This window comes from Dromiciops gliroides, chromosome 1 (assembly GCF_019393635.1).
Source record: "Dromiciops gliroides isolate mDroGli1 chromosome 1, mDroGli1.pri, whole genome shotgun sequence".
Taxonomy (NCBI): domain Eukaryota; kingdom Metazoa; phylum Chordata; class Mammalia; order Microbiotheria; family Microbiotheriidae; genus Dromiciops; species Dromiciops gliroides.
In genome coordinates this window covers 302,416,365-302,488,453 of record NC_057861.1, presented here as the reverse complement: position 1 = coordinate 302,488,453, position 72,089 = coordinate 302,416,365, and the positions used below count along the sequence as shown (strand labels likewise).

General features: G+C 39.4%; 1 protein-coding gene across 1 annotated transcript; it reads right to left on the bottom strand.

Annotated features, from left to right (window-relative positions):
• Window positions 1–30,696: 30,696 nt before the first annotated feature.
• LOC122736512 (serpin B6-like) lies at window positions 30,697–46,033 on the bottom strand. The gene is made up of 6 exons (XM_043978775.1): window positions 45,869–46,033; window positions 40,799–40,936; window positions 38,877–38,994; window positions 35,881–36,023; window positions 35,510–35,662; window positions 30,697–31,157 (listed from the first exon to the last, which is right to left on the bottom strand). Exons 1-6 carry the CDS (start codon window positions 46,031–46,033, stop codon window positions 30,744–30,746), a joined length of 1,131 nt encoding a protein of 376 aa, XP_043834710.1. The 3' UTR covers window positions 30,697–30,743.
• Window positions 46,034–72,089: the final 26,056 nt, after the last annotated feature.

The window sequence follows — 72,089 nt, the reverse complement described above, 5'->3', positions numbered from 1 at the left end:
GAGAGTGGTGATAATAGAAGAGCAATCTGCTAGAGAAGATAGAATGGATTGTGGAGAGGCTTGCCTTGGCAAGAAAGGCCATTAAGAATAAAGGGGAGGGCGGCTAGGTGGTGCAGTGGATAGAGCACCGGCCCTGAAGTCAGGAGTACCTGAGTTCAAATCTGGCCTCAGACACTTAACACTTACTAGCTGTGTGACCTTGGGCAAGTCACTTAACCCCAATTGCCTCACTAAAAAAAAAAAAAATAAAGGGGATAGGGGCAACTAGGTGGCGCAGTGGATAGAGCACCGGCCCTGGAGTCAGGAGTACCTGAGTTCAGATCCGACCTCAGACACTTAACACTTACTAGCTGTGTGACTCTGGGCAAGTCACTTAACCCCAATTGCCTCACTAAAAAAAAAAAAAAATCTGAATAAGAATAAAGGGGATAGTGCCAAAAGGCATCTGGGTAGTGTGAAATGAGGAGGGGAGAACAGAGAATTGTTGGCAATTGCCATCAATTGTTTTAATGAAATGTGAGGTAGGTTCTCAGCTGAAAAGGTGAGGGAGGAGCTAAAGAAGTTTGAGGAGGGATGAAAAGGCTTAGAAGAGACTATGGTAAGTGGGATAAGTCACTTAGAAAGATGTAAAAGGATGGCAGGAAGACAGAACTACAGCTGGATGGGATAGTAATGGTCATGTAATCTAATACCCTTGTTTTTAAAGATGAGGAAACTGAGTCTCATAGAAGTTAAGTAACTTGCCCAAAGTCACACAGGAAGAGTCAGGATTTGAATTCACATCCTGTGACTCCAATTTCAACAGTCTTTTTCATTGTGCCACAGTACATCATGGGGTAAAATAACTCATTCAGATTATCAAGTGCAATGTTAGAAAATAAAAGCTGTAATTTTTCACAGATCTCTACCTTTACCACTGCCAAGACAATAGTGATAACCTTAAATGTTTCTCTGGCACCTGAACCAATACCTGCTGCAGATATCAGTGAGGTGCACCCATTATGGACAGTAATAAAGTATTGGCCTGAGACCTGTCTAATTTCAGCTCAGTTTTTCACAGTTTTTCAGAGGAGAAGTTTCCAGCAGCCTTCCACCTCTAAGAACTCTGCCTCAAAGTCTGGCTAGCATCATATGACCGGCTTTGTGGCAGTCTTACAATTGAGACTACTAGAACCAGAAGGCATATTTCCATCTGTATCTTGGGCCCACAGGCTGCTGCTCATGTCCAGAGATCAATAGTGATTCCAGTTTGCTCTAGGTACTAAAAACAGAAACTCAGAAGGTTTGTGACATGTCCATCTTTATCACAGACCACAGTGATCTTTCCTTGCTATGAATTCTCACAGTACCAACCAATTCAATTCAATACACTTTTGTTAAGTACCAGATACTGGTAAGCATTGAGGATTAAAAAAGAAGCCAAAAACAGTTCCTGCCATCAAGGACCTTATAATCTAATGACCACAAAATTTGGCACCTGTCCACAGCATCAGGCAATATATGTTATTTTTATATATTTGTCCTCTGTGTCTTTTCTCTAGTTAGACTGTGCACCACTTGAAGGAAGGCACTACCTAATACTTTTTCATATCCCTTACCTGAGAATATGGTTCAGTCTGGAGGGTACTATTCCAAATCAAGAGGAGAGTGATGATAAAGCAGAAGGCAACATATCTCAAGTAGACTGCTGGATGGAATGCAAAAATTTGGCTGGTCTTCTGATGGCTAGATACAGTGGGCTAGGTGAATTTATCCTCACCAACACAACAATCACGACAGCTCAGCCACACAGCAAGTGTTCCAATGCTAAGTGGATTAACTCCCCCAGGGACCAAAAGCCTGAGCAGAGGATTTCAGGTGAGGAGAAGAAGGCATATGCGAGGCAGATGGCAAGATTGCCCTTGTATATGGCTAGACAGGTGTGTTTGACTGCTGTGTTAATTAGCACTGGTACCCCCAGACTCCAAGAAGTATGCAGGTAGGCAGGGCCCCTACTACCTGCTATTAGCCATTGGTTTTTCAGTGCCAACTCAAGAGACCTAGTTTTGGGGATAAGGGAAAGCAAAAAGTTACGTTGAGCTTAGTGGTGGGGAGAAAGGAGAGCTAGATGCCCAGCCAATGAGGGCCTGAATGCTGGCCTCCTCAGGCAATGGCAGACTATATCTTTCTCCTTTATTTTTATTCCTAGTGAACTGCCTGGCTGCCCTCCATCCAAATTTTTGAATTCTGCTGCCTTTACTCCAGTGAACCAGCCCATAAGCCACCTGCCTTCCCATGTGGTAGGAGGAAAACCATTTATTTTCCCTCCTGCTTATGCCAAGAGAAGGCTGTTACAGAGGTGGCTTAAAGCAGAAGTTCTCAAACTGTGGCGCCCCACTTTCAGGGGTTTCCCAAGGTCAAAACTATTTTCATAATAATAGTAAGATGTTTGAATTTCTAATATGGTAAATGTCAATAGTTATGACCAACATAAGCAAAAGATCCTGGGAGGGGGTGGTCCTTAATCGTTTTTTTTTTTTTTTTTTTTTTTTGCAGGGCAATGGGGGTTAAGTGACTTACCCAGGGTCACACAGCTAGTAAGTGTCAAGTGTCTGAGGACGGATTTAAACTCAGGTCCTCCTGAATCCAGGGCTGATGCCATATCCACTGTACCACCTAACTGCCCCCGGTCCTCAATCATTTTTAATAGTATAAGAGGATATTGAGACTAAAAAAGGTTTAGAACCACTGGCTAAAAGCATCTTCACACAGAGCTTGCCTGAACTGGCAAAGTGACCCCAGGCTCCCCACACAAGGAAATCATAAAGCTTTTCTATACAGCACTGGAGAAGGCTTCAACAATCATTTTGAAACTGCCCCTCTTCCTGCCTCCCACTTCTGACATCCTTCCTTTGAGAATGTTTCCCCTCCCTTAAATATGGGCAGATCTATTAGCTGTTCCCTTGGGTAGGCCCGAGGCCTCCAAGTGACCCCCATCAGAACACTGGGTTTAGAATTCTAGTCTTAGATGAAAATACCCTGAGGGTTCCATGGTAGGCATGTTCTCCTCTAGACTTTCTCCTCTTCCCAGGTATTTGACTTTAAAAGGACATCTCTGTATTACTTCCTGTAGTTTCTAACTACTAGATTAGGGATATGCCATGCCCTATGTTCCCTGAGCAGGAAAAATATTGTGACAATAATTCATTTGTAATTGCGAGTCTGGTAAACACTATAATTGACAAAAAGCACTTTCCTCACAATACCCACTTGAGATAGGAAGTATTCATCTTATTTCCTTTTTACTGCTTTGGAAACTGAGTCTTAGGGAAGTGAAGAGACTTGCCCAGTGGTCATATAATGGAGCTGGGACTCAGACTCATTTCTTCTTTTAAATCCAGTTTAACTTCCATTCACCAAGCTGCCAGCCATGTTTCACCATTTATTTGATCGACAGGAGAGAAGTCTTCCTCAGTATTGGCTATCCTTAGACCTCATTTCCAGTAACAGCCCCAAGGTCATGGGAGGATGAGATCAGCTAGCTTGCTGATAGTACAGGCACAGACCTTCTCTTACTCTCTGCAAAAATGGGCCAGACCTGCTATCTGTCAAACCCACAGGGCATGTCTATATATGACCCATACACACATACATATCTTAAATATATATAGTGTTAAGTACTTCAAGACACATTTTGCATAAAGCATTAAATGAAATGGATATTTCAATGTCTATTGAATTGAAATCCCTCCCCCCACCCCCCATGCTTCTCTGTGGCCTTCTAGGGAGATAAACCACTGGTGTTAGCCAGGGAACCATAACTTGGCTTGTCATATGTGACCAAGTTGGTGGTCTCCATGAAGTCTTTTTTTTCTTTTTCACTAGTGTCTGAACTCCTATGACTAAGATTCTGACCTAATGTCCTGTCTGGTCAATTGAGCCTGACCAAGAATTATTGCACATGACCCAGTCATTGGTCATTACTCCCAAGATCTCACAAAGCCTAATAACTTTGAAATGAGATCAGGGAAGAAAATGGACTTGGAGGCACTCAATAACCTTTGGCCTGCTCAGAAAAATCATTTGCACTTCTTGATTGAAAAGAGACAAGCCAAGAGGCAGTGGAATATACACTGCAAAGTACACTGCTTGGTGTGGCAGGTAGAATGCCAGACCTACAGTCAGGAAAATGTGGGTTCGAATCCTGCTTCAGAGCCTGGACAAGTCACTCAACCTTCTCAGCTTGTTTCTTTGTGTGTTAAATGGGGATATTAGTGGCAATCTCTTAGGACTGTTGTGAGGATCAGATGAGACCTTGGATATAAAATGGTTTAGAAGCCCTAAAGTGATATATGTATGAAGATATATGTGTTATTCTTATTATTTGGAGTAAGATGACCTGGGTTTGAATCTGACTCTGCTATCTACTATCTGTGTGACCTTAGGAAAATTCTCTAGACCTCAGGTTTTTCTACCTAGAAAATGAGAGGGTTGAACTAGAAGAGAGTGAATGATCTCCCCCAAAGGAAGTCTTTCCTGTCAAACAAATGGTGAAAAATATCTGGCAGCATGGTGAATGGAAGGTATATGAGATTTAAAGGCAGAAAAATGGGTCTGAGTCCCTGGTCTATTGTGGAACCATTGGTCAAATCACTTCACTTCTTTGAAACAGTTTCCAAATCTGTAAAATGGAGATATTAAAGTTTACACTTTCAATCTTATTTGCTTATTGTGGGGAAAGTGCTTTTTGTTAATCACAGTGTTTACCAGACACAAATAAATGTGATTTATTGTTATAGTTACTGATATAGGAGGGGCAGGCAAAGTCCTGTACTTCTGAAGCTAGACAATTTTTTCTCCAATCTCCAAGAGGGATGACAAGATACAATTATATCTGCTACCTTTCAAATGTATGAGTTAAAAAAGAAAATCACTTCCTTAAGTGTTTTTTATCTTAAAAGTATTTCATTATGTTCTAGTAACATGTAGACATCTCAAGTGTTTTTAAAGGGAAAGGGTAATCCTAATCTTATACAATCCAGATTAGTCTCTCCTTACCAAACTTTGAATTACTCAAAAGATCATCACAAATAGTGAATAGTGAGTAAATCCATTTATCCAAGTAAAATAGCAAATGGAAATCAAACAAGTTATCAAGTATATAGATTAAAATATACCAGAGACAAGAATAAACTCTTCAGCCAGAAGTGAGAAAAGATCTCAGCTCAAACTAGAAGAGAGTGAATGATCTCCCCCAAAGGAAGTCTTCTCTCAACAGTCTCTAGAATTGCAAACTCTGGAAGTTAAAGAACACAATGGAGTTGCCTCCTATACATGTCTGAAGATCAGAGGACTCCAGTTTACCATTGAGAATCTTTCTTTCTTTACCTCCTTCTTGGACTATGTCTCTCTGAAGAGCATCTTGAATAAACTAAGGTAAATCTTCAAAGTGCTGGCATTCTGAAAGGAGGGCCAAACATGCACTCAAATAGCCGAACTACAACTTTGAATATGCTCAGATGCCTAAGAGAAGGCAAACAGAGTGGCATGACACGGTCAGAGAAAGGGGAATCATATAGACCCGGGGCAGCTAAAGAAGGCTTCACTGGGGAAGGGGAATGTGAGAATGAGATTTCAGAAAACTAAAGATAAAAATAAAAAAAGCTGAGATTGGGGTGAGTGAGAAAGATAAAGAGGGTTTCTGTTTCCAGCATGGTTAAATGACTTGCACAAGTAAGCATCTAAAGAGAAGAATATTAATGAAACATACTATCCACCTCCAAGGAAAGAACTGATATTGATGGAACAGACTGAAACATGCTATTTTTCACATTCTTTCATTAAGTGACAAATGTGGTGATGTTTTGCATGATCACATATGTATGGCTCATATCAGATTGTTTGCTTCCTTGGGAAGTGGGGACAGGAGGGAAGGAAGGAGGGATAGAGATTGGAACAAAAAAAAATAAATAGAAATATTTAATATTTAAACATTTAATCTGGAAAGGTGGTGGAGGGGTGTGCTGGGAAGGGTACAGGAGGTATATATGTATTTATATACACACATAAACATATATGTGCATTTATGAGTTATTTAGGTCTTATTTGTATAGTAATTATATTTAAACAAATTTGTCACATAAATTATTTATATAAATTGATATTTATATGTTATTTTTTATTTTATTTTTTGCAGGTCAATGGGGATTAAGTGACTTGCCCAGGGTCACATAGCTAGAGAACTCAGGTCTTCCTGAATCCAAGGCCGGTGCTTTATCCACTGAGCCACCTAGCTGCCCCCTGTATATGTTATTTTAAAAATGTTATTTAAGGATTTAAAATACTAAGTTATATGTATTAGAATTATATCTAGGTATTTCTAAATGTAATCATGTAGAAAATTTCCATTATATATTTCATAAATGTATGTAAAAAATAAAAATAACTAAATTTTTATTAAGCATCCCCCCCAAAAAAGAGAGAAGATCAGTAATTCAGTTTGAGTGGAGTGTAGGGAATGCAAAGCTGAATGTCATGAGATAAGGCTGTAAAGTTAGTTTGAAACCAGGCTGTGAGGGCCTTCAATACCAAGCAAAGGAATTTGCATTTTAATCAACAGGCACCAGAAAGCTACTGAAGGCTCTTGAACAAGTGAGCATCATTGCTCTCTCCTTCCTTGTTTACCCTTCGACTGTAACTACTTATATACTTGCTTAAAGGCCTGGAGTTACAAAGACCTGATGTCCAATCCAACTTCAAACACTTACTAGCTATGTGAGCCTGGGCAAGTCACTTAATCTCTCCCTGCCTCAGTTTCCTCAACTTTAAAATGGGGACAATAAAGGCACCTATCTCACAGGATTGTCATAAACATTTATAAAAACACTTAACACAGTGCCTGGCACATAGCTGGTTAGCTGTTGTCTGTGAAGAGGATCAAAATGACATCCCTATGTTATAGTCCAGTTACAGTGTGTCTGACTGTGGTTGATCAGACCAACGTGATCTGGGAATGCTGTACTACAGGTCATGCACAAATAGTCCATGTGAACAACTGGTCTGATTCTCTAAATTTGTACATCTCACATTTATTTTGAGCTACTTCAGTTCTGCTTTGCTCATAGAGCCCAGCACCTTCTTTTATGAGGGAACACCATGCTAGGCAGTCCTGTGCCAGTGTCTCCCATGTCAACTCAGCTCTTCTGACTCCATAACTAAAGGAGAACATGGTTTTGTTCCCTGTGTTTCTATAGATCCCTGCGATTAAAGAGAAAGAGTCCAGGGGCAGTTAGGTGGCGCAGTGGATAGAGCACCAGCCCTGGATTCAGGAGTACCTGAGTTCAAATCTGGCCTCAGACACTTGACACTTACTAACTGTGTGACCCTGGGCAAGTCACTTAACCCCAATTGCCTCACACACACAAAAAAAAGAGAGAGAGAGAGAGAAAGAGTCCTTCATCTTTAATACCAACCTTCAGTGGCTCTCTGCCTATCTTTCTTCGTAGAACACATATGTCCTGGATCAGTGGCCCCTAATAGCTTCTTAAGCTGCTCAACCCAGTCTTTGGCCCTGAGCTGCCCTTTCATTTGCTTCACTGGAGAATCAGCAGAAGGGATGGTCAATGGAATAGCCCTACAGGCCCCAGATGACCCAAGCAGCCTGAGGTAGGACTTCTCGATGCCTGTGTCTCCTCTTCTTTCACACCTATAAACTGGACTAGAGCTTAAAATCCTTGGTCATTTGACCTTTGGAAGAGAACCAGGCTGCATCATTATGATTCAACATTTCCGCTGAGGATGAAGACATACTGAGGGTGAGTAAGATAGCCACAGAACCCTAAGGCTAATTGGGTAGAACTCAAAGGTCTTTTATTTTGAGTCATTGTTAAAGTTGGATGGTTTAAACTTTTCATTTTCAGTCAGATAAAAGTAACGATGTAAACATTATCGTCTTTAGGGAAACTAAACACTTCAAGTTTAGAGACAATAACTGGTAGGTCTGGTTTCATGACAGACCAGAGTTTCTCTTGCTATTTCAAGGAGTATCACAAAATTCATTTTAATTCACTTAAGAGTGTGCCACATATAATTTTTCCAAGGCAGGAAATGTATGCAAATCCAGCAATCTGTGTCCTGCTGCCAGAAATGTTGTGTAACCTTCTTAAGAAACTTTGAGGACTGCCCATTTGCAACTTTGACAATTAGCAGATTCCATTTGGAATTTCAGCAGAGTACTTTTTACTTATTTCTTACTTCAAATATTTCTGATATGTGCGATAGCTTGGCACAAACATACTGGATCAAGATGTCACTGTAGATCTCCTTCCAAAGGATGCCATAGTGTAAGAAGCACTGGGTTGGGAGTCAGAAAGGCCTGCATTCAAGACCCAACCTCACCACTTATTAGCTGTGTGGTTTTTTGTTCCAGACTTCATAGTTGTAAGAAACTCCCCAGTAAGGAAATTCCCTCTAATTTCTTATTGTTCATGACTCATCATGATCCCATTTGGGTTTTCTTGGCAAAGATACTGGAGTGGTTTGCCATTTCCTTCTCCAGCTCATTTTATAGATGAGGAAACTGAGCCAAACAGGGTCAAATGACTTGCCCAGGGCCACAAAGCTAGTGTCTGGGGCTAGATTTGAACTCAGGAAGTTGAGTCTTCCCTGACTCCAGGCTCAATACTCTGTCCACTGCACCACCTAGCTACTAATACAGATCAGCAACTAAATATTCTGATTCTTGGAGGTTTTGGAAGTGACCTGGAGCACGTAGACACTGAGAGGTTAAGTGACTTGCCTGGTGGTCAAATAGCCACTATGTCCCAGAAAGAAGATTTGAACATAAGTCTCTTGGACTCTGAGTCCAGATCCCCATCCCCTATGCCAGCTTTCTCTCTCTAGCTGTATGACCTTGGGAGAAATCTCTGAATTTCTTTGAGCCTCAGTTTTCTAACCTAATGGAGATTCTAATCTTAAATTTACAAAGGTCTTTACCACCATTATCTCCTTTGAGTCAGACAACCATCCATAGCAATTAATAGACACAACTAGGATAACATCCAGGTTTTCTCAATCCAGTTCGTGTTTTTCCCTCTAATCACACTGCTTTTGTCTGTCTAGGCCTTTGGTCTTTCCTGGCGCACTTTGGTCCCAACCACATCCACCTCAGAGAGGAGAGAGCACCATCCTCCTTCAGGGGAAGTAGGAGCCTAGGCCTGCTCCAGCCTGCACTAGAGTGGGCTCATGGGGAGAGGTGGTGGGCTGAGCAATGGAGAGTCTGCATGTCTGCTACCCTTCCCCCCCAAACCCCACCCTATCCCCTACTGCTGCCCCTATCAGCAATGAAGGTATGTTTTTCCCCTGGTTTATGAATAAAAAAGAATATTTGAAATTTTTACAATCAGAGGTAGCTAGGTGGCACAGTGGATAGAAAGTCAGGCAGGAATACTCATTTTCCTGAGTTCTGGACTCAAACACTTACTAGCTGTGTGATCCTGGGCAAGTCACTTATCCCACTGGCCTCAGTTTCCTTGTCTATAAAATGAGTCAGAGAAGGAAAATGGCAAAACACTCCAGTGTCTCTGCCCAAAAAACTCCAAATGGGGTCAGAAAGAGTGGGACACAACTGAAAATGACTGAAAAACAACTGTCCCCAAATATCTGGGACATATGGTTGTCACACTTGTGACAGGTAGGCCAGACACATTGCCTCTCAGTAGCTATGTCTCTTATCATGGGGACATCTAGTGGGAAAGATTAGATTGGTGGAAAAGAATGCTTAAAACAAGCAAAGAAAGTAGTAAAGGAAGGCAGGAGCCAAATGAAGGGCTGAAGGAACTTTGGATATGAAGACTTGAAAAGCATCTGAGAAAAAGGACAGAAAAAGGACACTGTCTGGGACATTGAAGGAAAATTAGGCATAATCCATGAGCATGGAGAAGCAGAGGGGGCTGGGGGGGGGGGAGGAGGAGATAAGAACTCTGAAAATGTTGTTCCTTGCTGTGTTTCCTAATTCTCCTTCAAGTTTCAGCCTCTGAGATGTGTGAATGCAGATAGTCCTGGAGGAGAAGACCAGGGAGGCTCATTAACTGATTGCAGTTTTCCCCCTTAATCTTATCAAAGTTAAAAAATCTACATGCTGTGGCTTGGGCACAAGCCTGCCAGAAACAGTTTTATTAATCGCTATTATTCTTATCTAAGAGTATTTCTACGTAGAGAGAAATAATTAAACCAGTCAAGCCCCTTGATCCCTTTGGATATATCTTTAACACAAGTCATTTTGAAATCACAATCTGTAAAATTCTTGAGCAAGGAATTTTTCACAGTCAGGATAGAAAGAGAGTCCAGAGTTTAGGTAACAGTTCAATTAGCAGTTTGCTTCATCAAACAAAGCAATAGTCAGGACTTTGGAAGATCATTTTCTTGAAATCTTTCCCATTCTTCTTTGACCACTACCTTCAAGGATCCTTCTTTCTAGCTGGTCAAACATGAACACAAAGGATACCTCAATTAACTGAAGTAACCAAAGACTTTTGCCTTCTGTCAATCTAATCATTACCCTTAACCTTTCAGGGAATGGAGAGGAAAAAAAAGGTATAGTTCTTTTTTTTTTTTTTTGCGGGGCAATGGGGGTTAAGTGACTTGCCCAGGGTCACACAGCTAGTAAGTGTCAAGTGTCTGAGGCCGGCTTTGAACTCAGGTACTCCTGAATCCAGGGCCAGTGCTTTAACCACTGCGCCATCTAGCTGCCCCCAAAAAGGTATAGTTCTTAAAGAGATCAATCAAAGACCCCTTGCCCTTGTCGGGTCACATTCTAATTACTTCAAGGAGGAGTCAGTCTTTGGGCTGATCTGGAGGAGAGCAGGACATTGTTTTGGAACTGACAGTTAGAGAAAGACTGATAATTTCTCCTCTATGGCCCAAAGACTTTGGACTAGGATAATTTTAATACTTCTAAAAGTGAGAGGAAGGGGGATTAAGATGATGTCTGTTTCCATGAGCTCCAGAGGTAAGTTGATAAAAATGTAGCAGAGGCATAAAAGCTATAAGTAGTCCAGATGCAACAATGAAGTGGGCCACTCATGTATTGAGAGTAAGCAATGAGAGCTGCATCACCAAAGTTTTCCTCTAGTATAAACAGAGTATGAGAAAATTTAAGCAATGTGGTATGGTGCAGAGTTCTGGATTTAGAGTTAGTGGGTCTGGCTTCAAACCCAGCCCTGCGACTACAGCCTGTGGGACCTTACGTAAATCATTTAACCTCACTACGCTTTCATTGTCCTAATCTGTAAAATCAAAGAGTTGGGCTAAATGGCTCCTAAAAATCTCCTATAGCTCTAAATTTGTGATTCATAAGGCTCAGGATACCTTCAATCTGTTTCTTGCACTGAGGTCCGTGTTAGCATGATATGGCAGCTACTTTGCACTCCCTACCTGTACTTCAGCTGTCTATTCTTTGACTGACCTTGATTCTCCTGAGATGACTGTGATCCATGATTTGGGGTTGGTATATTCTGGCACAGAAAAAATATGGGTTTTCCTATCAATTGGGAAGTAGATGAATAAGTTACAGTATTTGCGATGGAATAGTATTGTGTTATAAGAAACAACAAGGTGGATGGTTTCAGAAAAACCTGAGAAGACCTATATGTACTGATGCAAAGTGAAGTGAGTAGAACCAGGAGAACATTGTACACAGTAACCCCAATACTGGATAATGATCAACTTTGAAAGACATGGGTACTGTGATATTTAAAATCTATATTGTTGTGATCGCCTTAAATTAGAAGCTTTAGCACCAGTCTTTGGGCATTAAACATTTATTAAAGCATACAGGTATTAACATGGAGTTCAGAAAGTTAAGAAAAGGCCTATCTCACATAGAGTTCCAGCCTGGTTGGGTTCTTCCTCAAGTCCTCCTCCACGAGCCTGCTTTAATCAGAAACTCTCCAGCAAGCTGATTGTGGAAGCTTTTTATAGGTCTGGAACAGAGGCAGTTCATACACACTACTTCAAGCTGACTGGTTGGCATCATCCAAATCCATTGGTTTTGAAAGTGTGCTCAAGTTGAGTTCACAATCTAGCTTCTGAGAACAATACCTTCTTAAGGAATAGCCAGGTGTGATTACAATCCAATTAACTTGAAGTAGGCTAATCAGCAGTCAATCACTCACTTGATTCAATCAGTCTAGATTAATCTCCAGGTGGGTCTTTGAGTATCTGCGAAATCCCATTATTTCATCACAGTATGGAGCAGCTAGGTGGCACAGTGGATAGAGCACCGGCCCTGGAGTCAGGAGGACCTGAGTTCAAATCTGGCCTTAGACACTTAACACTTACTAGCTGAGTGACCCTGGGCAAGTCACTTAACCCTAATTGCTTCACCCCCCCAAAAAAAATAAGAAAGACATGGGTAGTCTGATTAGCACAATAACCTAAGACAATTCCAAAGGACTGATGATGAAAAATGCTATCCAATGATAAACCCTTGAGTTCAGCTTGTAGCAATATTGGCTATCACTTTATTTTTCTTGCTTTCTTTTTCAACATGGCTAATAGAGAAATATATTTTACATGACTTCACACATATAATGGGTATCATATTGCTTGACTTCTCAATGGGCAAGCCATAAAGGGCTTGAGGGAGAGAGAAAATTTAGAACTAATTTTTTGTAAAAAAAATTATATTTTAAAATAAATAATTTTTAAAATATGGGCTTTCACAACAGAGAATAGCTTAAGGTCCCTGAAATGGAATATACTGTTCCACTCATTTTTCTCCTAATCTACTCTGAGCCAAATTGTGCCCATCTAGTCTACCTACCTAAAAGGAGTTTGTAAGACAGCATGGTGTATTACATAGAGAAAAGGCCTGGGAGTCATGAAGACCTAGGTTCAAGTCTGGCTTCTGTCATACATGGGCTAGTGACCCCAGGCAAGGAGACCTCACATAACTTTTCAATGTTCTAGGCAACTTTAGTTGCAGAGAAGGGAGAGTAAGCTACTCAACAGAAGTTCACTCTGCCAATGAAATCACACGCACACAAAAAAAATTAAGGAGGGCAGTCTCTGATCAGGGCAGCTGTGTGTGGTACCTTAGTTCATAGAGTGCTAGGCCTGGAGTCAAGAAGACTCATCTTCCTTATTTCACATCTGGTCTCAGACACTTACAAGGTGGGTGACCCTGTGTAAGTCAGTTAACCCTGTTTGCCTCAATTTCCTTATCTATAAAATGAGGTGGAGAAGGAAATAGCTACACATTTCAGAATCTTTGCCAAGAAAACCCCAAATGGGGTCATGAAGAGGCAAACACGATTGATCACCCACAACCCATTAACCCTAGTCCGGTTTCTAACTCTTTGCCTCTTAAAACCAACTTGATTTGATCTCTTACAAGCAAGAGAATCAGGCTCACTAAACTTGTGTACATATGATACAATAATAGGTCAAAGCATAACAACCAGGATTTTCAACAGTTTCAACTAGTAGAATAGATTAAGTACATGACTGATCTGGCAAATTTGGCAGACATAGATAACTCTTTAGATTTGACCCCAAAGATAAAACACAAAGACAAGAGATTGAGTGTCTCAAACCCTAGTCTAACAGCTAGAAAATTTTATGAGGTCATGTAGCATTCTAGTCCAGGGCTTCTTAAACTTTTTCTACTTGTGACCCCTTTTTCTCCTGAGAAATTTTCATGCAATCCCAGGTATATAGGGATATAAAATAGGTATACATAACCTTTTATTGTTGCTAAATTTTTCATGACCCCCATATTCAGTTACCTGACCAACCCACAGTTTAAGAAGTTTTGTTCTAGTCCATTCCCCTGCCTTCAGGCAGGATAATACTGAAACTAGGTCAAGAAGATAAAAATCTGGGGGCAGCTAGGTGGTGCAGTGGATAAAACACCTGGCCTGAATTCAGGAAGACCTGAGTTCAAATCCGGCCTCAGACACTTGACACTTACTAGCTGTGTGACCCTGGGCAAGTCACTTGACCCTCATTGCCCCACAATAAACAAATAAATAAATCAATAAGCAAACAAACAAATGGATAAATAAATAAGATAAAAATCTCCCTTTAAAAATTTCCTAAGAAGATTTTGAAATATTACTCAGGAACATATTCTAGTATTTAAGGAGATTTACTCTCAAGAAGTTCTTTATATCTAAACTGACTCATTCATTCTGTAGGAAAAGGTTATTGTGTTGTTGTTGTTGTTTTTTTTTTTCAGCAAAAATTGAGGACAACTGTGCCTTCTGTAAAGTCTAAAATTCTAGCTGTGATGTTTAAAATCTAATGTGTGGTCACCTGATCTGACCCCAGTGTGGGGGAATAAACTAGCTAAGATTTGCTGATCAATTCAGCAAGAGTTTAGGCTTTTAAGTATTTATTAAAGTGTATTAGAAGTTAGTGAAGAGAGCGAGAGAGGAAAACCCTAGTTTGGATCTATTTGGTATAGCCAGAGAGAAAAACTTGCCTTTTCCTAACAGCCCACATCAAGTTCCCTGCCACCACCCCAAAGTCCAGACGAAAAGATCTTGCTTCTCCAAGGCTTCTCCCAGAAGCCCCCTAGGAAACAGGGCCATCCACACACACATAGCTTCAAGCTAATTGGCTGGTAACTTTGATACACAAGACCCACAGGCATTAGACATACTTTTTGGACGACAGTTTGACATTCGAAAACCCAGAAAGGTCACTTCCAGACGCCAAAGTCACATGCTTTCTTTTCATGGTGGAGCTTCCCTGCAATATCTTTCTCAGCAGGTTGGTAGTGCTCTAATTCTCACACTCCTAAACCAGTCAACCATTTATTCAGTCAATATATATGTATTAAGTGCCTACTATGTGCTAGACACTATGCTAAGCATTGGAGATACAGAGAGAGGCAAAAGACAGTCCCTGCTTCAAGGAGCTCACCATCTAATGTAGGGCCAGGAAGGAAAACAAGCAAAGAAATAAGTATAAGCTATTGTTCAGTCACTCAGGAGCAACTCTTTGTGACCCTGTGAGCCATACTAATACTGTCCATGGGGGTTTTCTTGCAAAGATAATGGAGTGGTTTGCCAATTCCTTCCCCAGCTCATTTTGCAGATGAGGAAAATGAGGCAAACAAGGTTAAATGACTTGCCCAGGGTCACACAGCTAGTTAGTGTTTGAAGTCAGATTTTAACTCAGTGACTCCAGGCCCAGCACTCTATCCACTGTGTCACCTAGCATGCCCCATTGCCAGCTAGAACCAACTTAAAATATGATTGGGAAATGTTTACCAAAACAAAGTAAAATACAATACAACATGGATAACATCATATCCTATGAGTCACACAGTCATCTTGTGTCAGAGGAGAGACTTGTATGGCTCTTCCCAGACCCCGCATGCTGCTTCTCTGTATGTTTGTAAACATACATACATGTAGTTTTGAAAATTAAATTAATTTGAGATAAAAAATTTACAACTCTGGGAAAATTATTTTATTCTTTTTTTAAACTTGGTTTCTCTTTCAGGGCAGCCAGAGTAAACTGGAAGAGAAATGAGCAGCTAGTAGGTTCTTCCCATCCACTAGGTTGGACTGCCTCAGAGGAGTGAAGAAATTCCTTGGGGCTATGAAAGAGAGAAGTTCTTACTACCCACAGAGGTATCAAACTGCCATAAAGTTGTCCATCTTTACTTCTATCAAGAGCATTTCAAAATTTGCCTTTCACCTCACCTGTGCACTATAATTAAGTTCATCCATTCACCTCCTTCCATCCCTAAGCAGGTCACACCCTGGCACTCCAGCCTGTCCAGCGATTTCCTTGTTGGAGAAGGTTTGCAGGATTTCTGTACACCTGAGCCCCATGGCTGTACCAAGACTGCTTACATGGGTTCCTGTGCTAACTATACATGAGAACTGATCTGAAAAGAGAAAAGGGCCCAGCAGAGAACCTTGGGGAAAATCCACATTTAAAGGGAGGAATATTAATAATGAGCCAGCAAAAGACTAAAAGAAGGAGTTAGACTGGTAGGAGAACTAAGAAGGAGTTGTATCATGAAAATCCAAGAGAAGTTTACTCAGGAAGATAAGGTGGACAATAGTGTCAAATGCAAGAGTCAGAGCAGTAAAAATGAAGGCTACAAAAAGATTTGGCAATTAATAGATCCCTGTAACTTCAGAGAGAATAATTTCAGTTGACTGATGAAGTCCAAAGCCAAATTGCTAAGGGTTGAGAAGAGAAAAAGTTGGGGCTCTCAGTGTTGACTTTTTCTAGGGGTTTTTCTGACAAAGGAAGGAGAGATCTAGGACAATTGTTTGAGGGATGACAGGGTTTTTTAAGGATGATGGAGATGGGTGTGACTGTTGTTGTTTGTCCTTTATTCCTTCTCAAAGAGGACCATGACATCACCCTGATGTCAAGATCTTAAGCGAATTGGATTTAAGTGAGGAAGGGCTGTGCAAAGTCACCAGTCTCACTGTCTCCTCCAGAGCCATCTGGATCCAGTGGCAAGATATGTATCAGGATGACTGGAGATGTCCTTGGATGTTTAAGGCAATTGGGGTTAAGTAGCCTGCCCAGGGTCATACAGCTAGTAAGTGTCTGAGATGAGATTTGAACTCAGGTCCTCCCACCTTGAGGGCCAGTGCTCTATCCACTGGGCTATCTAACTGCCTAGGTATAAATGAAGGAACCAGGAGATAGAGAAGGGGGTAGAGTGATTCAATACGTTGTCACCTGTTGAAAAAAAGACAGAAGTGGGGTGGATTGAAAGGTATACAGAGAGAAAGAGAAAGGATCAGAAGCTGATTGGAAGAATGCTCCCTGTTGCTGATCTTATGATATAGATTCCCAGACATTTTTGTTTTTTCTATGCTCAAGATAGAGTGCCAGACCTGGAGTCAGGAAGACTTATCTTCCTGAGTTCAAATCTGGTCTCAGATACTTCCAGCCATATGACCCTGGGCAAGTCACTTAACAATGTTTGCCTCAGTTTCCTCATCCATAAAATGAGCTGAAGAAGGAAATGGCAAATAACTCCAGTATCTTTGGCCTAGAAACTCCAAATGGAGTCATGAAGAGTTGAACACAACTTATAATGACTGAACAACAACAACAACGATGCTCAAGACTGGAACATTTTTGTATCACAGCCTTACACAAAAGATTTCCCCAGGGATACATGTAAAACATGAAAATACTAAGATACCAGGAAAAGTTACCCAGAAACAGCAGACCACTCTGAACCTACTTAGAGAAATATCACCCCACCAAGAAGAGGTCTCACTTAACTCTTTTCTGCCTCTGAATCAATAATCTACCAGGAAGCCTGAAACTATGTGGGCATCTTGCCATTTGCTCTTCCACCATGTTCAAACCTTATTTCCAACCCTGAATTTACTTCTTGTCCTTGCTCTGGAAAGAGTAATCAAATAAGCAACATTGTGTGATGATCAACTGTAAAAGACTTAACTCTTCTCAGCAATACAATGATCCAAGGCAATTCCAAAAGACTTATGATGGAAAATGCTCTCCACATCTAGACAAAATAGGAAAGAAAACTATGGAGTCTAAATGCAGATAGAACTATACTACTTTCACTTTATTTGCTGCTGTTTTTTTCTTGTTGTTTTTCTTTTTGTTCTGATTATTCTTTTACAACATGACTAATGTGGAAATATATATATGATTGTACATATATAAGGCATATCTGATTGCTTGCCATCTTGGGGAGAGGGGAGAAAAGGCAGGTAGGGAGAAAAACTCATAATCTTACACAAATTAATATTGGAAACAATCTTTATGTGTAATTTGAAAATAAAATAAAATACTACCACAGTGTAATCAAATAAATGCTAGCATTGTCACTGAAAATAACATGATTATAGACTGCCCTCTAGCTTACGGTCTCTGTGTCTTCTCAGACCACTAGTACAATGCTTGGTATAATCAAACATAAATCCTTTTCCCTTTTCCCTTTTCCCTTCCCTTCCTTTCCTTCCTTCCTTCCTTTCTTCCAAGAAAACTCATTCTGCAATAGTCCAGTCTATAAATCCTACTTGAAAAGCTTTTCATCTGCCTACTTTTATTTTTTGCTTTTGAATGATGGCAGAGTAGAAAAGAGGCTTTTTGGTTTTTTAATTGATGACTGTTGTCTTTACCTTAGTTATTTCTGAAGATATCCTTCCTTACCCATCACATGATTATGTAACAAAGAAAAAACAGTCAAGCAAAACCAACTGAATCTGCCTGCTATATAGAATTCCACATCCATATTCCTTGATTTCTGTGTCAAAAATGTGTTCCAAATCCAGAGACTTCATTACAAAACATACCACCCATTTCCTGACAGAGAGGTGATGGATTTGGGATACAGAATAAGACATATTTTTTTTAACTAGGTGCATTTGTAACAAGTCATTGAGCAAGAAGATAAGCCCTTATTGAGTGTCTACTATATACTAAGCACTGTGCTAAGAGCTAAGCTTATGAAGAAAGACAAAAAACAAAACAAAAAAACCCCAACACCAAACAAACTCAGTCTCTGTTCTCAGAGTCAAGCCTAGTGAGGAGACAACAGGAAAACAGCATATAAAACTCCCATATACACATACACACATTATATATGATAAATTGGAGATTATCAACAAAGAGAAAGCACTAAGGGAAATCAGGCTCCAAAGGTGGAATTTTAGACAGAATTTAAAGGAAGCCAGGGGGTCCAAGAGATGGAGATAAGGAGGGAGAGAATTCTAAGAACGGCAGCAGGTTAAGAGTTGGGAGATAGGAAGTTAAGAACAACAAGGAAGCCAATGACTGGATTGAAAAGTACACAGGAGGGACAGCTAGGTGGCGTAGTGGATAAAGCACCAGCCTTGGATTCAGGAGTATCTGAGTTCAAATTCCGCCTCAGACACTTAACACTTACTAGCTGTGTGACCTTGGGCAAGTCACTTAAACCCCATTGCCCCACAAAAAGAAAGAAAGAAAGAAAAGAAAAATACACAGGAGCACGAGGGCAATAAGGTATCAAGACTAGAAAAGGCATAAGGGAACCAGCTGAAGAAAGACTGAATGATAAACAGAGGATTTTCTGTTTGATCCCTGAGGGTAATAGGGAGCCACTGGTCTTATTAAATTGGGGGTAGGGGATGACAAAGTCAGACCCAAACTTTAGGAAATTCAACTTGGCAAATGAGTTGAGGAGGGAGTGAAGTTGGGGGGAGGGAGAATGTGAAAAAAGAGGAAATATATTTTTTTATTCTTTGAAAATATTAAATTTAAAAGAACTAAAAGAGTGGACTTAATTTTCTCATTTCTTTTCCAGGGACAATAACATAGGATTTAGTTCCATTTTGTTAGCCTTTGCATTTATATAATTATGATAAATATGTATATTATTTTCCTGGTTTTACCTCCTTTATTTTGCATCATTTCATATGGCTTACAATGAGTCTCTGAATTCCTCTTATACATCAGTTCATATGGAGCAATAATGTTCCATTAAATTCACATAAACAATTTGTTCAGCCATTCTCTAGTTAATGGGCACCCATTTGGTTTCCAGTTTCACCTCCTTATGGTAAATAAAATGGGATCTCTGGGTCAAAGGGTAGGTGCACTTGTCAATTTGGGGGGCATAGTTCCAAATTGTGTGCCAGAAGTTGGACCAATTTAAGCTTAATGGAAGGATATTAAGTTGCCTGCTTTCTCATAGCCTTTCCTACAATGATGTTTTCTGTTTTGTGTCATGATTTTTAACCTCAATATGAGGTAAAATCAGAGAGGGTTTTTTTTTAATTTGCATTTAACTTATTACTAGTTATTTGAAGCAACCTTTCATAAAATCAGAAATTTAGTGTTAGAAGGGACCTGAGAAGTCATTGATCCCAACTCCCTTATTTTATAGATTAGGAAAATCAAGGTTAAGTGATTTGCAGAGGATTATACAGATATACAGTTTATGAGACAGGATTCAAACCCAGGTCATCCTGTCTTCAAGATGGCTCCAACATAATGCCTCTAAATATTAACAATTTCTAATTCTTCTTTTGACAACTGTTTATTTAGATCCTTGCATCACTTGCATATTAGAGAGTGGTTTTTGTTTTATCCATTCATGTTAATTTCCTATATGTCTTGGCCATCAGAATTTTATCAGAAATATTTGATGCAAGTTTTCTCCCAGTTAATGTTTTTTTCTTATCCAAACTACAATGATTTTGTTCACATAAAAGCGATTTAATAGGAGAAAGTTTGACAGAGACCTTAAAACTATGACAACAGATCTCATCAGTGTCCCTGGCTTCCTTACTGCACGTGATGAGGTTTATACCAGTCTTCCACCCTGTTCTCCCAACCCTGCCTTCATGCTACTGGTCTCAGTACTGCCCATATTATGGGCAATGAGACTTGACTCAGTGCCTTGTGTATTCTAGATGCTCAACAAATGGTTTTAATAGATTTGGGATTTTTAAACAACCATGAATGGATAACATGCTGATTTCTCTGTTAAGCACACCTTTGGCCCAAGTCTGGTAGTTTGCCCCATGGCATCAAAATACTAACAGTTTCAGAATCAATTATCCTGAGAGGTGAAAAACAAAATCTTGTAAGTTGAGTCTGCAAAACTGAACTTATGCCAATGCATAGTAATGTTACAAATAAGCCATTTTCTTCTTCTCTGAAGCTTCCTTACCCGCCTTCTGAGTAAATGCAAAGGTGAATCTTCCAGTTCCTTTGAAAGCAGTGTTATGAGGAAATTTAAGGACTTTTATCTGATCCTACTATTATATCTTTATCCCAGTCCCTACAGACTGGTTGGGTCCTCAAAATTTACTTCATCTTTCCTGAAGGCCCTTGAGGGGTCAGGGATAGCTCTTTAATGCCATAAGTTTAAGTTCCCAAATCATGTGCTTCTCCCTAAGATTATCAGTTGGGAATCATTTAGTCAGCCAGACTTTTAGACAAGGTTATTTACTAAGGTGATATATTAAAATGAGTTGGTATAAAATATCCCCATCAAAAAAAGCCTATTGGGGCAGCTAGGTGGCGCAATGGATAGAGCACCAGCCCTGGAGTTGGGAGGACCTAAGTTCAAATCCGATCTCAGACACTTGACACTTACTAGCTGTGTGACCTTGGGCAAGTCACTTAACCCTCATTGCCCAACAACAACAACAAAAAAAAGCCTATGATCTACTCTTCTACAAACACATGCAGAAACCATAGGGATGTGGTCTCAATCTTAGAAAGCACATGTGGCAAAAGGGTAACTCACAGCATCTGGGTGTTAGAAGCCCTTTTCCACTATTTATGGGATGCTGAAAAAGTTTTCCCTTAAAGCAGTGTAAATTAGCAACCATCTATCCATGGCTCCTGATACAGAGCTGCTGCCAGCTGATCAAAAGATGCTAGTCTGACATTGATGGGAAGTCCAAAATCTTCCAAATATTTTATTTTATTAAAATTTTTTTCTTTATTTCTTCAGAATTTTCCCCCACCTTACATGTAAAAACAAACTGTAACACCGATTTTTAAAACTTTATGTTCCAAATTCTCTTCCTTCCTCCCTATACCCCCTTAAGAACTCAAGCAATTCAGTATAAGTTATACATGTGCAGTCATACAAAACATAGCAGAAAAAAGAACTTTAGAAAAAGGAAGTAACAACAACAACAAAATACTTCCATCTGTATTCAGATACCATCAGTTCTTTCTTTGTAAATGGATTACATTTTTCATAAGTCCTTCAGAGTTGTCTTGATCATTGCATTGCTGAAAATAACTAAGTCATTTGCAGCAGATCATCTTACGATATCGCTATTATTTTGTATACACCACATTTCACTTTGCATCAGTTCCTGTAAGTTTTCCAGCTTTTTCTGAGAGCATCCTGCTCATCTTTTTTTTTTTAATTATTTTAATAATAAACTAAACTTATATAGTACACTAAAGGGAGATTTCCTTATAGAACACCCATGAGGTTGATTTTTGCAACAATAATAGCTACCATTTATATGGTACCTTATACCTGACAAAGAATTTTCTTCACAATAGTCCAGAAAAGTATCTTCCTCCTCCTCCTCCTCCTCCATTGCTCTTGTCTTTGCTTCAAATTTTTTCCCAGTTATTATTGCTGTGTTCCTCTTCTTCTTGTTTTTGGTGGGGCACTGAGGATTAAGTGACTTGCCCAGGGTCACACAGCTAGTAAGTATCAAGTGTCTGAGGCTGGATTTGAACTCAGGTCCTCTTGAATCCAGGGCAGGTGCTTTATCCACTGCACCACCTAGCTGCCCCCCTCAATCTTAATTCTTAAGCAGTTATTTTCTTCGGAGAGCTTTTCCATTTGGCTTTTTAAGCTGTTGACTTTTTTTCATGACTTTCCAGCATCACTCTCATTTTTTCCTCTACCTCTCTTACTTTATCTTCAAAGTCCTTTTTGAGAGCTTCTATGACCTGAGACCAATTCATATTTTTCTTGGAAGCTTTGGATGTAGGAGCTTTGACTTTCTTATCTAATTCTGAGGTTGTATTTCGATCTTCCTTTTCACCAAAGAAATTTTCTATGGTCCGCATCTCTTTCTGTCTGTTCATTTTGCTAGCCTATATATTGACTTTTAACTCATTCTTAAAGTGGAGCACTGCTTCTGGGATGCACTGTCCCAAGCTTCAGGGGGTCCCAGGTGGTATTATTTAAGGAAAGGCAATTCTGCACTAACCTGGCCTGTGCTCTGATCTGTAAATAACCCCAGGCCTCCTTGCTCTTTAACCCGGAAACAAAAAATCTGTTTCACTATGCTTGCAAGCTTCTGGTGAACCTGCACCCCTCCCCCACCTGGTCCCACCACTCAAGATTGCTTCTTGATTCCCAGCATGGGTAAAACAACCAAGTTCTGCCTCAGTGCCATCAGAGACCCCTGTAATCTTCCCTTGGCCAGATACTCAGCCCTCTCACCAGATGGTGAGCTTAGTTCTAGAAACTAATTCAGAGGCTCTGGGGGTCTCCTCTTATGTGGCCTGGGGCTGAATCTTCACATGAAGCAGCAGGGCTGTGCTTTGCTCTCACCCCAGTACAGCAGACCTTTCCTACCAACCTTCTAAGCCATCTTTGGCAGGAAAATGATCTCACCCCATCCTTTTGTTGGGTCTGCTGCTCTAGGAATTGTCTCATGGCATTATTTAAAGGTTTTTGATGTGATCATGTGGGGAGCTCCAAGAAGTTACTACCTTTCCTCCACCATCTTGGTTCCCCACCTCCCCCTAAATATTTTAAAATTCAAAACTCTTCTGGCCAAAGACAGTAGGGTTGGGGGGTGGGGAGAGGAACCTCAAAGGAATGGAGGGATGGGGGCAGCTAGGTGGCACAGTGGATAGGGCACCAGCCCTGGATTCAGGAGGACCTGAGTTCAAATCTGGCCTCAGACACTTAACTAGCTGTGTGACCCTGGGCAAGTCACTTAACCCCAATTGCCTCACCAAAAAAAAAAAAAAAAGAATGGAGGGATGGGTCAAGAAAACTTAGTCAAAGATGAAACCATAACCTCTTCTCCACCCCCACCCCCCCACCAGGAGGTTTCTTCTCAAGAGTATACAGGAAAACCCCCATTTCTCAAACCAAGTCTTCTCAGTTCACTCAGAAATCTCTGGTGTATAGCCAAGTTTCACCTCCCTACCTCATTTGAGTTTAAAGGTCTTTTAGCACTTAGGCTAGGGCCTTCAATTTGGTGATTGATTGAGACTTGTTCTCATCTACTTCAGGTATCAATGTTAAATGAGATGGGGTAGTTTAGACCCCAACCCCAAACTTACAGGTTTCAGGAGCTCTGACCTATACTCAATATGATATGAGTCTTCCAGAAGGTACCTCAGAATCTGCCTTGAGACCATTTTGTTTTTTCCTCCAATGACTTTGGGTAAACCCAAATAAAAAATGAAACACTGATTACAAAACGAATCTCAATTCTACAAGGCTGTGAATTTACATCTACCATCAGCTGTAGCATCACCTGGCCACTAGATGTCAGTATCACACAAATTAAAGGCCAGTATTTGCTTAACTAAAAATCAAGTATATATAGTATTAATACCAAATAGTTGGTATAACATTCATTGAATTTTAATAAACTTCACATATGCACGCATAACATAGTGGTGCTAAAGGAGGAAAAGGGCTTTATGAGGAGGCTAGAAAGGGTGAGTTGGACACCAAACAAATATATGCCCTGGGCATCTTCATGGCTGGGAATATTTACTGTATCTGTTCACTGACTTCCCCTATATCTGAAATACTCTCCTTCCTCACCTCTGCATCCTGTTTCCCCTGAATTCCTTTGAGTCTCAAATCAAATCCCACCTTCTTCAAGTTCCTTCCTCTTACCCCAATCCCTCACCCCTACTACTGCTGGTGCCTTTCATTCTAGGGTTACATCCCACTTATAATGTACATATCTGTACATAGTAGTTTGCACATGTTCTCCCCCATTAAAATGAACATTCCTTGAGGGCAAAGAATGCCATTGACTTTCTTTGCATCACCAAAGTTTAGCACAATTCCAGGCACAGTGTTTAATAAATGCTTGTTGACTGACTCCCCAGTTAAAGAAACTTCCTCTGCCAATCCAGGTTGGCACCTTCTCAGCAACATAGTCTTGGAAAATCAGTGAAAGCACCAAGAGTAACTTGCCTAGGGGCACACAGTCAACATGTATCATAGGATTTAAACCTAGGTCTTCTTGGCTTTGAGCAAAACCCTCAGATAGTTATAGCCACTCTTCACGTTATTACTTAGTAAATATTTGTTGAATTGAATTTGTTTTAATTGCTTCCCTATGAGGTCAAAGCATCTCTGTATATAAACTTTCTTTTCTTTTTTCTTTTCTTTTCTTTTAGATTTATTATTAAGTGCTTACTATGTCCCAAGAACTGCACTAAACAATGAAAATAAAAATACAAACAAAAAGAAAGCTAGCCCCTGCCCCCAAGGAGCTTACACTCTTTTACTGTTGCCAAATTTTGGGCAGTGCTCACATTCAATTACTTGACCCCATAGTGGGTTTGACCCACAATTTAGGAAGTTTTGGGCTAAATGACTTGCCTAGGGTCACATAACTTGTAAGTTTCTGAGATAAGATTTTTAATTAGGGGTTCCTGCCTCTGAGTCCAATGCTCTATCCATTACACCACCTAGCTGCTTCAGCTTTAGGTGTGAGGGAATTAAAGACTAGCTTTGCCTACTTCACAATTCTTTCGAGGGTCATGGGCCCCTAGGTAGGGTAGATACAGAAGCCCCTGTAGCAAAGTTGGAGGGCATGAGCAGGTACAGAAAAACACTTATTATGAGGCCACAAGCAAGCAATTTCTGGGAAAACTGCATTGCAAGCAGACAATACTTCTCCCCGACTTGTATAACATTTACCCAAGCTTGGTGACCCTTGACCTGAAGTAACAGGTGCATTTCACATCTCTTCATTAATGACATATGGATGGATGCTGGAAGGGCAGGTTACAAAGGCTGAACACAGAATTGACACTTGACAGAACTGTCAAATGTCTGAGGCCGGATTTGGACTCAGGTCCTCCTGAATCCAGGGCCAATGCTTTATTCACTGTGACACCTAGCTGCCCCTGACACTTGACACTTACTAGCTGTATGACCCTGGGCAAGTCACTTGACTCCAACTGCCTTGCAAAAAACAAAAACAAACAAACAAAAAAAACAATGCAATTTATGCATTTGCTTTGGTGGGAAAAGTAAAGGCTAGTTAACCCACACCCAACCTCAAAAGGAATGTATTTGCCTAAAGTACTACAAATTTCATCAAAAAGTCTTTAAAATACTCCAAAACCACATACTCTAGACCAGTGGTATCAAACTCAAACAGAAATGGGAGCCACTAATCCATACATAAGGATCCCTGCAAGTGCCCTGTTAACTTAGTTTTAAAATGTAACATTATCCATGTTTTATTGTAATTTTTTTATTTTGTCAAATATTTCCCAATTACATTTTAATCTGCTTCTGGGCTATACTTGACAGTGTTGTGAATGTATCTGTTACCCCTACCCTAGTTAGTAACCACAATGTAGAAAGAAAAAAAATTGTGGAGTTGGCTAGAAACTCATAGTAGAGAAAATCCAGAGTAACCTTTGGCCCTAAGCTAAATTCTGGGTTCACAAGGACAGGATTTTATCTTGGTCTTTGTTGTTGTTTACTTGTTTCAGTCATATCCAACTCTTCACACACTCATTTGGGGTTTTCTTGCCAAAGATACTGAAGTGGTTTGCCATTTTCTTCTCCAGCTCATTTTACAGATGAGAAAACTGAGACAGACAGGGTTAAGTGCTTTGTCCAGATTCACCCAGCTTGTAAATATCTGAGGTCATATTTGAACTCAGGAAGGGGAGTCTTTCTGACTTCAGGCCCAGCACTTTATCTACAGTGCTGCCCAGCTGCCCTAATCTTGGTAGCTTCATGAATAATTTTGCTCTTTGGCTTGTGCTTTCCCCAATGAACATCAGAACTGGGCAAGGCAAATTCACAAAATATCAGAATTAACCTGGTCATGGGCCTTTTATAACTTGTTAAGAAGACAGTGGCAGAAGAAAGTGGAGCAACAAGCATCAAGACAATTCCTAGGCAGACTCACTACACCAAGGAACCAGCAACAAAAGCCAAGGCCCCAGATTGCTATGCACAAATACAAAAACAAGTAACAAGCAAAGTAAAAATAAGCATCCTAATAAAAGAAGGCAGTTGGTCTGATAGGTATCATGAAGTTTTGTTGTGATGAGACTCCAGAAAATTTTTTTATTTAAAAAGAAAAGTCTAGGTAAAAGATGGTGGGGTTCAATAACATTGTGTTCAATAACATTTCCTTTGAGGAAATTCAAGGATCTAAGGAGGTGGGGTGGGCAAACATGGTGGAGAACATTTGCATAAAGATAAGTAGAAGCAGAAGTATATAATTGATAGATATATGGATATATCATATATGACATATATGGTATAGTCATCTGAGTATATGACAGATAAAAAGAGGAAATAGATGAGAAATTCAAAAAACAAATCAACAATAGAATGTTAGCAAGATATGTAAGTGATAAGGTACTTCAATTTTCTGGATGTCTCCTGAAGCCTTCTTTCTGCAAAAGCAAAGCAACTAATAAACAAACTCTTGACTATTTTGATAGCTTCATCCTTCAAAAGATGGAAGAGCCAATGAGTACCAATTCTGTTCCATATCTAATTCTCACTCACAAGAGGGAGATGTTTCCTGGGTTAGAAATGATAGGTACCATGAAGTGAATTAATGACTCCATTTTAGGATTTTTGATAGAGAAGATGAACGCTCATCATGGTTTAATGCGAACTCTTAATTTTAGGAAAGCACATTTCAAAGAGCTTGGAGAAAGCATAGATAGGATCCCAAGATTAAATTTTATAAGAGAAAACAGGTCAAGATGGATAGTAGGAATTCAATAATTAAATTCTGAAGATAAAAGGAGAAACAATTCTGATGGAGAAAAGTCAGAGTTGTCTTAAGAGACTGTTGATGCATAGGGAATTCATCAGCCTTCTTAAGAATTTTTTTTTATTATGAGGCAATTGTGGTTAAGTGCCTTGCCCAAAGTCACATGGCTAGTTAGGTCACATGGCTAGTAAGAGTCTGAGGTCAGATTTGAACTCAGGTCCTACCTGATATCAGGGTAGGTGCGCCTTCCACTACAACAACGAGCTGCCCCATCCTATTAAAGAATTTTAAAAGAATTGTACCAAAGGAAGGAATAGGGTCAGCTAATGAAGAATGAATGCAAAAGTGTGGTACCATTATGTTAGGATAGTTTTATTAGTGTTAAAATTCAGAATAAGCTGAGAATGGCAAGGAAAACTAGGCAACAAAGGGCCCCACTCTTACCCCCCTCCCCCCCCCAAGTCTGGCTCACCTGCTCCATCTCAAAGGCGTGCCCAAGCTCCAAACCCTTGATGAAGCGATCGATCCACGTCATCCTCCTCAGCCCAAGCAACAGGGAGCAGCTCCACTTGCTGCTTTCTCCACGCACCCCAGGCTGCACTTCCTCACCTTCCTTCTATTCCCAGAGCTCAAACTGCACAACATCCAGTGATGCTTCTTTTTCTCAGAAACTTCGTGGATTATAAAGTACCTGCCCTTCCCCCCAAACCCTCACCCCACCATCCTGGGGTGCGTGTGCGGGAGAGGGAAGGAGGGCAGAGTTTCTGTGTGTCCTTGCCAGCCTGTAGATGTGCATCGTCTCTCTGCTGGTGTGAGGGGGGTGCCAGCATGGGTTTTCTCCCCCAAGGTCGGGGAAGCTTTCTGCTTCTTTCCTGAATCTCCGACATAAATGATCTGATTCTTTGACCCCTTTTTGTTTGACCACATCCTACTCCTCTGCCCTATATGCACATCACTGTCAACACCTCCACCATCACTGGCCCCAGAGTCACCTCCTAAATCTTTTTTTTTGGGGGGGGAGGGGGCAATGAGGGTTAAGTGACTTGCCCAGGCTCACACAGCTAATAAGTGTCAAGTGTCTGAGGCCGGATTAGAACTCAGGTTCTCCTGAATCCACAGCCGGTGCTTTATCCACTGCTCTATCTAGCTGCCCCCTACCTCCTAAATCTTAACCAAACTTTGTCCCGAACCTTCCCTGACAAGGTGGCCCAAGCACCCGGTGTTTGGTCGCCTGATCCTTTTGGGCAAGAGAAACTAGTTCTCCTTTCTTGTTCTCCAGCCAAGGGAAAGAATGCTTTCCATATACATCCTCAACAAGTGGAACTCTAGTTTGCTTGGCTTTCTTGGGGTCTGAAGACAGTGCACTTAGGCCAGAAATCCTTCCCAGCTATCCTTCATCTTTCTGCTTTCCCATGCTTCCAGATCCCCATTCCCCACTCCCCCCCTGCCCTCCAAGGGACCTTTTCCCTATTAGGAAATACATAGATATGCGTTTGAATTTTTTTCTTTTCTTTCTCTCTCTCTCTTTTTTTTTTTTGCAGGGCAATGAGGGTTAAGTGATTTGCCCAGGGGCACACAGCCTTGAACTCTGGTCCTCCTGAATGCAGGTCCAGTGCTGTATCCATTGCACCACCTAGCTGACCCTGCTTTTGAATTTTGTAGGTTTATTTCATATGCTGAGACATGGTGAAAGCTGTTAATTCTAGTAGTTTTTAGTTTATTCTCTAGGATTCACTACCAATACCATATCTTCTGCAGAGAATGATAGTTTTGTTCCTCAGTGCCTATTTTAATTCATTCAATTTCTGCTTCTTTTGAAACTAGTTTCTATCTCTAGTTTCTGTTTTACTTTGCATTTCTCTGATTAATAGTGATTTAGAGCATTTTTTCATATGACTATAGATAGTTTTGATTTCTTTGTCTGAAAACTGCCTGTGCATACCCTTCGACCATTTGTCAATTGGGGAATGACTTATATTTTTATAAATTTGACTCAGTTCTCTCTCTATATTGAATAAATGAGGCCTTTGTCACAGATACTTGGGGGTTTTTTTGGTTTTTTTTTTAGAGATAATTGTTTCAAAAATTCTTTTCCAGTTTTCTGCTTCCCTTATAATCATGGTTACATTAGTTTTGTTTGAGAAAAAAAATCTTTTTAATTTTATATAATTAAAATTATCTATTTTACATTTTATATAGTTCTTTGGTGCTAAATTATATAATGATCAAAGCTAATTTTCTGGCCACTAATCTGACAAACTATTCCATGTTCTCTTAATTTGATTATGGTATCATCCTTTATATGTAAATCATGTACCCAAATTTGACCTTATTTTAGTGTATGGTGTGAGATGTTGGTGTATATCTAGTTTTTTGCCATACTGTTTTCCAGTTTTCCCAGCAGTTTTTGTCAAATAATGAGTTTTTGTCCTAAAACCTTGGATCTTTGGGTTTCTCATATACTAGATTGCTAATTTTTAAGGAATCATTTTCTTCAGTTAGCTTTTGCACATCCTTTTCCATTTGACCAATTCTACTTTTCAAGGAGTTGTTTTCTTCAGTCAATTTTTGTGCTTTCTTTACCAAGCTCTTGACTCTTCTTTCATGATCCTCTTGAATAACTCATTTCTTTCCCCAACTTTTCTTCTTCCCCCCTTATTTGATTTTAAAAAATTATTTTCTTTTACAAAATTAGTGGTTGTGCCATTTGGTATATATGTATATGTGTATGTTGTGTGTGTGTGTGTATGTGTGTATATATTATATATATGCACACATATGTGTGTGTATATATATATGTGTATGTGTGTATATACACACACACATATGTATTGATATTGCTATCTTTTCCTTAAGCATAATCTCATGTTTTCTATGGGAAGAGAGACTTTTCTTCTGCCCCTATAACCTGTCATAACTAAATCAAAAGCATTTTCTTATTGTTGAAATCATAGCACTTATAGTCACACACAGTATAGTTCTGCTATTTAATCTCAGGAAAACAAAGGTACAGGTGTTAGGAATGGTGTTTTTAATCACACTAGTATAGGCTTTTCCTCTTACAGTTTAAATCTTCAACTCCCAACCTTATCCCCAGTGCCTTCCAGAATGAAAATCTACAAAATGAAGTGCCCTCCATATTTTGTTTCCTATTACACTCTGTCAATAAAGTCATGATAGCTGGCATTAACACATATAGGATCTTTATGGGTCTTAGGAAGAGAGAGAGAGAGAGAGAGAGAGAGAGAGAGAGAGAGAGAGAGGGAATTAACAGAAGGGAAATACTCTGGGGAAAGTGACTGTATCTCTTTATGGAGAGGAAATTCTGCCACAGAACAGGATACTTTTGGTTTTATAGCTCCAGATAAAAAAAAGAAAAAAACCATTAGCCTTCAGTCCTTCATCACTTTTTGGAGCTGCTGGTATCTCTGCTGCTATAGTAGCAGCAGATGCCTTTATGCCTTCTTCATTGATCTCTAGGTAAGATGTATGCAAAACTTTGGATAAATACAAAGGTTTGAGCATGAACATTCCAGAAAAGTCAGCCCTGTGCTTATCGAATGCATCTGACATGCCCAAACTGTCGAGGACATGCTCCAAGTCACAAGTCTCTTCTATCTTGATTTTGGGAAGTAAAAATGTCTTGTCATGATTTTCCATCAAGGCCAATGCTTCTGGCTTTGTCCAGGTTACAAATCTTTCATAGGTAAGCCCCTTTTCCAACTGGAAGGCAAAAATTGAAAACCTTAAGATCCTGCTACCTGCATAACTCTTTATATTTCCTTTGGGATTAGGTTTTTTGTTTGTTTGTTTTTGATGGGCAATGGGAGTTAAGTGACTTGCCCAGGGTCACACAGCTACTAAGTGTCAAGTGTCTAAGGCCGGATTTGAACTCAGGTACTCTTGAATCCAGGGCCGGTGCTTTATCCACTGTGCCACCTAGCTGCCCCTGGGGTTAGGTTTTAATCTAACTATTACCATACAATTGAGGAAGAATTGAAGAAAAGTCCAAGTACTTCACAATTTCTTGTTAATATACAGGACTGGGATTGGGATGAGTAGAAAAGCTAAGGGGATTTGACACAATGGATTGAAGTCTGACAAACCAGATTATTTAACACTCAGTAAGTATCATGCATTCATTGCACATAACAGAATAGTAAATGGGTAGCACACTGTAACTGGAGTCAGGATGACTGAGTTCTCTCTCAGATGCTTACTAGCTAAATAACCCTGGAAAAGTTATTTAACCTGTCTGAGCCTTTTTTTCCTCATCTGTAAAATGGGAATAATGTAGGACCTACCTCTTAGATGACGTGAAAATCAAATGAGATAGCAAAAGCAAAGCACTTTGCAAACTTAAATTATTTGTAAGTGTTAGTTATCATTATTGTTGTTGGATTCAGTATACAAATCACCCTAAATACCATATTTTCTGTAGCTTTACATCAATGATCGTTTCTTTTATCTTGTTTCTGAGGCATTGAATCAGGCTCTGTTTCCAGCATCAGCTTTAAACTTGATTTTTGTTTGTTTGTTTTAGGGGGTTCTGTTCTTGGCTTACTTTCTTCAATCTAATCATAAGATCTGAGAGGTAATGTTTAGTCAAGAAGCAATTATTATCTACTGTGTGCCAGCCACTGTGTTAAGTGCTGGGGATATAAAGAAAGGCAAAGACAGTCCCTATTCTCAGGGACCTCACAGTCCGATGGAGGGAGAAAACATTCAAACAACTCTGTGCAAATAAGACGTATCCAGAATAAATTAGAGATAATTAACAGATGAAAAACACTAACATTAAGAGGGATTTCAAAGGCTTCTTAGAGAATGTAGAATTTTACTTGGGACTCAAAGAATGCCAGATGGATGCAGAACAGATCAGGGCTTATCCTGCCTCTGACAACATACTGTCTATATGACTGGACAAGTTCCTTAAACTCTCAGTAATCACAGGTAACTCTCCAAAACAGAAAAAGTGCTGATCTATATTGGAATTCCCTATGCCCATAAAATAACAGGTATAGTGTAAAAATATCAGAGAATCTAAAGATTTAGAGGACTTATAGTATAAACTCCTCATTTTACAGATGAAGAAACTGAGGTCCAGAGAGAATAGGTGACTTCCCCAAGATTGGACAAGTACTATTACCCTTATTGATTTTATCTTTAAAAAGTGGTATCTTGGGCAGCTAGCTAGGTGGCGCAGTGGATAGAGCACGGGCCCTGGAGTCAGGAGTACCTGAGTTCAAATCCAGCCTCAGACACTTAACATTTACTAGCTGTGTGACCCTGGACAAGTCACTTAACCCCAATTGCCTCGCTAAAAAAAAAAGTGGTATCTTAAAAGGAAAAGCTAAAATCCTTTCCTACAATGGTTGCTGATACCTTTCCAAATAAACCAGTAGGAAGTCTTTACAGATAAAGGATAATCATTATCAAGGCAATGCTTATAGCCTTCTTTGATAGAATAATAGGAATTGGACTGGTGATGTCTTTCTTAAGGAAACACTTAAGAGAGAAATCTCAGTCCTTCTACACAATGACCTGTACTGGGTCTGCAATTCATAGTCCCATAGTTGCCTAGATCACTAGAAAGTTATATGACTTGTTCCAGGTCACACAGCTAGTATGGATTTGCAGTAGGACTTGAATTCAGGTTTTCCTGGGTTCAGGTCAGCTTTCTTTCTATTCACTTTCCTTTGCTGCTTCAAATTTGATCTTTATAATAAAAAAGCATTGCATTCTATTCTTCATTGGGTGACAGATTAGATGGAATGAAAGCAGCCTTTAGAGCTGCATGTTCTGTGCCAGCCTGCTAGGCCTATCCAGCTTGTTTGAGATTCTTGCCTTTTTTAACAAATGGGAAGCATTCTGATGAAGATTTATTTGAAGCTTCTTTATAGGAAATTGAAAAAAGTGGAAGAAGTCTTTAGCTAAGGGAGGTTATGGTTCATGTATATTTAAAATGACTTGAAAGAGAGGCTATGAATATGCATAAGCATAGGCAATATAATTTCATGAAACTATATGCATGTATGTGAGTACACATATAAACACTCCAACTGAAATAAGGGCAAATCCTGGGGTGGGAGATGAAAGTATAGGAAAAGTATGGAAGAAGGTACCTTCTATATTCAGGCTGGGAAATGAAGGGAGATCTAGGGAAAGGGAACCTGGTTGACAGATCTATGTTAGTTCAGGATGGGCTCCAGGATTTAGAAGAAACTAATGATTCTTCTTCACTCCCTGAAACAGCTAAATGACCGGCAACCTTAACTAAGTCAGTTAAGTCAACTTTCTTTGGAGAAACAGGATACTGTCTGTTTGGAGAGATTTTAGGTTCCTTTTCATTTGTTATTTTCAATGGGCTAATTCAGGTTCATCTCAGGGGAAGGGGAAGAGAAGGCAATGAACATTTATAAAATACCTATTATGTGCCAGGTACTCTAAGTGTTTTACAAATATTATCTCAATTGGTCCTCAAACCACTGTGAAGTATGTATTATAATTATCCCCATTTTATAGTTGCAGAAACTGAGGCAGACAGAGGTGAAGTGACTTGCTCAAAGTCACAGAGCTAGGAAGTGTCTGAGGCTAGATTTGAACTTGGATCTTTCTGGCTTCAGGCCCAGAGTTGTGCCACCTAGCTCAGGGGGAACCTCAGGATCAACTGAGAAAGCCTAGGATGATTTCAGGGGAAAAACAAAATAAGCAAAACAACCTCATTTTCTTATCTTCCCATCTGCTTATTGTTTCCCAAAGTTCCATTAAGTCCACTTTCATTCTCCAAGGAGAAAACAAAGGTGCATGTTAGTGTGAATCAATTCGCCAACTGAATTTCTTGAATCCAAGCCAATGCTTTATCTACTGTACCACCTAGCTACTCCCTGTTCCTGTCTTTAAAAAAAGGAAAAGAGGTTGTTGCTTTTGAAATGAGGGGGCAATTCCCTCTTGCTAGTAGAAGGTTCAGAGGAGGGAGTCTGGGCATTCATAAGTTGAGGACCAAAAAAAAAAAAAGTTATAATTTTGCCAAGGATTGGTCTTTTACTCTAAACTGAAGTATAAATCCATTAAGGGCTAGTTCTCTTTCTTTCATATTTTATCCCCAGGTTTAGCACAGTGCTTAATACTTAGCTAATAGCTTAACAAATTATTTTTTGTTCAGACAAAATCTGTGGTGAGAGGTAAATAATTGGTTCAAAGAGACTGGGATGCTTCATTTGCAGGAGAATCCAGAGGCAGGAATGGGGTTAGTACCTTGAAATACACAACTAAAGAAATACCAAGATGGATCTAAAGCAGGCATATCTGAGAAGCTGGTTGAAAAAGAAGGAGGGGAGGGGCAGCTAGGTGGCACAGTGGATAGAGCACCAGCCCTGGAGTCAGGAGTACCTGAGTTCAAATCCGGCCTCAGACACTTTAAACACTTACTAGCTGTGTGACCCTGGGCAAGTCACTTAACCCCAATTGCCTCACTAAAAGAAAAAGAAAGAAAGAAGGAGGGGAACACTCATGTAATGGGGAATGGAAGAGAGAACAAGAATCAACTTAGATTGGGAATACAGGAAAAATGGTGGATATACCCATGGTGCTTGAATATTCAGGTTGCCCATAATAAGAGATGTTAATATTAATTTGGATCATACTTGCTAAAACAGGTATTGACTCTTTAAAGCAACCCAAATCTCTGCTTCATAATTATTACCAAGTTGTTTTTTTTTCTCATATTCCCTGTCCTCCTTAAACTCCTCATTCCCCAGATGACCTAAAGGAACTCAATTCTCAGGACACATTTCTTCTTTCTTTTAATGAAAGTAACAACATTTCTCTTCTTTTGAGCAAGCACATTTAAGTTGCTTTCTAAATCCAGTGATGCTTTAAGATAAGGGTGCCTTATCTCAGGAACCCATTCAGTCTTTTCTTGCCACGGGCTATGCCTGACCATTTGAATATTCAACATGAGGGAATGGGAGTGATTCTCAATGACTATTGTTATAGTTTTGTCTAGAGGAAGCTACTGCGGGATTGAAGACATGACAGAATAAAATGTTACCATTCTATGTACTGAGACTTACCTTGGTTAGGTCAGTATCAGAAGAAAACACAAGGATCATGGTCAATTCCAGTCCGCGATAGGGAAAGATGAAGACCTGTCCATCCAGCTCTTCTAAAGGAGATGTCAGAAATTCCTCTTTCTTCTTCATAATCTGAAATATTGTTCTTTCATGCTTAAAGGAAACAGATATGTGATTGAACCCAGATTATTGAAAGGAGCAGAGAAAACCCAAATATGTACTATTTAAAATATTTTCAAATTTATACACTATGCATGGGTACTCTTAAAACAGAAGAATAAGGCAAATAATTTCCAATTTATCTCTTCATGACAGTTCTCGGGTATTTGGAAACCCCTTGCTCCCTTCCTGCACTCATATTCACATCCTACCTCATTGACTTTTAAAATATCAGTATGTGTGTGCCTTGGATCGAATGCCCTCTCCCAGGTTGCTTGAAAGTTGATGGCATTCACAAATACCAGCAGGCTAAGTGGATCAACAAGACCATCAGGTAGTGCCTCTAAAATGTTACCTTTTAAGAAAATAGAAATTAGGTTTAGCTTTTTTCCCCAGGAAAAAAAAATTATGACACTTTGACATGCTTTATGCATTTATGTTCAATCTGAACACCAGGTTTTCAAAGTTTCTGAATGAATTTAATGCTAAATATACTCTTAATACAAATTCTTTGTTGTCAGAAAGTCATTTTATTTCTACAAGGTATGTGGCACTATATTGGGCTACTGGTGGTTTGGTAGCATGTAGTCTTTACCATCAAGGAAATAATCTTATATCAAGTAATGAGAGACAAAATATATATATATACACAAATAAAATACATATTTAATGTCTCAGTAATATGTTTCCATGGAGACAATAGCAACCATCCTTCCATATCTTTGTAGATTATTTCGGAGTTGCAATGGTTAAAAAACAAAGAAACAAACAAAAAGCCTTATTACTTTGTAGGACAATCTTCTGGGATCAGCTTCTCAATACTTAGTTATGCTGGTCCTTGGATCACAGACATCTAGAGGCTATCACTGGACCCAGACCCCAAATATTTCAGCCTGATAGATGTTGTGCTACACTCTTAAAACCTTTGGGAATCCAGCATCAATCAATCAACAAGCAGTTATTAAGTACCTACTATGTGCCAGGCATAGTGTTAAGTGCTGGAGATACAAAAAAAGAGGACAAAGATATTCCATACCCTCAAGGAGCTAATAATCTAATGGAAGAGGCAACAAATAAACAGGATAAATATGAATTATTATAAAGGTGGCACTAGAATTAAGGGGGTCAGAAACACCTTTCTATAGAAAATGGAATTTTAGTTTGGGGTCAAAGGAAGCCAGGGAAGCCAGAGATGAGGAGGGAGCATTATTGGCTCTCTTTCCCACTACTGAAGGACAGCCCGTGGAAATAGCTAGAGCTGAGAGATAAAGTATCTTTTTGTGAAAGGAAGCCAGTGTCACAGAACCAGAGAGTATACAGCCAGGAATAAGGTGTATGAAGACTGCAAAGTTAGGAGGGAGCTAGTTAAAAGGGGGCTTATGAAACAGAAGGGCATCTTTAAGCTGCGATAAGGAATCAGAGTAGAATTTTAGTCCTCCATCAAAGAATACAAGAAATAGAAATCTAAATATATGTACAGTATGATGGATCAATAATTGGTTATGTTAGAAACTGAGGCACAACTCCCAGTCTGGTGCAAAGAAGGAAGGCCCTTTTATTAGGATCTTTCAAGAAAGAGGACAACCAGACACTGAGATTTTTATGATTCTTTGTTCTTTAACTTCAGAAAACCTCTATTGACTCAGCAGGGAAAGGAAGGAAAATTTTGGGTAGTAGGAATAAGCCTTCTAGGGCTTGAATTATGTAGTTTGTTCTTATCTGAGAGGAACATTCTCTACAGGTTAACTTAACTCAGCAGGAAAAAAGAAGGAATGGGGGAGATGGGGTGGGGAAGAAACCCCCGGGACTTGAATAATGTATCTTGCCTTCAGAGGCAGACACACCATTCCTCTCAGTTGAATGTGATCAGATGGACTTAAATGTGATTTAATGAGGAATGACTCTGAAGGTGAATGACAATTGATAGAAGAAATAATGTAAGCAGGTCCCAGTGTGGGGGAAAAAAAAGTGAAATATAGAAAATGGGAAGAGGATACCTGGCTGGGGTAGAAGATCTGAGTATCAGTGTCTGAAAAGATGGCTTTGGTTAAGTAGGGTGGGGAAAAAGTGGTAGAGCTTCTAATACACAGGCTTCACTGCATTTGAACACTGATTGGGCCAGAAATCACTAGGGAGCAGTGATGTGGCTGAAAAATGCAAGACCACCTAGGGTGAAAGCTTCATGTGACAAGATGTTCTTGGTCATTACATGCCTATAAAGAAAAGCTAATGGCACAGTGGATAGAGTACCGGCCCTGGAGTCAGGAGGACCTGAGTTCAAATTCAGACTCAGACACTTAACACTTACTGGCTATGTGACCCTGGGCAAGTCACTTAACCCCAATTGCCCCACCAAAAAAAACAACAAAACAAGAAAAGCTATATGACCCCTTGTCAGGGCTATTATGAAAGGGATCATTGTTGAGGTTGTTAACCTGGAAATTAAGGAAACAATCAATATAGGAGAAATAAAGTCTTTAATTGGGGCAGAGGAACTATAGGAATACCCAAAGATGGGAACAGAGGACAGGGTTTTTATGGGGTAACAGAACAAAAAGGGAACCAAAAGATTGCTCCAGAGTGACATATAGCTACTTATTGTAAATGAACCTTTGACAAAAGAAATAAAAGAACTGCTCCCAAGTTAAGTATAGGCGTTACTGACTCTGAATAGAAACTACTTAATGTAGGTGGACCCTTTTTACATAATAACATAAAGTCCAGGGAGTAAGGTGGGGAACATTGGGAGGGGATAAGTTGCTGGGGGGAAGGTCCATAAGTCCATCAAGGGTCTGGAAATGACAAAGGCAGTCAACCCCAGGCAATTCACCTGCCTGAGAAAGAGGGGACTGGGTGGGGAATCAGTTCTCAGTAAATTTTGTAGTTCTCAAGGTATATTTAGGATTAGATGGCCTCTGAGGTCCCCACCAACTCTAAGATTCTATAGTAATAGCAGCCATCACTGGGGCAGGGCAAGGGTGAGCCAGAAAGAAAAAAAATGTACATGATAATTTTGTTGTATATTTGAAAGGAAAAGAAAGTGGCGCGTAGTAGATTTGCAGCTTCATGTACTTTTGTCTTTTTATTCTACTATGTTATGATAATGTATATTTTAGTCCATAAATTTAAAATTTTTAAATAAAATATAAAAAAGAGGTTCCTGAAAAGATGACTGATATAGACAATAGGGAAAGATAGAATTTATAACCTTCAGTCTTCTCTGCTACCCATGCATTTATTTTTTTCCTGATACCCTCTGCCTCTAGAGAAAAACAAACATCTTCCATCACTGAATTGCAGAATGCGAAACAGGCATCCCTAAAGGACTAGAAAAGAAAAAAATAGTCAGAGCAACATCCCTACTTTTATCCCCCAATTTTCTAAGAGCTAGAAATACCTCATAAGTAACATAATACACATACAATTGCTATGTGACCCTGGACAAATCCCAAATACTCAATGCCACAGGTAACTCCTTAAGACTGTAAGTAGCCTTCAGGGTTATATTGGATCATTGCCTTGCTGAAAATAACCACATGCTTCCCAGGAGATCATCCTCCACTATTGCTGTTATTTTGTATACAGTACATTTCACTCATGTAGGTCTTTCCAGGTTTTCCTGATAGTATATCCTGTTCATCATAACCTGTATATAGTACCTTAAGCTTGACAGAGAATTTTCTTTATAAAAGTCCAGCAAAGTAGGTACCATACATTTTGCCATTATAATCAATCATCATAACTATTTCCCTCCATCCCACTCCCTTCCCATGACATTTACTCTATCTTCTTTCTACCTATTCCTCCTCAAAAGTGTTTTACTTCTGACTATCCTCTCTCCCACTCTGCAATATAACCCTGAAGGACTTATGAAGATTACAGCCCATAAAGACCTGATAGTATCTGAAAACAGATGGAAACACATTTAAAAAAATTTTTTTTTCCTTTTCCTCTTTGACAATTCCTTAATCTGAAGTTTTGGGGTCTTTTTGGACTGTTTTCTCTCACAACTAGCTAATATGGGAATTTTTCCATGACTACTCGTGTATAACTTATTTTGAATTGCTTTAGTCCTTGTGGGTGGGGGGTGGGAATGGAGGAAGAGAAGTTGGAACACAAAGTTTTAAAAATTGATGTTAAAATTTGTTTTTAGATATTTTGGAAAATAAAATTCTATTCAAAGAAAAAAAAAAGACTGTAAGTAGCACAGAATGTACCATCCTGCATAGCAGAAAGGAATTTATTCATCTGGGAGTTCCCTATACTAATTAAATCACAAGTCCAGATAAGCAAGTAAATACATATAAGTCTTTGCTCATATACCTTTAACAACCTAGAAAAGAAACACTATTCAAAACAGAATCTATTCTAAAAATAAGCATAAAAAGTCTTATCCCAAAACTTTTCAATGACAAAGAACCAATCTTATAGTGCTTTTGCATTAGTTTTATTTTGCACTAATATCTTAAATAAAAGTAAATAGTTTTTGGCTATACTGATATGAGGCCTTCATCCATTCTTTGCAGTTAAAAGACTTAGAAAGAAAAAAAAAGTCAGAGCAATATCCTTATTGCTTAAAAAATCATCATAATTTCCCAGGATTTAGAAAACACTTTTGGGGGAAACTGGAATGGGGCTGTGTGCCTGTAATACAGTTGAGGCTGGTGAATGGCCTGAGCTCAAGAGTCCTAAGCTGGAACAGGGCTAAACATACATCACCTGTCCTCCCTAAGTCTAATATCAAAATTGTGAGCCTCTGAGGGCCGTGAGGTTGCCTAAGAAGGTGAAAACTAGCCCAGGTTAGAAAGAGAGCAGGTTAAAGCTTCTGTTCTCAAAGAAATAGACCCAATCATGAGTTGCCCCTGCACTTTCAGTTGGGGTGAAATAGAAGGGGGAAAGTCAGAGAGAAGAAGGAAAGAATTTTTTCCCCCTTAATGAGCTATATCCACATCTTAACCAAAAAATGCTCAATGTTCATTTAAATTGTATTAGTATATAGTATCTAAGTAGAAGCCATGAAGTAGAGTGGTGAAAAGACTAGTCTAGTCTTAGACTTTCTTCATCATTTAGTTATTTCACTTCCATTCTTCATCATATCAGTTTATGATAAAGTAGAAATATTTGACTTACTGTGAGGAAATTTCGATTGTTTTCTCCAAAGAGCTTGTTGGTAGTTTGAAGCAGATACCAGGTGGATGATTTATTCATTTCAGTAATAAGTGACCGGAATCCCAACAAAGGATCTTCACTTCTATGTAAAGAAAGTAACTAAGAAAAACAAAGACATTAACTTTCTCAGTTGGTCTCTGAAGAACGATGAGCAGAAAACAAACCTTGCTTCATAGGATCTTTGACTGGAGAAAATGGATTCATTGTGAAAGGACTATGCAGCACTGTGCATTTGAGAAGGAGGCAGCTGCTCAAGTAATGCTTTTTTATGCAAGGGAGAAAGGGGAAAACCCCAGCCGATAGAACAAATCTAACATCATTCTTGAGAACACACAAATGTATAGAAAGAAGGAGCAATTTTGTCTGCAGAGCTGAGAGTAGCTCTCCTGACTCAAACTTCCATTGAATCTGCTCTCATGAAGCAGATTTTTTCCCCCTCTAACCAGAATGACTTGGTGAAACACTTTGAGGTCTCCCTTCTGGGGCCAAGCTGAATTTGTTCACTTAGAGCTGGAGTCAGCCGACCTGGATTTAAATGCTGTCTCTGTCACCTAATTGCCCGGCAACTATGGGAAAGTTACTTTACTAAAATCTGCCTGGTAATGCTATTGTGAGGAAAGCATCCTGTAACCATTAAAGCAAGCCAGAGATATTTTCTTAGCTCTCTTAGGCTATATCAGTTGAGTACAAGATCTGTTGGGACTACTCAAAACTAGGGAGGCTTCAAATAGAGGTTTGCCATCAGATCGGTGATTTACTTGGAGTCAGCAAGACCTGGGTTTGAATCCTGTTTCAGATGCATATTGGCTGCATGATCCTGCATAAGTTGGGCAGTTAGGTGGCACAGTGGATAGAGTGCTGGGCCTAGAGTCAGGAAGATCCTAGTTCATATATGGCCTCAGACATTTAGTAGCTGTGTGACCCTAGGCAGGTCACTTAAACCTGTTTAACTCAGTTTCCTCATCTGTAAAAAGAGTTGGAGAAGGCAATGGCAAACCACTTCAGTATCCCTGCCAAGAAAATCCCAAATAAGGTCACAAAAAGTCAGATATGACTGAAATGACTGAACAACAAGAACAACCAGGACAAGTCACTTAATCTCTCAGTCTTATTTTCCTTATTTGAAGTGTGGTGAGGGTAGACTTATTGAGCTCTTAAAGCTCCTTCCACCTCTAAATCTATATTCCGATCATCAGTGTTTCTAAGTGCGAAGAAAGGTGTCACCAGATAGTTTGACCATAAAATTAATTAAAAAAAAATAAATAACCTTCAGGGCAGCTAGGTGGCACAGTGGATAAAGCACTGGCCCTAGATTCAGGAGGTCCTGAGTTCAAATCTGGCCTCAGACACTTGACACTAGCTGTGTGACCCTGGGCAAGTCACTTAACCTTCATTGCCCCACCAAAAAATAAAAATAAAAATAAATAAAAATAACCTTCAGTCCTATGTATCGCCTTTAGTCAAGCAGTAGAAAAAAAGGTCATTACTTGATTTGAAGTTGGAAGAACTTGGTTCAAGTCCCATTTCTGCCAATTACTACCTATATGACCGTGGGAAAAGCATTTCAACTTTTGGGGCCTCACTTGCTAAATTAATAGGTTAGAGTAGAGGACCTTTAAAGCTATTGCCTCCCATGTATCGTGCTTCTGTGAACATCTACAAGAATTAATGGAGTGGTCAGAGTTAATGACCAAAAAGTTGATACACCACTGGAGAAACTGAACCACCTTTACCTTGACATTTTTTGTCATCAAAACAACCAGAAGACAAGGGAGTTACACTTTAGCCAGAAGAAGAATATAGGGCCGACTTTAGGGATAATGAAGGAGTTGGTGCCATTAGCTTCATCATGAATCAAAAGACAATATATCTGTATTCTGTGAGGCAAATGAAAAAGAGAACTCTAAAGCTGACAGCAACTTATGCAACAATACGCAGGCCTCTAAATTCCACTTTACATTGTGCCCTGCCTACTGAGGGGACTAATTCCAAAGACTATTATTCATTGACCAGTGAAGGAAGTGCAGAAAGTGAAAAAATAGATTTAATACATGAGGATTTTAAAAAAATAAACATTTTTATTTGTAGTTTTGAGTTCCAAATTTTATCCCTCCTTTCCTCCTCCCTCCCTGAGGTGGTAAGCAATCAGATATAGGTTATACATGTGCAAGTATGTAAAACATTACTGTATTAGTCATTTATTACATAAAGATGTTGACTATATCCATCAAAACCAACATATAACTTGCTGCTCAGCAACATCAATGCAAAAATATCCTCAGGAAAAGAGGATAGAAACTGTGTTGGAAAATATTGGTTTGGGATTCAAGCAATGGAAGAGCCCAAAGACTTGTAAGCTATTCAGAAACTAAACCTATATATAATAAAATTATATATATATATATTATATATATAATTTATTCATGAAGAAAATTAGATTAGAAAGCACTGAACAGTACTCCATAAAGAAGGAAAAGAATGAAGGGAAAGGAGGGAAGGAAAGGAGGGAAAGAAAAAGAAATTGATTATGTTTCAACTGACAGGAAATTGACTTCCAATATAGTAGTAATTTTAGAATTAGACAAATCTGTGCCTTTTTAGGTAAAGCCAAAACAAATACCAAATTAGAAGGTGATATAGGACTATTTGTGATTTTATGGATATTGAGAAGTCCAATGTGAGTAACTTCTTTTTACCAATGCAAGTCAGTACCTTCCCTGTAACTCATAGTCTTAAGAACTGCCTAGAGCCCTTAGAGAAATGTTCAGCGACTTGCCCAGATTTACACAACCAACATGTGTCAGAGGAAGGATTTGAACCCCAGACTTCCTGACTTTGAGGCCATTTCTCTATCCACATCATTTTGACTTCAAATCGGAAGAAAGTATAAAACTGAAATGCTATTAAATACATTATGGCTGCTCTAGCCCCAACTATCCAAAAAAGTGGTCAACTCTGGGAAATAGACAAAAGGAAAGCCATTGGTTCTTTCATCATTTCTTAGAGAAGTTGAACCAATACAAAACAGTACCAAAAAAAGTCAAAGAACCCAGAAATTACTTCAACCAGTGAGTCCTTAATATGTGCTTTTTAGTTGATTGGCTGCTAAGTAGAAGAGAGAAAAAGACAATTTCAAATATAAGCTCATCCGCAAAATATGACTGAGGAACATGATGTATGATTACCAATATCACCTCATGAAATGGTGGAAAGTAGAAGTGAGTCAGAAGAGAACTTGATGTGAAAGAGAATAGCAATGTAGGTGTGTGCTTTCCATATAGGCTGTGTGTCTATGTGGGTCTGTCTAGATGTGGCTCTCAAGTAGGCATGGATAGTCTTCTCTTCCCACCAATCCCCAAGTAAGACCAATTCTTGACAGTGAAAAGATCAGGACCATAAGGCTGGATCATCTCCTTAGGAAAGTGGTACTAGGCTACAGTTATGTCTATCTGACCTAAATGTTATCAGTTTAGGGGAAATAATTTTTAGGTTCAAGCTACTCTCCCTTTAATTGAAGAGGTATATTTTAAGCTATATATCCAAAGGCTTAACCCTTCCATCAAATAGCAAAATCCTTTTATCCAAGTCAATAACAAATTGGAGAAGTTATACAGATTAGAATATATTGGACAATCTACAGAGTAAATTAGCTCTCCCACTGGGAATGAGACATTTCATCTCAACCAAGAAAGAGTCCCTGATCTCACTGAAGGGAAAAATTCCAGTCTCTAGCAGGTAAGCCAGGAATGAGGTACTGGTTCCTCTGCATGTCCAATTCTTCCCAAAGTCTTCCTCCCCCTCTAGGGATGTCTTCCTAAAGAAAAACCTGGAACTGTGTGTAGTCTCTCTCAAATCTAGAGACCCAAAGATTTTTCCTCTCCCAAGCTCTTGACAATTCTACCCCCACTCACACATAGAATAGTTAGTAGTTAATCTCCATCAATCAGAAGAATTTTATGCAATTGGGTTTGAGCACAGGGTTACATTCCAGTCAGATGATGCTTTTTGTAGGAGAAAACAGAAAGAAATACCAAAAAGCATGAAATCTTTAATTCTATTACCTTGTTATGAAAATACATAAATATTGTGGAATTGGGTAGAAAAGACTAGGTATGTTTTACTACTGGATTGCTTTCTTTTGTCCATCGATTCAGATTTTAAAGATCTCTTGGAGAGGAGATTCATATTTTGGATGATTCTCACTTCCATCACTCATAAATGAATAATGTTCTTTGGAATCATCCCCTAAGTATACAGGACATAATCTTAGGTGGACTCAAGAGGCCTGCTTGACTATTAATCTCATTTTCCCCTCCTTTATAGTCTAAAAACTCACTATTAGGGTCACTCCTTTAGGTTAGTCCCTAAGATTTGGGTTTGGGGAAAAAACCAAGGATTTGAGGCTACTTGTTAAAGAAACACGCACATACTATAGAGATAGATCTTAGCCATCATCATACTAACACAGTTTCATCTATGAATATAGCTTCTTTCCACCTGGAAAGCAAGGAGAAATTAGGCCTCATATAACAAGTTATAGAAGACCAGAAATTCAATAGGAGGTTTGGAGACTGAATCTATAAGCCCTGGGTTGTTGGTGAGGGGGAAAAAAGAGTAAGAAAGAAGAGTGGGGCCAAGATTCAGTCCAGTATTATATGGTTTTCTGACTTCTGGAGTCTATGTTCTTCCTTGCTCTGGTACCTTCTCTAACATTCCCTTGGGGAAATTGGAATAGTAAAGAGTAAGGCACCAAGAATAGAAGACATCAAAAGATACTCTGATGACTTTACAATTTTGATTTATAAAGGTCACACAACCCTGAAACTTTAGCATCCCCTGCCCCCTCATGTGTGTCTATTTTCAGAATCCTCTCTCAGGTGTTTTTTCAAAGATCTACCAGTGTTTTCTAAAATCCACAATGTGGGTTTGCCATTCTTGTGATTTTTGGACTTTTTACTTGGAATATGGAGTTCTGGCTCTGTGGAAGAAATGACATTTGTTCTTACCTTCCTTTGGGATAGGCAAACATACCTGTGCTATCTGTTCTGCTGTTTCTCTCCTTGTTCCCAAGAGGATCATGTTCAGGGTAAATAAGATGCTTGGGGGAGAAAACAACACATTTCGTGGTTTTTCTTCACAAAGCTTTTTCAGAAGAGCAATGGTGAATGTAATATTTCCTTCAGAAAGAAGATCCATGCTGCACCTTGACCAATCACACAGAAATATAGAATAAACACAAGGCTTGGGAGCAGCATGCCTTGCACATAATAGGAATTCAATATACATTTTGTTTTCACTTTGTATTCAACACTTCCAAACCTTCAGCCTACAGAAAAGACAAACACCTTGAAGGGAAAGGTAATCTTCCTTTGGTATACTCTTAAGCTCTGTAAATGTTTCCAAAGGTAGTTTTACACTAAGTGAAATGGACATGCATAGATCAGAACCATGTCTAAAGTGGCTAAGCACTTTATAAAGGATGAGAGCAACTCATTTTACACCCACATCCAAATGCAGAGTGTAGAAAAAAGTCCACAGGCTGCTTCCGCATAAAAAGCCAGGAGCAATGGTGGAGAGGAAGAAAGGAGTTTCCCAGGGCAGTGATCAGGAGGGATAAGAGTCAGCTGTGAAGAGTGTGCTACTGACTATCACACTGCAAAATTGAGAACTCAGAGGTGGAGATATAGGCAGAGAAAGGGGCAGGGCAAGGAAGAACAGACTCTACAGGGTAGGAGGCCAGTGACCTGGACTGAGACTTGACCCCCACCCCAAGCAATGCAGATAGCAGTTGGTAGCAGTTGACTAGTTGGTATCATTAGTTTTGTGGCTAAACCTCTTCTTGGAATGTGTTTTACAATGTTCTACATTTTGGATGGATTATTGCAGGGGAACTGAAGATGACAAGTGAGCAAATAAGTCAAAGTTGCTAGGTCTTTCAAAACAAGATAGAGGGTTATTATTAAGAATTCTTTAAGGCTAGACATAGTTTGTATGAGTGAAGAGCTTTTATCCCAGAGTTCACAAGTTACACAAGCTATTTATTTTTCACATAGAAGGCACAGATTAAAGTCAAACCTGTAGAATAAAACTGAGTCTATGCAAGGGTCCTCAATAGTAGCATTCTCACATCTGAAACATACACATAGAATTTATAAGTCCTCGTTAAGATTAAATGCCCAGGGGGCAGCTAGGTGGCGCAGTGGATAAAGCACTGGCCTTGGATTCAGGAGTACCTGAGTTCAAATCCAGCCTCAGACACTTGACACTTAACTAGCTGTGTGACCCTGGGCAAGTCACTTAACCCCCATTGCCCTGCAAAAATTAAAAAAAAAAAAAAAAAGATTAAATGCCCACTGGCTTAGGGCTAGAAGGAGGCACTACATACCACAAGAATAAACGGTGCAGAGTTTTTGTGGTCTTGGACTTATTTGGACTTTTTCTACTTTCTCACTACAGTTAGAAAATAGTCTGAAGGTAGGGACAGTGAATCACCTGTTAATGGTGAGGACCATTGCCTGTTTTCATATACTCCTGTCTTCTCATTCTTTTTCTACCACAATTGAACCACAATCAGAAAGGTAGAATTGAAGGTCAGTGTAATTTAGCCCAACCAAAGGTTCTTCAAGGAGTAAAAGGTACAATTCCCAAAGCAAAATGAATGCCACCACCAACACCACGGAGTAGTGGAAAGAACACTAGATTTGGAAGCTAGATGATACCTTAGGCCTTACAGTAAGTTTTTCTGCCCTAAGGTGACTCATGTAACCCTTGTAGGCTTCCAATTTCTCATCTACAAGATGAAGGAAATGGACCAGATAAATGTCTAAACTCATAATGCCACATACAATATTCCTTCTGAGCTACTTGGCTGTGGTTCCTTCTAAATGATCACCTCTCCCAATCCCTTACCTGTGAAGTGCCCCCTTCTGTTCCTTTTAATTGAGGAGTTATTTCTCTGAGGTAGTTGGGAATTTTTAAATAGTTAAGGAGTAGGTTTGGCAGGTGAAAGGCATCACTGGGATTAGAGGTCATCTAGGTCAGATGAGGAAGGTGAATCCCAGAGAGGTTAAGGTCGTGCACACAGTAAGGAGCAGAGCCTAGGTTTACTTTCTGCCTCATAATCCAAAACTATAGCAACAAAAATCACAAATTTAAAAGGGGACAAAACAACAGGCAGAAAAGGAATTGAAGTAGTTCAAGAAAATACTACAGGTACTGAGACTGATACTTTAGTGGATCCACAACCTCATTAGTGAGTCTTTCCATTGGGGCTGAGCAGAACACATCCACATTTCATATTCTGTAATTCTTGTCTACCTTCTCCTAGAGTCATCTATGGAGAATTGACCCTATGCACTAAACAACTTCTTTTAGAGTCTAGGTCTTTTTAATATCCCATGAGTTTCAGTGTGGTACTCAGACTCCCTGTTACTCTTCATTCTAATTATATCATTGCCCTGTTTCCTTTTCCAATCATGCGTCATGCCTTTCATGCTATTTCTTTCACACTTTACCAGTGGTGATACATTCTGAATTTCCCCATTTCTCTTCACCTATAGCATTGATTTTTTTTTTAAAGACTGTGGCATTACAAGGGTAGCAGAATATAGCAGAATTATTTGTTTCTTTTGTTTAAGGCTGGGTCTTTTTTTGGTAAGGAAACAGTTTAAGATCACTGAAAGAACTATGCATTTATTTTTATTATATTTTTTTAAATGTAAATAGTATTTTAGTACACATAAAGATAATTTTTAACATTCGCTTTAAATAAGATTTTGAGTTCCAATTTTTCTTCCTTCTGTACCCTTTTCCCCTTCCCTCTGCTACCTTCCCAAGATGGTGTGAAAATCAGAGCTCCACCCTGAGGAGAAAGCATGTGACTTGGCATCCGGATTAGCTTGGAGAGAGAGAGAGGGGTGTGTGTGTGTGTGTGTGTGTGTGTGTGTGTGTGTGTGTGTGTGTGTGTGTGTGTGTGTGTGTGTGTGTGTGTGTGTGTGTGTGTGTGTGTGTGTGTGTGTGTGTGTGTGTGTGTGTGTGTGTGTGTGTGTGTGTCCCTGTTTCCTGTTTCACAGAGAGTTTCTGGGAGGATCAGTCTCTTCGTTTCAGACATTGGCTTGGTGGTAGAATTTCATGTGGGCTGCTAGGAAAGGAGGGTCCCTCTTTTCATTGGGGACTTTGGCTTGGTGGGAGACAGAGAAAAGGCAGACAGAAAAAGAGAGGAAAGTAGATAGAAAGTAGACTTTTCTGGCATTATGGATCCCATGTGTTGTCTTTACTCTTTAATGAATCCTTAAAAGCCTAAACTCACTGAATTTATTAGTAAATCTTCGCCAGCTTCCACCCCCCAAAAACTAGGGGCGGGGCAGGTTAGGACCCACATTATATTTTAAACATCATAATAGCAAGCAGTCTGATATAGGTTATACATGTGCAATCATGCAAAACATATTTCCACATTAGTCATGTTGTGAAAGAAGAAACAGAACAAAAGGGGAAAAAACCATGGAAATAAAACAAAGTAAAAATAATATGTTTCAATCTGCATTCAGACTCTATTAGTTCTTTCTCTGAAGGTGGAGAGCATTTTCCATCATGAATCTACTAGAATTGACATGGATTATTGTTTTGCTAAGAAGAGTTATGTCAATCATAGTTGATCGTTGAACGATGTTGCTGTTACTGTGTACAATGTTCTAAGAATTATGCATTTCTACAAAAGCAATACAACCCATTCTCTTCCTCCTATTCAATTCTGGGCCAGATTATTTGCTGTGCCCGTCCAAGACATATATTTGAGCTAATTCAAAGGGCTATCCATTGGCAATCCATTGAGCTATATATTGTACCCTGGACATTAGGCATTCTTTGTTGATTTTATTTTTTTCTCTGTATATTACTGAGCTGAGTTCCTTTAAGTATTTGGAATCTCATTAAGGAGGCTCTGTACTGCTCTGAGGTTTGATGCAATAACCACAATAATATCTACAAACCAGAATATCTGGAGTGTCTTGACATACACAGAAACTCCAACTATTGGATGGACTCTGAAACTGATATCCTTTTTGACAATGTAAAATATTTTTGGTGACCATATGTTCCCCTGTTGTATGCCAAGCAGATCTCAACACCCTTGAATGGGCCCAAACCATATTATATATAATTGGGAAATATTTGACAAAATAAATAAATACAATAAAATATAGATGATGGTAACATGTAGTTTTATAGATCAGGGATCTTTATGTATCACTTAGTGGCCCCCATTAATGGAGTGGAGTTTGACACCACTTTCAAAAGAGGTGTAGGAACTCAAGTAACTCACACTTTCAATGGACTATTCACAGATTTTAATGATTGTGAAACTGAGAATTAGCCTATTTGCAGCTTTACGGGGTTTTAGACTTTTTAAGACTTATAAAAGCAAATGTTTGCCTGTAGTCACTCCTTTAGGAAGTATGAATTATAAAACATGGAACTATAAAGCAGTGAACGATTAGCTGCTTGAAGAATCAGTGACATTTCTCATAAAAAGCTGGCCAAATTTGCACCAAGACACTCTCTGAGATGTCAGTCAAAACAAGAAGGTCTTTGGATTCCTCCCTGGAAATAAAGAAAACGCGACATGACGGAAGAAATTAACTCTTTTTTTTTTTTTTGGCAGGGCAATGAGGGTTAAATGACTTACCCAGGGTCACACAGCTAGTGTCAAGTGTCTGAAGCGGGATTTGAACTCAGGTCCTTCTGAATCCAGGGCCGGTGTTTTATCCACTGCGCCACCTAGCTGCCCCAAGAAATGAACTCTTGAGAGGAAATCACTCTTGATATCAGCAATGGCACTTTTGTATTAAAACAATTTGCCCAGTAGGAGACACCATTCTGAGCAGACAGACAAGAAGCTCGGAAGTCAATTGTTGAATGACTAACACTGACTCTCTAATTCCTCTGACTTCCTGTATTAAAATCCATTTAAAAAAACAACCTTCCAAATCTGTATTCCTCAACTGCAGGTTATGATTTAAACTGTGGATGGCATTCTCCTCCTCTAGCATGAATTCTGTGAAGGAGAGGAGAGGTTCACTCAAAGTTCCCATCATTTCTAGATCAGAAATTTTCTTCTTTGTTGGTCATGATCAAGTCTGAAACAACACATCCTTATTGCTTCCTATGCTTTTTTAGGATGAAACTAATACTGAGACAAATCACAGATTTATGGTTTGAGCTTTTGGTAGAGAGATTCAAAAGATGGTGAGAGTTTCAGAGTCCTCCATCACTACAGTAGCATGCACTTGTGACAAGTTTGGGAACTGGTTCCCAACTTATCTAATTGCTTCTTCTGTCTAGGAGATCTATTCCAATAAAAACACCAACTCTGCTTCTACCTCTGTTCATTTTCAAATGTTCTCCACTATTTCCCTTGCTCTAGTCCCTATATTTCCTCACTTGAGTACATCTTCTTAATATATGATGCTGCTCTATAACTCTTTTTATGCATCCTTTTAAGGTCTAGTATTCTAGTACCATACTCCAGGCACACACACACACACACACATATATACATACATACATACACATACATACATATATACACACACCACACATATATGTATATAAACTGTATATTCTGTCAAGTATCAGTAATTCCAATGAGGTCAAAGTTTCATTTTTGTATTAGGAATTCTAGTTCACATTGATTATTATTCATAATTGAACACTTGAGTATTTGAAGCAATGGATATTTATTTATTTTGATACAATTATTAATTTATTAGTGGTACATTTTAAAATATGGTCTCCGGAAACTCTAAAAATCTCTATTGTAATTTTTGTCCTATAGTATATGTTAGTTACTCTCTGTGAGGTCTAGCTTGGTGACATATATGTGTCATTTTAATTTCTTCATCCATTACAGTTTAATGTCCTTTAAGGTTTGCAATATCCCAGGAAAATACATTTTTTCCCAGTCCTTTTCAGGGTCACTCTATCCTTAGCCAGTATAATGCCATTCTTATATTTTAAGCCATAGTCCAGAAAAATAAATCCTATTCTTATACTATATATGTGTGTGTATATATGTATATATATTTTTATATAAAAATTTATTTTTAGTTTTAGTTCCAAATCCTTTCCCTCTATATAGCCCCTCCCCCTCCCACACACACATTGAGGAGGCAGGGAATATCATACCTATCATATGCATGAAATATACTGCTAGGTGGCATAGTGGATAGAGTGCTGGGCCTGGAGTCAGGAAGACTTATCTTCCTGAGTTCAAATCTAGCCTCAGATACCTGCTAGCTGTGTGAACCTGGGCAAGTCACTTAACCCTGTTTACCTCAGTTTCCTCACCTATAAAATGAGCTGGAGAAGGAAATGGCAAACCACTCTAGTATCTTTGCAAAAGAAAACCCCAAATAGGGTAATGAAGATTTGGACATGAGTGAAACAAACTGAACAACAACATAAATATGAAGTAATATAAAACACATTTCTGTGTTAGCCATGTTCCACCCTACCTACCCCCATCCCGAAGCAAGAAGAGTAAAGAGGAAAAAAATTGCTTAAATCTGTACTCTGAGCCCATCAGTTCTCTATTTTGAGGTGAATAACAATTTATATCATGACTCTTTTTGAAGCTGTGGTATATCAATCATTGTACTGATTAGTTACTATGTCTTTCAGAATTATCTTTACAATTTTACTGTTAGTGTTCTTCTGGTTCTGTTCACTTCACTTTGCATTAGTTCATATAAATTCTCCCAGGTTTTTGTAAAATCATCTCCTTCATTATCTCTCATAGGTCCCCTCTCAACCAGCCTTTAGGCTATGGAATCCTGGTTCAGCAAACTGAACCAGTCTATGGTTAAATCAAATCCACCACAAAACTGAACTCTACCCATAATAGTAGATTTTATATAAATGTTAGCTGTTAATTAATACTGTGTATCAGGTACTGTGCTAAGTACTTTATAAAGATTATCTCATTTGATCTTCACAACAAACCTGTTTCTATTTTGATTCCCATTTTATAGTTGAGGAAACTGAGACAAAACAAGGTCATCTAGCTAGTAAATGCCTGAGGCCAGATTGAAATTCAGTTCTTCCTGACTCCAGGCCAAGGACTCTATCCACTGTTTGACCTAGCTGGACTCATGGGCAGATCAGTGAAAGCGCCACTTACATATATGTCACACCACCCCCAAATCTGGAGATAGAGTGAGGCATTAGAGGAGGAATTCTGTTCATGCACAGTCCGGTGCCTGTGTGTTACTGCCCCAGGAATTCCACCTCTGCACATCACAACCTCACTTTGACAATTACTTGAGCTGTGTGGGACAACAACAGCCATTTCACTGGATGACCCAGTCTCTAGTGATGAGATTCTATTAACCAAACTTGTATTTGCTCAAAATGAGCAAGCACAGCCTTTTAACCGGTCTTGTCCAATGGTCCTGCCAACTGTCAACTGGAAACATGTAGATTATTTTTATATCCTGTGCTCTTCTCTGAAATTTGTGATCCTAGCTTAAGTGGAAAGATATCTTTAGATAATTTGATAATCCAACACATCAATTTTGCAGAAGTGAAAAATGAGACTTTGAGAAGGCAAAGTAACTTGCTCCAAGGTCACATGAGTAATAATAATAATAAGAGCTGACATTTATATAGTGCTTACTATATGCTAGAAACTGGGATAAATACAATTATTTTCCCATTTGATTTCAGTATCTCCTTTTTTATAGATTAAGAAAGTGAGGCAAAGAGAGGTTAATTGACTTGCCCAGAGTCATACAACTACTAAGTCCAAATTTGGACTCAGGACTTCCTGACAACTGAACTACCTGCTGTCCCTACAGCAGCAAATATGGGACTTGCCCCTCTGGTCTCTAACTCCAAAATCTTCACTCTCTTTCCACTAGGCCATTCATTACTCCAAAACTTATCCCCGTGGGCTGAACAGAACAAATCCAATTCCTCTCTTGTAGGACAACCCTCAGTCACTTAAAGGCCAGGGAGAGGAGAATAGAACTTAGTGAACCTTGGGTGCTTTCCATTCTTGCTCTAATCTTTGACCTAATATTTACTTATTGGGGTTTTTTTTGTTGGTTTTTTTTTTTCAGGGCAATGAGGGTTAAGTGACTTTCCCAAGGTCACATAGCTAGTTAAGTGTCAAGTGTCTGAGGCTGGATTTGAACTCAGGTCATCCTGACTCCAGAGCCAGTACTATATCCACTGTGCCACCTAGCTGCCCCGAACTAACATTTATTTATACATTAAAGTTCAAGCCCTCTAAAATTATATTAAAAACAACTGGGCTAGGGGCAGCTAGGTGGCACAGTGGATATAGTACTGGTTCTGGAGTCAGGATGACCTGTGTTCAAATCCAGCCTCAGACACTTGACACTAGCTGTGTGACCCTGGGCAAGTCACTTAACCCTGACTGCTTCAACCCCCTCTCCCCCCCCAAAAAACTGGGCTTAAAAATAATAATTTAAAATAGAAAAAAAACAAATTCATAAAAGAAGCTTCTTCTCATGACTCCACCTTAATTACTTACTAGCAATGGTTGTTTTGTGACTGGGGGCAGATGAAGCTGGGGACTGTGGATGCTAATGCCAAGAAACCCACAGACCTCCTGATGCATTTCCTCAACTCTCTCCACTCTGCCTTCTTTTTCTCTCACTTTTCTCTTACCACATACATCCCTCTTCATCCCTCATTTACCCAGAGCATACACTTAGGTGTCTGCTAAGTAAACAAGATTTCCCTTATCTTTTTTTTTTTTGTGAGGCAATTGGGGTTAAGTGACTTGCCCAGGGTCACACAGCTAGTAAGTGTGTAAAGTGTTTGAGGCTGGATTTGAACTCAGGTACTCCTGACTCCAGGGCCAGTGCTCTATCCATTGTGCCACCTAGCTGCCCCTTCCCTTATCTTTTATATTAGGTCTCTCAGTTGCAGTCACCACTGAATCTAGCTACTGTAGAGGGAAAGAAAGAGCATATCCTCAGGGTGTATCCTGAGTAGAGCTGAAGGAGGCTGAATAGGGGGTGAGGTGGTGGTATAGTGGGTAGGGAGCTGGCTTTGGAGTTGGAAGTCCACAGTTTAAATCCCAGCTCTCCCATTTACTATGTTTGTGATGTTGGGGAAGTCACTTTATAATAATAACATTTCTGTCACTTTTTAAGGTCTGCTGAGTGCTTACATATGCCATCTCATTCCATCCTCATAGCAACCCTGTGATGTAGGTACTATGATTATGCCCATGTTCCAGAAAAGGAAATGGAGGTGAAAGGTTAAAGGACTTGCTCAGTGTCACACAACTAGTAAGTATCTGAGACAGGATTCCAATTCAGGTCTTCCTGACACCAAGTCCAACACTCTATTCCCTTGAGCTTCAATTTCTTCATCTGTAAAATGAGAGGGCTGGGCTAGGACCTTTCTTTTTCTAAAGCTACGGTCTGATATTCTCTGGACTCCAGTTTAGGATTGGACAGTCAGGATTGCTGAGCCAATGTCACTGTTGCTCAGATAGGCACTTTTACTTCCCCCTTTTTGTGATAGCAGGGACCTTGGGGGTGCAGACCCCAATGGGGGGGCTGGCCACTACTTACCTAGCCTGATTAGAGACGAGCTATTGTGAAGGGTACCCGCTGGCCCCAGAGTGGCATTTGGGATAGAGTCAAGAAAATCCAAGAACAAAGGCACAGAACTTAGTGTTTTTGACTTTTACAAAAAGGCACCCTGAATGGAGTATGTGAGTCAATTATACATTATCTGAGTCAGGAGGACCTGAGTTCAAATCTGGCCTCAGACATTTAACACTTACTAGCTGTGTGACCCTGAACAAGTCACTTAACCCCAATTGCCTCACAAAAAAAAAAAAAAGAAAAAAAAACAATTATACATTATTTAGGGAGGGACATTGTATCACTAGGCTGCCTCAAACTGCACAGAAAAAGGGAACAAAGCTAAGATCTCTCTGTTGTTGCTGCTACCATTGCTGAAGTCTAATTTGCTGTTGGTGGGCGGTCCATGAGGGAAGGAATTTCCTTTGCGTGGTGGAATGAGTTCTGAATTTGGAAGCAAAGACACTGGAATCTAATATCCTTGCTAATCTAATATCCTATCTAATATCCTTGATATCAGGTTTTACAGATGAGGAAGCTAAAGGTCTAGAGGAGTTACATGATTTAGGATTATAAATATAGACTTGAAAGGAATTACAGAGACCATCTGGTCCAACTCTCTTTTTACAGATGAGGAAAACCCAAGTATATTGTTTTACCCACAAGTAAATTGTCAAGGTAGGGAGGTTGTACAGTGGATAGAGACCATGCCTGGAGTTGGGAAGTTCATATCTGGCCTCACACATTTACTAGCTATGTGACCCTGGGCAAGTCACTTAACCCCCATTTGCCTCAGCTCCTCACATGTAAAATAGGGACATACTCAAGAAGGAAATTGCAAACTACTCCAGTATCCTTGCCAAGAAAATCCCATGGACAAAAGTCCACAGGGATGTGTAGAGTTGGGCAAGACTGAACAACTCAACAACAAAAGTTGTGTCGGAGGCAGGATTTGAACCTAGATCCTTTGACTCCAGAGCCAATGCATGCTCTTCAGGTGTGGATAGCATGAAAGATAAAGTGTACCTACTTTATAGGTTCATGGCAAACTAGTGAAATTGCATTTGATTTAGTTCAGACACTCAAGAAAGCAGGTCTGATGATGTGTGGAACAATGGAAAGAGTGCTGGCTTTCAATTTTCAGTACCACGTTCAAATCCTAACTCTTGTAATTATTACTTGTCCAACTTTAGGAAATTCAGTTGTTCTTAACCTCTCGGTTACTACATTTATAAAAAGAATCATTTTGAAAGTTCCTTCCTTCACTGATATTCAGTTGATATGCATAACTGGGCCTATTGGACAAATGGCTTCCTTAAAACATTTTATTTTTCAATTATTAAGTATCCATTTTCCCCTCCCTACCTCCATTCCCCTACCACTGAGAGCAAGAGAACAAGCACACAAACAAATTGTGAGAAACCCCATATAAAAATGTCTGGGACCCAGAGATGGAGAAGTATCAAAGGTCTTTACTTACATTCTCTGGAGAATGGGCCGTTCCCTAATGGAATGATGTCAGAACTTGGGCCCCTGAGCCTTTTTGTCCTTTAACACAGTTGGCCCCTCCCTTCTTCCCCAGTTACAATCTTCATGCCAAAACACTGGTGCCCAAAACTAGCCAATCAGAATGCAGTGTACCCAGTGGGGGGAGGAGACACAGAGACAGCCCTCTAAACTCCTCCCCAACTCTACCAGCCTTGGGTCTCCCTCAATATGTGATTCGGTTTGATGGGGAGGGGGAGGTGAGGCAGCCCTTTCTTAGACTGGGAGGAGCCCAGCCCCTGTTTGTGGACATTAGCATTTTCAGCTTTTGATGGAGGGGAGGGGAGGGGGGCACACAAATTTTCATAGTTATGCAAAACAAATTTTTACATTGGTCATGACCAAAAATGCAGATCACATTCTACACATCTAGTCCATCACCTGTCTGTCAAGAGGTGAGTAACAGTTTATCATGTTTCCTCTGGAGTGAAGGTTGGTTATTGTGTTGATCAAAGTTCTTTGGTAACATTATTGATCAAGTGTCTCCTAGCTTCTTGTGGTCCCAAGAGAGTGCACGTGGCTACCTTGCCAGGTTTTTAATCCCTTTTATATAAGAGGTGGGTCTATGGCCATCTCTCTCAGACCAAAGACCCCCTTCTCATGGTTGGATCTTGGTTCATATGCCCTTCCATTGTAGGAGGTCCATCACACAGCAAACACATCTAAATGGTTAGCATTATTCAAATCTAATTGGTTGATGTTATTTGAAGGTAGGTTATATTAAAATGAAGTCCAGGGATGACAAGACAAAGGAATGCAAGGCCCCCCAACTCTGGTTAGTCCAGGCAAAATACATTCATCTAGATGCGATTTAATCTCATCAGTAATGTCCTTGGGCTATCTACACAAAAGAATCTATCTCCACCCAAGGCTCCTTTTGGGAGCTTATCTTGTGTTTGGCCCCATAGAGAGATTTGATGGAATTTCTCAAGAAGAACTTGACTTTTTGGAGTGGTGGGGAGAGAAAAGACCAAGAATTAAGGGGAGGTCACTGGATCCCCCAAGATATTGATTATTAATAATCATTTTTCACAATCCCCCATCTTGTTTTCATTGAGAAACACATTTTCCTCAATGAATCACTATGAGAAACCCCATTTAAAAATTTCTGGGACTCAGTGTTGGAGAAGTATCAAAGGTCTTTATACATTCTAGAGCAAATGGGGCAGCTCCCTAATGGAAATGGTGTCAATCTTGGGTCTCGGGATCCCCTTTATCTCAACCCACCTGGCCCCTCCCTTCTTCCTCAGTTGCATTCAGAATGAAGTATAGTCAAAGGGGCAGCCCTCTAAACTCCTCCCCCATGTGATCAGCCTTGGGTCTCATCATGTGATCCTGATTGCTGGGGAAGTGGGAGAAGGAAAGGAGCCATTAGTAAACACCCTTCTCTCTGCTGAAATTCACCTCCTAGACATTAATTGTTCCCCAGACAATTTCAATAATTTTTTTTTGGGGGGGGAGGTGTCCATATTTTCCCACAATCACTAACTAATATTACTTAATTACACTTAATCAAAGGGTCTTAACTATGGGATTTATGATGGGTAACAATGTATGGGTAACAATGGTAAGGGAAAAAGGAGCTATGGAGCAACACATTGACAAAACTACCGGGGTTTAGTAAGTAAACCTTACAGATAATATACACAAAGGGAAAAGGAAAGCAACAAACAAAAAAGAAAATGTCAATTTAAATATCAAAAGTCTTTTCTCATGTCCGGTTCTCAGGACACCATCTCTTTCCCAGGTGTGATCTCTGAGCAGTTCTTCTCCAGCTGCCTATCTTCTTTAGACTTATGTTGCTTCTTAGAGGATCTTTTTCCTTTATTAAAAAATCTACAGAATTGATCTTTACATAACTTTAAATTATTTTGCCAATAACCAAGTCAGATAATGAGAGTTAGCTGAAACCTTATCATTAGAGACTAGAGGCTTTTAGTATTTTAGGTTATCCCCTTGTTACATATGAAACTCAAATACAAACAGAAAATTAAAAAACATTTTTTCTTTTCTTTCTTTTTTTTTTTGGCAGGGCAATGAGGGTTAAGTGACTTGGCCAGGGTCACACAGCTAGTAAGTGTCAAGTGTCTGAGGCCAAATTTGAACTCAGGTCTTCCTGAATCCTAGGCCGGTGCTTTATCCACTGTGCCGCCTAGCTGCCTAAAAACTTTTTTTTTTTTAATATTTAGCATTATTCAATCTCCCACCTGGAGGCTTAGATTCCACTAAGGAATCTCAGACTCCTTTATATAAGAAGATGGACCCTGGTACAAGAATGAATTCATATAAAAGTTGCCGGATTAACTTCAGTTGTAACAAAAAGTTCAGGAATGATATAGGAAAGCACATTAACTACTTTATGGTTGTCCTAAGTTTACATAGGAGATCACAGCCCAGCAAATTTTCAGGAGAGTTAGGCATAAGAAGAAATGAATATAGGGGCAGCTAGGTGGCGCAGTGGATAGAGCACTGGCCCTGGAGTCAGGAGTACCTGAGTTCAAATCCAGCCTCAGACACTTAACACTTACTAGCTGTGTGACCCTGGGCAAGTCACTTAACCCCAATTGCCTCACTAAAAAAAAAAGAAGAAGAAGAAGAAGAAATTAATATTCCATTGTAAATTCACTCATAGATACCATGCATGGAGGTAGCTTAGAAACAATCTGTGGTTTTCCTGAAACTCCACCTCCATTTAAAGATCCAATAGAAGTACATTCCAAATCAAGTTTGTTCACTAGGATTGATCTTGAGGCTCCTGTATCTAATCAACAGTCATAATAATTTTCCCCAAACTTAAGCATTATATGGCATATTTTATTTTGGGGAGGTAAATGGACTGGGATAATAAGGGCTAGGACACCAGGGTCTGGGAAAGTCAAATCTTCAGGTTCCACAGTCCTTTCCCCTCCCCTGTACCTTCAGGCATAACTATTCTTTTGGGAGAATCTAGAATCATTCTGGTTTCTCTAGTAGTCTCTACTCATAAAGTCTCAGTCATCTAAGGTCTTGCTGTCTTGTTCTACACTCCTGCAAAATACGACCTTGCTTATTGCAAAAGAAACAAGTACATGAATGCTAACAGTGGGTTTCTGCCACTTAAACTAGATTTCAGACATTTCCTGTAGGGGACCCAAGATAGTTTGGATTGTTTGTTTGCTCAGGGGTCATGGTATTAACACCCTTTCTTTGTTTTGCTCCTCTTTGTTCCACTTGTTTCACCTGTTTCTGTCTATTATCTCTCCTATCTTTTCTTTCTCACTTAAGTCTTTCTTGAACCTCCTCCACTTTCTGTCTCTGTTCTCTCTCCTATCCTTTTCATTCCCCTCATAAAAATATATTGCAATTTCTTTTATCCTTTCTGTATTCATGGCATTTCAATTTCATCCTGGACACTGCTTATCAAAATACTTCTTTATTTCTGGTAATGACTGATTGGCAAAGTGATTGTTAATGATATGTGCATCACTAGGGTTCAGCAGATCTCTAGGCCCACATACTACTTAGCACTCTTACATAATCTATCATATAATCAGTTAGGTTTTTCCTTCTCTTCCTAAAGTGTGTCTAGGAATTTCCGCCGGTTATCTGTTTTACTTGCACATACATCCATTGCTTTGAGTAAACTTGTGTTAGCTTCTAGTAGTTTACCATACTGCTCAAGGATATTGAAGATCCCAATTCGCATTCTCTAAAGGCCAATGTGCAGCTGACTTGCCTGCAGCGACTAATGAGTTTGCTGCTTCTATACCTTTTATTTCCTCTGGAGAGAGCAAAGTTTGCATGCGATCCATCACATCACTATAACTTGCTTGAAATCCCTCTCCCCCCACCCCCCCAAATTGCTCGAAAGTGTGTGATGACTGTTGTTGGATCCTCATCAAATTTAGGAATGTCCCTTTTCCAAGTACTGGGATCTTTGGGACTGAATGATTTATGCTGTCTCAGGACTACTATGGCACCTCTATGGTCATAAGAAACAATCTCCCGGGGCAGCTAGGTGGCGCAGTGGATAGAGCACCGGCCCTGGAGTCAGGAGTACCTTAGTTCAAATCCGGCCTCAGACACTTAACACTTACTAGCTGTGTGACCCTGGGCAAGTCACTTAACCCCAATTGCCTCACTAAAAAAAAAAAAAAAAAAGAAACAATCTCCTGCAGAGGTAAGATGCCCTTAGGTTTCGCTTTTGTCTCAAGGGAAGCTAGACTCTCAGTGGAGATGGATTTGTGGGAAAGTAATGTGGGTGTAGGGAGTACAGGGGGAGATGGAGAGCAAGAAGGGAAAGGGTTAAGAGGAGAAGAAGGGAGAGGAGCGGGCAGAGCAGGAATGATGAGTGGAGTCATTAGCTCCCTGCCCTTAGCAGCAAAGGTACCAGCAAGAGTGAAAACAGGGGTAATAATGGGAGAGGTGGAGTCAGGCACTGGGGCAAAGGTGGGGGCAGGGGAAGATACCAGAAGATAGGTGGGGCAAGGCATCATAGCCAGAGAAGCAGGAGGAGGGGGAAATGCAGTGTAAAAGGCAAGAGGGAGCAGGGTAAAAGGGGAATGGGGGAATGGTTAGCAATCGTTAGAAGGAAAGGAATAAACTGGAAGTGGGGGCAGGGGGGAAAGTGGTGAATGTTAGGAGGGGAGAGGAAGAAGGTGAAAGTGAGAAGAAAAGGAAATGGCAGAGAGGTGGGAGGAGCAAGAAAAGAGAGTGGGGGAGTTGGAGGTGGGATTCTGTGGCTGGGAACAGAAGAAAAGATGGGGAAGATAAGGGAGCTGGTGAGCGAGGAGTTTATTAGTAAAACTGGACCATAGGGAAAAACCTTCAAAAATCCCCAAATCCACTCATCAATGAATTCACAAGTCCAAAGAAACACACACACACACACACACACACACACACACACACGGAAAATTGTATTAAATTATTTCCTCTCACCTTGTAAATACTAAATCTTCTACAACATGAACCTGAACCAAACTATTTTTTTTTCTTTTCACCAACTATAGGATTATTGAGAAACTTTCAGGGCAAAGGTTTGCTTTCTGATAGTTAGTCCTTATATGTTGGAAGGCCATACTAAAGTGTTTTCCCCCTCTTTTCCTAACAGGCCCTTTCTCTAAACAGAGTTGGAAATATCCACCAGTCTTTTTTATGTACTTTTCACTGAAGTTAATAATCCTGGCCCTCAGTACTCATTTAGCCAACAAACTTTATGGACAGAAGATGTTTTCTTGCCTAGAAAGTAGAGTTGATGGAATGAAAGGGAATTGAAAATAGGTTGTGAGATAGAATAAAGGTTCTAGAAAACTCAAACATCATGTAAAAATTTACTTAAAAGGAACGTAGTCTATCGGTATTCTGACCTGTGGCTCAGGGGAAACCTTCCTACATGGGTGTCTGCTCTGGATTCACTGGATCCAGATTCATTCTGGGAACATTCAACCTTAATGAGCAATCTGTGTCGGTATTTCTGTCTTTTAATTGAGTTCATTGCCCCTACCCTACAAAAACTAAGGAAGCCACTAAGGCTATTTCATAGGATCATTGATATATAACTATAAAAAGACCTTCAAGACTATGAAATCTAACAATCTCTTTTTCTGGATGGAAGAAACAGAAGCTAACTGGCTTGCCCAGGGTCATGTAAGTAGTGTCTGACAGTGGTATTTGAAGCCATGTTCCAAGTCCAGTGCTCTCTCCTCTATGCCTCACTGCCTCTTTGTCCACTTCCCATGAATGCTGTTTGTTGGCCTGTGCTCTGTGAAGGAAATGGAAGAGTAGGTGAAACAATTATCTAGAGGCTCAAGTTCATCTAAGCAAGCGCGTGTTCTTGCACCATTGTCCTTGGACGTTCCAGAAATCCCTTCCCCAACTATTACTCTAAGTCCAAAGTCAGGAAAACACAGAACATATCCCAGAAGAGACTGGCCTGAAAGGGGCAGGGCTGTTTCTCTTCAAAAACTCTCATGGCCTATAGAGGAGCTAGCTCTTTCTGAGTCAGTTGCCATCCATCATCAACACAACAAACATCTTCCCCCTCTACCATCACAGAGATTGGAGTTGCTCTGTCTTCTTAGCAAGATATGTAGTCTTTCTCAAGGGGCCAGAGTACACATCCCACTGAAAAAAAAAAAGCCAAAGTGAATGAATAGTTCCACTGGGAGCTTCCTAAATCTATCCAACAATTCACCCCGGCTCTCCGGGCCCCTTCTTCCCTCTGATTAGAGAGAATAGACGGAGAAGAGGGCAGCTAGGTTCAAATCTGGCCTCAGACATTTACTAGCTTTGTGACCCTTGACAAGTCACTTACTACGAGTTGCCTTAGTTTCCTCAGCTGTAAAATTGATGTGGGATGGAATTTAGGGTCAAATTGATTGTCCCGAAAAAATTACAAGACTCAGTGACTCAGTTTCCCAAGTTTTATTGCAATACTGTGAGTGATCACAGGGAGAGAACCAGAAAAGTGGAAAGGTATCTCTCGAATAGTGAAAGGAAAGACAGTTATATTTATAGTATGGATAAATTGATTATCAGTCTCATTATAATAATCTCCTCCTTGGGGAGGTACAGAGGAGGGCCCATCCTTCTCATTATAATATTCTCCACCTAGAGGTGTTACAAGGGAGGGCTTATCCTAATTTGGAGTTCCTGGGGTCCTAAGCCAACCCCCGAATTGGGTACCTTTCTCAGTGGAGGTGTGTTTTGGGGGTTACACGTCATAAGGTGAATCTGGGGATAAATTTGGCCTTTTCTGCACATGTCTCTTTTTTTTTGGCGGGGCAATAGGGGTTAAGTAACTTGCCCAAGGTCACACAGCTAGTAAGTGTCAAGTGTCTGAGACCGGATTTGAACTCAGGTACTCCTGAATCCAGGGCCATCACTTTAACCACTGCTCCATCTAGCTGCCCCCCTGCACATGTCTCTTTCTGATTCTCATGGCTAGTTTCAAAATACAATCATTTTTCATTAGAATTTCTATAGGTTGTCTTTTTCCTTTATTGTTATTTTGACCTGACCCGTTCTGGTCCATTATGGATGTTGATCACTATGGGTACAAGAACCTAACATAAGTTATCCATTAACTGGGGTCTGACTCCCTTTTAGAGCTAATATCTGAATTAGGGCTTGGGTCTTGGGTTTTTCTATTAACCCTTTTTTCCTCCTACATCAAAATGAGCTGGAGAAAGAAATGACAAACCCCTCCAGTATCTTTGCCAAGAAAACCCCAAATAGGGTTATGAAGAGTCAGACATGACTGAAACAACTAAACAAGTTGAGAAAGGGCAGAGAACCTCAGTTGAAGGAGGGCACCTGGGGCAGCCATCTCCTTGTTTCCCCTCAGTAAAGATGTTTACCATTGCCATGTTGCAGGTACAGTACAGAGTCTAAGATGCAGAGGGATTTCTTGTGTATGACACTCCCCTCTAGATGTTCTTGTTCATAGATAACATCTTGTTGATGACATCAAGCACTGGAATATTGTGTAGTATCCTGTTACAGATCTATAACCACTCCAAAGGTTTGGGGTTAGCCACCTACAAGAGGAGAAAAAAAATAGATGAAGACTATTGTACAAATTACAATATATAGTTATATAGAAAAACAAACACCCCATAAACTTCTGTTACAAAATATATTTGGTACAAACAAAACAAAGTAACAAGTTGAGCCCAAAATTAAACTGGAGAAAAAGGCAAAGTACCTGGCTCATAGCAGGCCATTCAGTCAAATAAAGCAATCAGTCGTTTTTCAGTCATGTCTGACTGTGATCCCATTAAGGTTTTTCTTGGCAAAGATACTGGAGTGGTTTGGCATTTCCGTCTCCAGTTGTTTTTATAGATGAGGATACTGAGACAAACAGGGTTAAGTGACTTACCCAGGGTTACACAGTTAATGTCTGAGGCCAGATTTGAACTCAGGAAGATGAGTCTTTCTGACTCCAGACCTGGTACTCTATCCCCTGGGCCACTTAGCTGCCCCTTAGGGCACTTAATAAATGTTTGTTTGATTGATTATAAAGGGATTTTTAAAAAATTGTCAATTCAATTTTTAAATTTTACCTTTCAAGAAAATTAGAAGAGGTCCTATCTGCCAACTCCATTGATCTAATGAGGAGTCTTATCTTTGTCAATGCTATCTACTTCAAAGTAAAGTAGAATGAACAGTTTGAGAAAACTAACATAAGGGAATAGCCATTTAAAATCCATAAGACTAGGGGCAGCTAGGTGGCACAGTGATTAGAGCACTGGCCCTGGATTCAGGAGGACCTGAGTTCAAATCCGACCTCAGACACTTAACACTTACTAGCTGTGTGACCCTGGGCAAGTCACTTAACCCCAATTGCCTCAGCAAAAAAAAAAAAAATCCATAAGACTGGGAGAAATGTTCAGGCACATTGTTACTATCATGATAATATCAACTAACATCTATAAAGCATTTAAAATTTTATAAAACACTGTTTAAACATCATCTTGTTTGTTCCTCATAATGGTCCCGTGAGGTAGGTAAGAACAGGGATTGTTATCCTAACTTTATAATCTAGGAAACTGAAGCACAGAGAAGTGATTTGCCCCAAATCAAAAAGTTAATGAGTACAGGAAGTACAGTTCAAAGCTGGGTCTCTCCTCACTTTGTATCCAACATAGACCATGCTGCCAAGTTAAAAAGGAAAAATGTAAATACATTATATGAATATAACTGAATGAATATAATTCAAAGAATTTAGATGATGGTTAAAACACAGATTGCTTGAGAATATACCTCAGTGTAGATTGTCTTTTCCTATATACAGGAAAAAGTATACCTGAAGGTGTCATGCTCTTGTGTTTTCTTTTTTTTGTGGAGCAATGGGGGTTAAGTGACTTGTCCAGGGCCACACAGCTAGTAAGTGTCAAGTGTCTGAGACTGGATTTGAACTTAGGTACTCCTGAATCCAGGGCCAGTGCTTTAACCAATGTGCCACCTAGCCGCCCCCAACTCTTGTGTTTTCTTATACTCAATAGGGCAAAAAAAAAAAAAAAAAGGAAAAGAACACAACTACTGAGGGGAAAGTACCCTTTTCTTTCTTTCTTTCTTTTAAAAAAAAAATAATAAACATTTTAGGTCAGCTAGGTGGTGCAGTGGATAAAGCACCAGCCCTGGATTCAGGAGGACCTGAGTTTAAATCCAGCCTCAGATACTTGACACTTACTAGCTGTGTAACCCTGGGTAAGTCATTTAATCCTCATTGCCCCACAAAATAATAATAATAATATTATTATTATTAGTTAAAGTTCTGAATTCCAAATTTTATTTATCTTTCCTTCCCTCCTCTCTGCTCCCAGGTGGTAAGCCATCAGATTTAGATTATGCAATTATGTAAAACATTACCATATTAGCCATTTTGTATAAGAAAACTTGAACAAAAGAAAAAAAATGAATGAAAGTGAAAAACAGCATGCTTCAGTTTGTGTTCCATCAGTATCAGTTCTTTCTTTGGAGGTGGATAGTATGCTTCATCAATAGTTTTTCAGGATTGTATTTCTGAAAATAGTTAAATCATTCACAGTTCTTCATGGAACAATATTGTTGTCACTGTGCACAATGTTCTCCTGGTTCTGCTCACTTCACTATACATCATTTCATATAAGTATTTCCAGGTCTTTCTGAAATCTTCCTGCTTGTCATTTCTTAGAGCACAATAATATTCCATCATCATCATATACCACAGCTTGTTTAGCCACTCCCCAATTGATGGGCATTCCTTTGATTTCCAATTCTTAGCCACCACAAAAAGAGCTACTATAAATATTTCTGTACAAATAGGTCTTTATCTCTTTTGGGGATGTCTTTGAAAAGTGCTCTTTATCATGGTGGTTTTGTTTTACAAATCTAGTCACGGGACCACACACTGTCAGAGAAGGAAGAATCCATCCAATTCAAATTCTAACAAACTACAGCCCAAGGGCCAAATCTGGCCCTCTGCCTTTTTGCGTACATCCCAGGAGTTTAAAACAGTTATTACATTTTTTACATAAAGTTACATTTCAAAAATTTTAAATAAAGTTGTATTTTAAAAATTTTTTATGGGGCAGCTAGGTGGCACAGTGGATAGAGCACTGGCCCTGGAGTCAGGAGTACCTGAGTTCAAATCCGACCTCAGACACTTAACACTTACTAGCTGTGTGACCCGGGGCAAGTCACTTAACCCCAATTGCCTCACTAAAAAAAAAAAATAAATAAAATAAATTATTAAAGTATTTTGAAATGTAAAAAAAAATCTTAGCTCAGTACAAAAATAGTCAGCAGATGGAATTTGGCTCTTAGGATAACCCTTGATTTAGTCCAACTAGATCAAGACTTGCATCTACATTAGGCTGCATGGCCACTTGGGTACTTGTTTAAATCTCTATTCCACTTTTGAATAGCTCCGTAAATGTTAATAAGTTCTTTCCTTTTGCCAAATTTTATTAATAAGTTTTTTCCTTTCTAAATTGGCCTCTTTGCTTCTATAAACATATTCACATAGAAAATGCCTTGTGAATTTTGATTTAATTTGCTGATACCCCTCAATTCTCATGAACTCACTGGAAAAAGAGCTTGCCCAGGTTTAACTAGAAAATTGTTTTCCTCAGGCCTGATAATCTATGTGATGACGACAATCCAACCATTCACCTCTGAATACAAAGAAAACATAAATGAATAAAAGTCATCTTCTTTGAAACAATTCTACTCTACTTTAGGAAGGCAATGTCATAGGTATGCTGTTATCCTAGGGCCCCATTCTCACTTCCCCCACACTTTCCCCTACCTCATGCCCACCCAATTCCCACTGCTAGTCTTCTGCCTCCCCCTACTGGTATTTCATTTCTGACATCCTTTCTCTCAGCTTGGGATCTTAACTAGCTACCTATATTTTTGTAGGGGAGGATACCTGGGGGCCCTTCCTCTGAAATAACACAAATCTAGTGTTACATACACACACACACACACACACACATTGTGTGTGTGTGTGTGTGTGTGTGTGTGTGTGTGTGTGTGTGTGTGTGTGTGTTTGGTGAGGCAATTGGGATTAAGTGACTTGCCTAGAGTCACACAGCTAGTAAATTTAAAGTGTCTGAGGCTGGATTTGAACTCAGGTCCTCCAGACTCCAAGGCCAGTGCTCTATATCCACTGTGCCACCTAGCTGCCCCTTAGCTTTATATTTTTCTGGGTAATGACAACTGTCTATTACTATGAGATAACATTTCCCAAAGTATTTCTTACAGAACCCTGTTGTTTTGTGCCATGTGAATGGGAGTCAAAAACATATTGATATTAATTTTATTTTGTTCTCTGAAATATTAAATATGAAATTATATATTTATGAAAAACATATTGCTAATGGTTTATTACCATGAGAATGCCTTAATTTTGTCTTAATTTTGTCCAGATATTCTTGAAATTAGTTTATTCTGATTATTTCTTATTTCTACATTGGCTGGACTATCATTTATAAGCTTTCTCAATATATTTTGAATCTAAAAAGAGCCAAATAGAAGAACATACAGGAGTTTAAAATATCAAGCAAGAGAGAAAAGTTTCAAACTTAAGGATACTTTAAATGCTATTCCAAGCTACCTCATAATGGTTAAAAAATATAGTATTGTCAATGGAACAAATTAGAAAAATTAGAAAAGAGAGGATCAGAAGCAATGAAACAATGACTTGGTATTTGAAAAACCAGAAAACAAATTATTTAGAAAAGAACTCCCTATCTGATAAAAGCTGCTGGGAAAACTGGAAGGCTTAGACCAATACCTTATACCATATTCCATAATAAAATCCAAATGGATATATGAAACTTTAAAGTTCAACTATTTAAAAAAATTAGAATGGGAGCGGCTAGGTGGCACAGTGGATAGAACACCGGCCCTGGAGTCAGGAGTACCTGAGTTCAAATCCAGCCTCAGACACTTAACACTTACTAGCTGTGTGACCCTGGGCAAGTCACTTAACCCCAATTGCCTCACTAAAAAAAAAAAATTAGAAGCAATACAGATCATAGTCCTTTCACAGCAATGGGTATGAGATATATGCTTAATGAAACAAGGCATAGTAACCGTTTACCACCTCCGCCAAAAAAAATAGTTTTATTACACGAAATTGAAAAGTTTCTACACAGACAAAACTAATATATCTAGAATAACAAGGGAAGTGGTCAGATTGGAGGGAGAGATCTTTTATGAGTTTGGTATCTAAGATATATAAACAGCAGATATTTATTTGGTCAGAAATCTTTCCATAATAGATAAATGGTCAAATTATATAAACAAACTTCTCAAAGGAATTGCAAACTATTAACAATCACATAAAATTATGCTCTATGTCAATAATAGGAGAAATGTAAATCAAAACAACCCTGTGGTTTCCTCTACATCCTACAAATTATTGAAAATAACAGAAGATAGGAATGTTCCATTTTGGAGGGGTTGTGGGAAGATAGGCACACTAGAGAATTTGGGGTGGGATTTCAAATAAGTATAACCATTTTCAAAACCAGTTTGGAATATGCAAAGAAAGTGTCTGAAATGTCCATACCCTTTGATCCAGAGATACAATTACCAGTCTTAGATCTCAAGAAGGGCTTCAATATGAAGAAAGTCTTCATATATAATAAAATATTTGTTGCAACACTTTTTGTGATATCAAAAAATTAGAAACAAAATAGTTTCATTTGGGGAATGGCTAAATACATTGTGGTACATGAATGAAATTGAATTTTACTGTCATAAGAAATTATGAATATGATGAATACAGAGAATCATGGAAAGATGAACTGATGCAGCATGAAGTAAGAAGACCTAATACAACAATAAACGCAATGACTACAAGAATGTAAAAGGAAAGAAGCACCAAACACAAAAATCAAAAGTGAATGTTACAAAATTATAAAGAACAACCATGCCTCAAAAGAAAAGATATGAGAAGGCTCTCCTACCCAACCGTTTTGCAGGTTACACATTACTGTGAGAAAATAATGGGGTTCTATGAGACCCAGAGAGCCTGGCCAGACCTTTCTTAAGGACAGTCCAGAGTCAGGAGAATTTCAAAGGAAATGTGGTTGGACCTTAGACTGTGAATAGGGATTAAAACCACACCTACCTGAATGCTTTTTCCCCTCAGAGGGCTCTGTATTCTGACCTCAGCATGCACTGCACCAAACCAGCTTCAAATCCAGTAAACCAATAGATTTGAATGATGCTAGCCAATTAGCTTTGAGCAATGTGTAGGAGCGGGCTCTCCTCCAGCCCCCAGGAAGCTTACACAGTCACTCTGGCTCTTGGTCCTAGATCTTGTATGGGGCAGACAAAGCCCACTATGGCTCCTCACTATCTCTCCTTCTGATCTTTTTGAGCAATGTGTTCTCTCTCTCTTTACTAATATTTAATATGCTTTAATAAATGCTTAATGCCCCAAACTGGTACAGTAGCCTCTAATTTCTAAGTAGCAACATATTAAAATCCCAGCTAATTTCCCCCCAAACTTGGGACAATTATAAGGCAATTCTCTCTCTCTCTCTCTCTCCATATATATATATATATATATATATATATATATATATATATATATATATATATATATATATATATATATATATATATATATATATATATTTTTTTTTTGGGTGAGGCAATTAGGGTTAAGTGACTTGCCCAGGGTCACACAGCTAGTAAGTGTTAAGTGTCTGAGGTCGGATTTGAACTCAGGTCCTCCTGACTCCAGGGCTGATATTCTTTCCCCCATGTAATTTTAATCACCACATTACAAATGTCACAAAATGTCACCAGTGTCACCACTTTTACATATTTTAAGACTTCCAATGTGTTTGTCAGTTATACTGCTTTTTTCTTCTTTTTCTTTGATTTTTAAAAATAATATTTGCTAAAAGGGATATCTGTCTGAGAGGGGTGGAGGAGGGGTATTGGGGGAATCTATGATGATATAGAAAAAATTTTTAAAACTCAATAAAAATTACTTTTAACATATTCTTTCTGATCTTTTTGTCACCTTTTTAAGAATTAGACCTATACCTTACTTAACTCACTATGTATCTTGGGTAATTTTCCTATTAAAGATCTCATTCTTGGAGTATACCAGCCTCAATCCTGTTTGGGTAAAGTGTTAATCCAAGAAAATAGGCTCCTAGTCTAATGTAAGTTTACTTTGGATAATGCCACTAGGTTTCTTAACTCTTCTAGAATTTCTTGCCAATATTATCTCTAAGTTCTAGGCTCCTGTCTCAGAGAACAGCATTTCTTTTTGCTCTCTGAATTACTCTCTCCCATCAAGGTCCTTCCAGTGTGCTATCTTCAGCCCTTCCTTCCAGACTTTTCTATTTGCCTCTTTCGCTCTTAGTTGCAAACACCTTGACCTACAGAAACTCAGAGATGGAAGAGACATCAGTGACCTTCTACTACCACCTGCTGCTGAACAAGAATCCTTCCTACCAATCAAGGACAATAGACCAGAAGCACAGACATAAAACCCTCCAGGGAGGAAGAATTCTCCCTTTCCTATTAGTCCTAGGTAAATCTCTTACTAGAATCCATACCTTTAAGAACGTATCTGAGGTCAACAGAAAGATTAGCCACTAAAAAGAGGTTGAAAAGAATTTAATAGGTAAAGAATGACTAGTAACTTTGATTCTTGTCACTGTAACACAGATTTAGATCAAGAGTATACTAGTGTAGGGGCAGCTAGGTGGTGCAGTGGATAAACTGCTGGCCCTGGATTCAGGAGGACGTGAGTTCAAATTCAGCCTCAGACACTTGACACTTATTAGCTGTGTGACCTTGGGCAAGTCACTTTTTTTTTTTGCAGGGCAATGAGGGTTGTGACAACCTTTAACCCTCATTGTCCGACCCCCCCCCCCCACACACACACAAAAGAGTATACTAGTGTAGATTTAAGTCAGCTAAGTCCTATCTAGGAATGATGTGGAAGCTAGGTGGCACAGTAGATAAAGCAGAGGCCTGGAGTCAGGAGTACCCAAATTCAAATCTCACCTTAGACATTTACTAGTTGTGTGACCCTAGGCAAGTCATTTAAACCCAATTGTCTTAAACATCTGGGGCCA

What these genes read in the sequence shown, in the direction of transcription:
- LOC122736512 (XM_043978775.1), bottom strand. Translation starts at nt 46,033, where the DNA reads ATGGATCTTCTTTCTGAAGGAAATATTACATTCACCATTGCTCTTCTG. An exon ending in CAGCAGAACAGATAGCACAG is followed by an intron (nt 40,937 to 45,868) that starts GTATGTTTGCCT and finishes TGTTTTTCTTAG; the next exon opens with TTACTTTCTTTACATAGAAG. An exon ending in CTGATACTGACCTAACCAAG is followed by an intron (nt 31,158 to 35,509) that starts GTAAGTCTCAGT and finishes TTTGCCTTCCAG; the next exon opens with TTGGAAAAGGGGCTTACCTA.